The sequence below is a fragment of the Oryctolagus cuniculus genome, chromosome 16 (assembly GCF_051225735.1).
Source record: "Oryctolagus cuniculus isolate XC-2025 breed Fujian yellow rabbit chromosome 16, ASM5122573v1, whole genome shotgun sequence".
NCBI classification, from domain to species: Eukaryota; Metazoa; Chordata; class Mammalia; order Lagomorpha; family Leporidae; genus Oryctolagus; species Oryctolagus cuniculus.
The window spans coordinates 94,056,588-94,128,213 of NC_142882.1; the positions used below are offsets into that span (position 1 = coordinate 94,056,588).

The following is a 71,626-nucleotide window of genomic DNA, read 5'->3' on the forward strand; positions in this document are numbered from 1 at the left end:
TGTGGCTTAGTCGGTAAAACTGCCTGCAGTGCTGGCATCTCATATGGGCACCAGTTTGAGTCCCAGCTGCTCCACTTCCAATCCAGCTCTCTGCTATAGCCTAATAAACTAGACGTCCTAAGTCCTTGGGCCCCTGCACCCGCTGAGAGACCTGGCGGAGGCCCCTGACTCCTGGCTTCGGATCAGCCCAGCTCCAGCCATTGTGGCCATTTAGGGAGCAAACCAGCAGATGGAAGACTTCTTTCTCTCTCTTTCTCTCTCTCTCTCTCTCTCCCCCGCCCCTCCCTCTCTCTCTCCTCTCTCTGTCTCTGGCTTTATGTAACTCTGCCTTCCAAATAAATAAATAAATCTTTTTTTTAAAAAAAAAAAGAGTATATTTGGTTAGGTAACTAAAACTTGCATTTTAAAATGACCTACATTCAACGAAATCCAAACATTCAGGAATATGGGAATGTGTCTGCAGTTTTGTGAAACTAACACATGTGAAGATGTCATAAAAGAAACTGGAATGGCATTTGTGAAATAGCTAACCAATTCATGTCTTCATATTAGTAAGTAAAAGGACTGAAAGGGTTAAATGTTTTGGTAAGAGCAGGGTATCTAAATTTACTATTTCCAATGTGCAATGGTGTTTGGAAATGATAAAGTTTATGATGAGAAGATGAGAGAATGTGGCTGAAGTATGTATGTTGTACATAAAAATCTCGTATCTTAGATCCCAGAGTTTTGAAAATATCATCCAACTGAAAGCAGAAGCAAATAAGGGCTGAAGACAGGTCATAGGTTAGAGATTAAGCAAAAAACCTTTAATAAATTAAGGGGAGAGTCTACAAATAAATAAGAAGATAAGCATGTCCTCATTTGAATATGTGAGATTCAAGTGCACACTTCAAAGTGGAGAAATCAGATCTGGAAGTTCCCGTGTTTTGTTATTGGAGGTGCAAGAACAATAGTGGTCTCCATAGATGAGAACAGTCTGTAGGGAAGTGTTTAGTCTGGAGAGAACTAGACTTCTGTTGAAAGAGAGAGTGAAGAGGGCAAAGCTTGTCGACCTTGCAAGACAGAAGTCTCAGACACAGTGGAGAGAATCAATGGAGAATACATGAAACAGCATAGGAATGATGTTCCTTGGAGTGTAGGAGGCTGTTGCAGATCTTGCATGGGGAAACAAAGTGTATCCATCAACCAATAAATCAAATTGTTGAAGGTTTGTAGAATGAATGCCAGGTGCAATATTCCATCTAATCCCATATTTCTGTCATTCTCCCCTGTTCCATCTCACCTTTGAACTTCATTGCTGCAGCAAATTGTGCTCATTCACACACACACACACACACACAGCTCAATGCAAAGTAGTAAGCACAATTTTTCACAATCAAGTCTCCAAATATTGAATAAATACCAGGAAATTTGGAAGACTCCCTTTCTCTTTTTTCTTAACTTGCAATATATTTTTTAAAGTATAGTTTCCTATACTCATGTTTCCTTAATATTAAGAATTTGTGCTCCTTCTTAGCAATCACCAGGACTAATTGATCATTTAGCCCAGCCATAGAGGCCATTTCCACAGGGCTCTGGGTCTCTCCAAGGAGACTCTGATCTGACTCCTACTCTCTGAATTTAAAACACTCTGACTTGGGATCAAATTTTTCCTTTGTACAACCTCAAATAACCTCATAACTAAATTCTGACCATTTAAAGGAGTCTTAAATGATCTCTTCCCCATTCTTTGCAATGTACTCCATCAGGATCTTTATCTTACTCTGAATCTGAGGGTTTCATATTCCTCTTTAACCAGGGTGCTACCATTTATCATCCAAGGATGGATTTGTACCACTCATACAGATGGTAAGAAAACTGACCTGACTAGGACCATTCCAGTGGGGTCCCCATACTGTTAAACAACCCAGAATTTTCATGACACCATCTTGAATCTTGGGATTCTCAGAAGTGAGGGAATATGCTATGTTCTAGGAAGACAGGATCCCTCATCTGAGACATTGAACCCTCCCTGCTATGCCCACCCTCAGTCCAGTGAAACTTTTTACCACACAAAATCATTTAACAGTCATTTAGTAACACATCTGGCTTAGTTTACTTGAGGGTGGGTGGGTGGCTGGGTGGCTGGGATCTCCACACAGCCTGGAGCCATAACAAGGCCCCTTGCAATGCAACTGAGCCAGAACACAGTTAAGCTGCACGCAAGGGGAATTCTTGGCTCACCTGCACCTCCTTGTCCGTATCTCATAAGTGGTCTTGAGGCCAAAGTGCATTTTTCGTTGCAAGAAATATCCTCAGCTGTGCACTCAAGAGATGAATTCTGACTCAGGAAACGCAGTGAAAGCAAGATCAGGTGCTTGATGAGCAGGCACACCTGGAGCAGTTACTGCAGGCAACTTATATGCTAGCATGCTGGTCCCTCCCCCAGCTACTCATTGGCTGCACATTATCCGGTGTACAATCTTCCCCTGGGGTCATCTAACTTACAAAGTTACCTTCCTCATTCCCCATCTGCACTTTAATTTCCTCTTGTGAGTTGCCTACTCCATAACATCCTGATTGCCTAGGAAGTTTTGCTACATCTGCAACTCATCTGACAGTAATTTTCCATTCTGTGTTGAAAATGGACCACCAGACATTTTCTTACATTCTTATTTTGTCTTATTATTTTGAACTAATTCTAGGTTTTTTACTCACATATCAGTTCTTACTTCTTCCAGTTTCCCATGGTTTGTCTCTGAAGAATCTCAGAATGTTCCCAAATAATCTTCCTAAAAAGATCGCATAGGTTTAATGAAACTTTCCTTTTAATTCCATTTGCATTTCATTAAATCTCAGGTTTCCAAAACAAAAGTAGGGATAAATGAACATAAAAAATGTTAGTATTTATTGAGTACTTACTGTATACCTGACTCTGTGATAAGGCAGTTGCATGTATTACCTCACTTGTTTCCACCAAAGTCTGGAACAGAAGTTGTTATTTATAGGGAAACCTGATGAGATCTATGAGGTTAAGTCACTGGCTTAAGGATATAGACATAATAAATACTGAGAAGAAACTTGAACGAGGTCTGGAGTACTCAAAAGTTACTTCTACTTGGGAAACATGAATACATAAAAATGTAGGCCTAGTTAAATGTTTATAAATTGATTTGTTTCTTGAAAGACTGTTAAAGCATTGTTATGTTATTTACTTTCACTGAAATTATAAATATAAGCATGGAACTGTGGGGAGCAATCCGGACTAGACTAAGTTACTCAAATTAGGACTTATTCTATGCATCTGCTCTCCCACAATATGGCGCTGGGAGAGAAGTAAACAGCTTCCGCACAGCTGCCTCCAGTTCAACTAATAAACTGTAGGACTTGCTCCTGATTGGAGAGCGGCGTACTCGGCGTGTGGGCAGCTGAGTTGGGATTGGCGGAGGAGGACTATAAAGGAGGAGAGAGACGGCATGCACCAGGAACATCTATGGGGAACATCTAAGGGAACCCGTGCAGCCCCCGAGAGAACCGGCCGGCGGTGTGCCGCTCCCCTGCGGAAGTGGGGAATGTGGCCAGGGGGAACTGCCCTTCCACGGAGGTGGAAGGGATAGTAGCCAACCCGGGAAGAACCAGCAGCAAACCCGGGGAGGGCCGAGCAGACGAAAGAACAGCGCAGGGTCCTGTGTTGCTCCTCCACGAAGAGGGGGAGCGACATAATGGTGCCGTGACTCGGATAGGAAACTTAGGACGGATAGCAAACTTAGGAGGGAAGAAACGGGAAGAAATGGGAAAATACCGGAGAGAGAGACTAGCAAAGAGCCTAGGTGCCGGAAGAAGCTATTGAAAGCCTAGGCATAGATTCGGATACGGACTACGGGGGGAAGCTGGGAGAAATCTCTAAGGTCGAAAGCGAAAGTGAAAGCTAGAACAAACAGACTCGGATGCGGACTGTGGGGAGAGGCCAGGAGAAATGAGGGAGGAGTATTGTTGGAGGAAAGCTTGGGGAAACATACCGGGTAGAGAAAAATGTTAGGGAAAATGAAGCCGCGAGTGCAGGCCGAGGCGGATACGAAAGCCACTTTGGGATTCTCAAGTTAGCCCGGGAATAGGGGGCGAAAAGTTGAAACCAGAAGCTGAAACGTGAGCCAGATTGGGATCCGTCTGATTAGCCCGGGGAGCAAAGGACGGGAAGCCAAATCGTGGGGCGGAGACGTACGCTGGGTTGAATTCGCCAGGCTAGCCCGGGGAACTTAGATTGAATGCTAGTGGCGGACACGTAAGCTACACGCTGTGTGACTCGCGGAGGCTGCCGTGCGCAGAGAGAGCGTGCGGGGCACAAGTAGATAGGGAACGGGGCTGGCGTAGGCCGTGGTGCAGACGCGAAGGGCGTGGAGACCGCGGAGCGCGCGAAGCCAAGCCGCGCAAAGCCGGGAAGCTGCGCAGATGAGAGAGGCGCGGGCTGAAGCGGCTCAGCCGGGAAGCCGCCGAGAAGTAGCCTCGGGGCGGGCAGCGGGAAGCTGCGGGGATAAGAGAAACAGAAGTTTGGAAGTGGAGTGAGAGAAATGGGAATGTTGGCAGATAGAAGTAAAATGGGAGAAATAGGAATGCCCGGAGATAGAGAAATAGAGAAATAGAAAGGCCTCCCTACAACACTGCAATGTGAGAGCTTGGATTCGGTCTGCCTAATCAAGTGAGGCGATGAGCACCTGCGGGCAGCTAGCAGCTTATGCGCCGCAGGTCACCGAAGACAGGCACGAATTAACATCAGTAAGGCTTCCCCACAATACAACAATATTAAGCTTGGATTCGGTCTGCCTGATTTAAGGCGGTAAGCGCCAGCAAGCAGCTCGACCAGAGTATGAGCTGCAGGTCACCGAAGATAGGCACGAACCAACACTAATAAGTCTCCCCCACAATAAGGCAATGAGAAGGCTTGGATTCGGTTTGCCTGATAGGTCTTGTAAGTCCCCTGCAGGCAGAGCAGAGCATGCGCTGCAGGGCACCGAACACAGGCACGCATCAGCGCCTAAAAACCTCCTCACAACATGGCGAAGAGAGGACCCGGATTCGGTTTGCCTGATAGGACTTGTAAGAGCCTGTGGCAACTCTAGCAAGTAGAGCAGAGTGTGTGCCGCGGGACACCGAAGACAGGCGCGTATCAACGCTAAAAAATAAAAAGAAAGGGGGATCTGTGGGGAGCAATCCGGACTAGACTAAGTTACTCGAATTAGGACTTATTCTATGCATCTGCTCTCCCACAATATGGCGCTGGGAGAGAAGTAAACAGCTTCCGCACAGCTGCCTCCAGTTCAACTAATAAACTGTAGGACTTGCTCCTGATTGGAGAGCGGCGTACTCGGCGTGTGGGCAGCAGAGTTGGGATTGGCGGAGGAGGACTATAAAGGAGGAGAGAGACGGCATGCACCGGGAACATCTATGGGGAACATCTAAGGGAACCCGTGCAGCCCCCGAGAGAACCGGCCGGCGGTGTGCCGCTCCCCTGCGGAAGTGGGGAATGTGGCCAGGGGGAACTGCCCTTCCACGGAGGTGGAAGGGATAGTAGCCAACCCGGGAAGAACCAGCAGCAAACCCGGGGAGGGCCGAGCAGACGAAAGAACAGCGCAGGGTCCTGTGTTGCTCCTCCACGAAGAGGGGGAGCGACATGGAACCATGCACAATCTTGGAAATTATAAACTCTACCAAAAATTGCTGCTTCTCTTGCATCTTCATTTTCTTCCTTCAAATAATTATCTGTTGCATAAAAAAACAGACATAGATAGTATTTATTCATGTCTGATGAAACCCATAGCATTTTTAATGTAAAAGCTCATATCAAAATTAATAAATATCACAGATCTGGAGCTCTAACTGCAGCAAGATTCTGAACCAGAAGAAATGTTTCTGAGCTGGTAGATTCAGCTGTAACATCCTCTGCTTGTCTTATTCAGAGGGTCCTAGCTGAAGAACTTTTATTAGGAGATGAACACCAAAATATTCATATTAACGTTTTTGCTAATGAAGAAAACAGCAGACACCACTTATAATTGATCATGAGAGAAAACAACATGAATGTAAGGGTCCTGAGCTTTGTGGAGCACATCTGGGCAGAAAACATGAAGTCTCCCTTTGCATTCCTGGAGGTGGCTCAAGCCAGATATTTCAGTTTGAAATGACAGAGCCTGACCCCAGGAATAATTTGAGGCCTAACTTCCTGACTGTCGATTACAAAGTTACAGAGCTCCACAGAATAAAAGTCAGACCTGAGTAATTCATATTTTAGTATGCAAAAAGGGAAAAGATACATTGGTAAACATGCTTTGGTGACCACATGCTCTGTGTCCTGGGAAGCCTGGATCCAGACAGGCTATTTGCTCGCTGCTTTCTCAATCAAACAGAAGATACAGCCAACTGCAAGAAGCTACATGAGGAGACCTGCATGAAGAGATGGAAGGGAGATGTGAGGACTCCCTCAGATCTGGAACCTCACGTGTCTGGCCCTGTGGTGTCTATGAAGGAGTTTGGGTATAATCAATTGTGTTATAAATAGTCACTCTCTTGACAATTTGTAGAATGTGTTGTTCAAAGGCATGAACAACACTCATGTCCTTGCCTTAAAACACTTTATCCCGTCCTGGGGGTGGTGGTGCTGTGGCATAGAGAGCTAAGCCTCACAATCCCACACAGTCCTGAATGCTCCACTTCCTACCCAGGGCCGAGTCACCTTTGAACAAATTTTCAAAGTGTAATGTGGAAGCCATTCTATTAAGAGTCTATGGGCCGGTGCCACAGCCCAATAGGCTAATCCTCCGCCTAGTGGCACCGGCACACCGGGTTCTAGTCCCGGTCGGGGCACCGGATCCTGTTCCGATTGCCCCTCTTCCAGGCCAGCTCTCTGCTGTGGCCAGGGAGTGCAGTGGAGGATGGCCCAAGTGCTTGGGTCCTGCACCCCACGGGAGACCAGGAGAAGCACCTGGCTCCTGCCTTCAGATCAGCGCAGCGCGCCGGCCGCAGCGGCCATTGGAGGGTGAACCAACAGCAAAGGAAGACCTTTCTCTCTGTCTCTCTCTCTCTCACTGTCCACTCTGCCTGTTAAATAAATAAATAAGAGTCTGTGGGTTCTCCCAAGTTCAAGAATGAAAAATGCCCCCCAAAGTCCCTTCTGAGAAAGGGATGATGCAGTCCACAATCACAGAGCTCTAGGAGCCCCTTTGCCTACAGATGTCATAAGAGAACAGGGTTTGAAGAGAAAGGCAAATCTGAATATGCAAAAATAAATTAATGCAGTGCAAAGGAGACACCAAAGGAAAACCGTGGAATGAACTCAAACAGGTGGAATTATGTCTGAGAAGGAGCATACTCATACCTGCCTTCCCAGTATTAGCTTTAGGGGGCACAGCAGTGATGGTAACACAGATGTTTGAGTTTTTAAAAAGCAAAATAATGACTAAAACCTGATTTGGAGAGTAATAAGACAGCCAAAGCAGAATGTAAGATTTTTGTTTTTGGAGTACTAGTTTATGGACCGGTTTTTATATTAATATATATTATATTATATTTTAGAATTGTTTTACATATCCATTTGAAAAGCAGAGAGAGAAGTTCCATAGCACTGGTACATTCTCCAAATGCTTGCAACAGCAAGAGCTGGGTCAGGCTGAAGCTGGGAGAGGGAACTCAATCTACAGCTCTCACTTGGGCAGCAGAGATCCAACTGCTTGAGCCATTACCCACTGCCTCCCAGAATGCACTTTAGCAGGGAGCTGGAGTTGGTCAGCCAGGATGCAGACATTCAGATATCAGATGCAGGCATCCTAATTGCTATGCCAAATACCTGCCCCACCATAGGTATTTTTAAAGAAATTTGCAGTCATTTTTATGGATATGGACAAGTTGTTTTTCCTGGTCTTTTACCTCCAATCTCGTAGAGGAATGCAGTCTTCTTAAAAGGACTTATAAAAATAGTGACAGTCTCAGAACTGTATTGTCTGTATTGTCTGATGTACCAGATATTTACTTTTTATTAAATTTTGTTCCAACCACTAACAGTAGAGACATTTTATCTTTAATAGGACAAATTTTCCGTAGAAAACAATCCAAATGTGTTGATCAGCCCTACTAAGAGTCCTTGAAATGATCCAGTAGCTATTTAAGAACGAAGCTTGGTCTATATTTGAAAATCGAAAACAATATAAATACCTATGAGGCACTCATCATAAAAGAACAAAATGCCTTCCCTCCCTCCCTTTCTCTCATACCTTAAATGCCTATAACTTGTTGTTTGCACTGGCTTGATGGTTGATCTGGCCTATTAAAGCTCTTTATCTTATACTTTGAAACTTATTTTAGTGTACTTCTACAGTCACAGTGATTGGCTTCAATTAACAGCAGCTGAAGTGTTTGCTGAATTGATTCAGAACCTTTCTTGCTTAAAATGGAAGTTCTCTTCTGTATACTGAGACCTGTTGTAGCAGCAGACGACCGTGGGGTTGGCTATTCTCCAGACCTGTTATTCTCCTCTTCATGCCCAGTGCTGACAAGAAGCTAACCTTGCTATGGCCCTGCACCTGAGCCCATGGGCCCAGAACTCAGGCTCCACACAGCCAGACTCTGGTGCCGCAGCGCCGCCAGGCACACGTGAAGTAGGGTAGAAGGATTGCCCTGGACTGTGTTCTCTGTGCTCGGGCCGCATTCCCCAGACAGAACAAGCATCCACAGATCTCTGCTTTCGGAATGACAAATCTCAAACCCTTTGCTGAACCTCAGAGTGACAGACAGAAAAGGGGTCTGAACGTGAGTATCCCCCACGAGTGTCTCCAACTCCCACATTCTGCTTCTACCCACAGGGAAAAACAAACCTTCAAAAAATGCATAACGCTGTTATGAAGTTACCACCGCTTCGTTTTCTGAATCTGAGTCTCCACACAGCAGAAAAGGCTTAGAATTCCCACAGCCCTGAGAAGGGCGATTTCTCTGGCCAGTGAAGGCATCTGCCAAGCACAAATTCTCCATCTGTAAAATGGAAACTCATAAAACTGCATGGGTTCCCTAGCAGCGCCATGAAAACTCTCGTTTCCAACCGGCACTGCAGCCCCGCGGCTCGCCTCTGTCCTCCGTGTGGACGTCAGGTGGCCTAGCCCTGTCACAGACTCGCTGGCCGGTGCTCGAATTCGTAGACACACGGAGTCCTGAGAGAGACACGCATGGTTGCTCGGGCACTGAACAGACTAAAACATCGCAAACCCTCACCAGCGAGGGAACCAGCTGGGTTCCAAATTCTAGCAGTTCCTACGTTTTTGTGCCGAAAATAAAATTCCCTACTCGTAAAATTCCGGGGAACGTTACATAATTATTGTGTTCTGCTCAACAGAAGCAAACAAAACAAAAACAAATCACGTAACGAGGGCCTTCATGATATTTACCCTGCGCCCCCAGCGTAGACACCTGCGGGGTGCAGACACCGGTAAAACCCAAAGGCAGCCTGGTCGGGCGGGCGTTCCCTTCTGGAACATTCTCCCGGCGCCCCACTCGGCGCGCCATACCGGCCAGCCGGGGGTTCACAGTGTCTGCGCTGGGGCCTGTCCTGCCCCGCGGACCGCGGGCCGCACGCCGGGGGCACTGGCCCGGCTCCTGTCTGCTCGCGGCGGCTCACAACGGGTTAAGCGGTGCTCGCCTCCAAGGCTGCGTTCATCGCCCCATCCCTTCCCTCCCCCGTCTCCAGTGCCCCCACTCGCTCCTCCCGTCTCGGGCTCCCTGTCCCCAGCAAAAGCCGCAATCTCCCTGCTGTCGCGTCCTCCTGGGCACGGCGCACGCGGGACCCGCCCAGGCCGGGAAGCTGCGCCGATGGAGACCCGAGCTGGAGGAACGCCGCCGCCCGGACTCTCGGGCAGGGACCCCTAGACGGAGCCGCAGGCGGGAGCCCGGCACGCACGGGGTTAAAGGCGCCGCGGCCGTCAGAGGAGCCGGGCCCCGCGCCGCGTGCGCTCCGGCCCGCCCTGCCAGCGCCGTGCCCGGCGCTCGGCTCCGGGGAGCGCAGCGGCGCGCGAGCCGGGAGGCGGCGGAGCGCGCAGCTGGCGTGGGGACCTCCCCGCAACGCAGCCGGGTCTGCAACCGGAGCCGCGGAGTCGAAGCCCAGCGGCGTGGAGCCCGCGAGCGCAGCCCTCTCTTCCCGCGCCTGGGCCCGCGACCGCGCGGCGGGATGTTCTCAGGGGCGCGCCCTGGGCGCTGAGACCGAGCCTGGCGTGCGGCTGCATTTCCCTCTTCCGGGGCACTCCGGCCGTTGGCTCCACCGATGTGACGCCCTCCCTGCGGAAGGATGGGGATCTTTCTGGCATATGTCGGATTCGTCGTCTTCTCTGTGTTCTGCGTGCAGCAGGGGCTTTCTTCCCAGGGTAAGTCCGTGCCCAGCGGCCGCTCCTGCCGCGTCCCTCACCGGGCGGGTGCGCCGGGTTCCTAGTAGGGGACAGGCGCTTGGGGTGTTACGCGTCGCGGTCCGTCTGGCATTTTTCTCCCAAGTTCATTAAAACGTGGGCAAGCGAGGCTGGAGGGGAAACCAAGCAGCGCCTGGCAGTGAGCGAGGCGGCTTCCCGGGCGAGCGCAGACACGGGCTTTTGTGCAGGTTGTATGAGCTGCTATCTGGGTGCGTGCACGGGGAGCCCTCGCCCGCACCCAGGCATCCCAGGGACCCTCCGCGGCCAGTGCTCCCTGCCCGCGCGGGCACGCTGGGCGCGGAGCGTCCCTCCCCGGGGTCCCGGAGTCTCCGTTGCCGAGTATTTATCTGAACCCCCAAGGAAAGGCACAGCCGGCGCTGCAGGCAGCGGTCGCGGAAGCACTTGTCCCGGACTTCGCTGCCTGCAGTGGTCGCTCGGCACCGCCAGCAGCTCTCAGCTGCGGGAATGACCGCATTCCTTGTGTGATCAGAGGCCGAGCCCTGCTTCCGGCGGGGGCAGAAAAGTCCCTCTCGGATAGGAGTCCTTGGCGGCTCCCGTTTCCGTTGAGTATAATTCAGTTCCAATCCACTAGAGAGCATCTGTGGATTTCATAAGATTTGGGAAGGATGCACTCATGGTGTCTGTCCATCGTTAAAAAGTGAGGGGTGCATCCGACCGAAATGATTCCTGCAGTCCCCAAGGGAGCGCACTGACCGGGCGCTTCCCTGCTCCAACCTTCCCAAGACCGCTTGGAGGGAACACTGGGCCACTCACAGAGCGCCTGAGTCCACAGAAGCGAGTTGAAAAAAAAATACGTGCGGGAGGAAGGGAACCGCTTGTTTTTGTGAGTGTCACCGGGCCCTTGAGTGTTGCCACCTGCAGTGTCAAGGTTGGAGGATGCCAGTGCAGTGGTCCTGGGGGGATCCTGGGGGTGTGGTGGCTGTGTCCCCAGAATGTGGATTTCCAAGACACGAGCTTTGTGAGAACAAGTACTAAGGTTATTTTGGAAAGGAAGAAATACACGCAGCTTAGGAGAGCAACTGCAGGCTCGGCTCGGGGCAGAAGGAGCCCTGCTCGGACGCATCAGGAATGCGTGCACCGACAGGGCGCCGCGGGCACGCTGAGCAGGCTGCCCAGTGCCCGGGAGTCACGGGTTGTTGAGCAACTTGGGGCCCTGGGTATGCTGCACCCCCAGACAGGCTGTCTACACCGCACCTCCCCGGACCTGTTTGTGGGGTGCAGCGGCCCCACCGGGTATCTGGATCCGACCTGGCTGGGAGACGGTGGTCGCCATGCTTGTCACTGGATCTGAAGCAAAGGGGTTTGGGCCTGGTAGCAAAAATAAGGCAGGTGATCGGGAGGCCAGGCCGGAGGGGCTGTCACGGAGGGGTTTGTTGCTGGCTTTCTTTTAAGTCAGGAAAAAACAGCGCGCTCTCAAGGGACGAGGCCTGCGAGGGTGGCGCGGACGCGACAACGGGACGCGTCTCTGTTTTGCAGCGAAATTCACGGAGTTTCCGCGGAACGTGACGGCCAGCGAGGGGCAGAACGTGGAGATGTCGTGCGCCTTCCAGAGCGGCTCCGCCTCGCTCTACCTGGAGATCCAGTGGTGGTTCCTGCGGGGCCCCGGCGGCCTGGAGCCCGCCGCCGAGGCGGCCGGCGCGCAGGTAGCGGCCGCGGCGCTCGCGCGCCCGAGGGACGCCCCCCACCCGCACTCCCCGGCCGGGTGTCCTGGGATGAGCGACGCCCGGGACGTCGGCGGCTGAGCCCGATGTGCTCTGGCGACGCCAGACTGGACCCAGAGAGAAGTCCTGCCCGGCACGAGTGGGAAGCGGGCCCCGGGCGCCCTGCGGTGGCGCCGGTCCTAGGACGCTCCCCGTCTGCCTCCGGACGGTGGCGTGGGGCAGGGGGTCCTGTGGGAGAGGTCTCCACACCTGCACCCGGCCAGTTCTGTCACCACCGCCGCCCCTGGGGGCGCGGGGGCGCGGGGGAGGGGTCGAGGGAGCGGAAAGGGGGGGGCCGGGAGGGGGCCACGGGGGCGCGGAGCCCCGCGGGAGGCCGTGGTCGTGGACACGGACACTCGCGCCCCCGCCCGCCCTGGCGCCATCCCCGCGGTCGCGGTCGCGGCCACGCAGCGGGACGCACCCGGCCGTGCCGCGGCCCCGCAGCGCAGTCTCACGCGGCGGGCGGCGCGGGCACGAGGCGCTGCGCGCCGCGGGCGCTCCTCGCCCCTGAGCGGGCGCGTGCTTGTCCCGCAGGTGGAGCTCCTGCCGGACCGAGACCCGGACAGCGACGGCACCAAGATCAGCGTGAGTGTCCGGCGGGCCCCGGGGTTAACTGAAACGCGTTTGGATTTGCAGTTTGCACGCGCGCGGGGTGTCCTTACCCCGCTGGGTCACCGGAGTGGAAGCGCACGTAGTCCCTAAGTCGAGTTTCAGGTTTTAGTCAGGGGAATCAACAGCCAGACTCGATATGCCTCAGGGAGGTCGCGAGACGCCGCCAACGTGAAGAGCCCGTGGAGAAGGCGGGAAGCATCCGGGGATCTGGGGAGAAGGCGGGAAGCATCCGGGGATCTGGGGAGAAGGCGCGAAGCATCCGGGGATCTGGGGAGAAGGCACGAAGCATCCGGGGATCTGGGGAGAAGGCGCGAAGCATCCGGGGCTGCGGGGTTGCGATGACAGAAAGCGGCGGGACCTGAGCGCTCCCCCGCGGCTCGGGCCCCTTCCAAGTAGTGCGAATCCCAAAGCTGACGTCACCGCCCACCCCCATTGCAAACACCTGCACGCGCAGGTGGCCACTCCACCGGTTACTGCTTTTAATAGTTGTGAAAGGAAGAAAGATGGAAAAACTAAGTGTACCTCAAAGGTTAGGGTTAGGTTGTTGCTTTAAGTTGACAATACCGTCTAAGGACATTACTGGCGGAAATCGCTGTCTGAGGAGAACGGGGATCCCCCAGGCCTAAATACAATTCGAAGGTTTGTTTCTGGGAGTCTGAAAATCCCGTGGTTCTAGATGTAGAGGACATTCACTCAGGCTCTGACAGCATGTCCGTGATATAGGTAGAAGGTTATTTCACAACCAAGAGTGTAAAATCTGTACACAAATTCTGGAATCGAAATGAGTGATCTCAATAGGGATGAAATACCAAAGAAAAATAAAATATAGACCAGAAATTAATGTGTAGTTCATAAAATCAGTGACTTTTTAGAAAATTTTAGCTTCATTTATTCTTGTGTCACAGAAACTGTTGGTTTCATATAATGCCAGAAAAGTTTATTGGTAAAGTCAGTTAACACTTTTTCTTAAGCCTTTCATGTCACATGCCCAGTCAGAATTAGGCCACCTGCTGACCATTGCAGGTGGTCACCCCTGCTCCATCACCCAGAGGCCCGCAGTGGTGAAGGCCTTGTCCATCCTGACGTTCAGACACTTACCTACCGATGGTGTTCATCTTCACCAGCAGTCCCCAAAATCTAGGGAGTGGAAAACCATTCTAGATCCAAACTCAGGCAGGACACATCTGTTGTTTTGCTTACCATCTGTGTGGCTTTATGTGTTTATCCTAAGCCTGCAGTTATTAACTTAGAGTGCTGGGGAGCTTGGGTCACATCCTGATCCCCGCTCCACCCTGGAGATGTAGACCTGATATTACTGCATTAATACAAGAGAGCCTTGAAGGAACACCCAGGTAATCTTAATGTTCAAGCAGCACTGACAATTACTGACCCAAACCACTAAGACTGTTTACCCAACTGTAAAATGGGATTATAAAGTTTACTTCATTTGGAGAATGTATTTGAAGCTATTAATTTTCCATTATTGTAGAGCATCCATACATTTACATGGTTTTTTTTGTATCCACACAAGTACATGCTTATGGTTATAGTCCACATGGAAACTTTTTGTATATATACCTCTGTATTATGTAAAAAAAGATGAACAGTTCTCAAGTTTTCTTAATTATTTATGGTCATTTGAAAGCTAAGTGGACCATTAACAAAATAAATAACATTCTGCCCCTTCACTTTTTTCTCTTTCAAAACAAACCAACTCCTTAAATCTTGAATGTCTTATGAACTCCATCTTTTTTCTGTCAAACCCAGACAATAGATGATGTAATATCAAATCTAACTATACAGATAAAGTACATATATATATATACATATGTAATATTTCAAATACTTTGTGGAGAATTAAAAAGTCCATTTTGATGCAAAAATTATGGAAGCTACATATGTTTTTTTTACAATAAGTATCGCCACAGACTTTTTGAAGATGCCTCATTATGTATAATGCAGTCATATATAGTATCTAATATTACACATATTAGATAAATGGTCTTGCTATTCATCTGGTAGAAATTATTGAAAGAAATAAAAGAGCCTAAGGGTTGAAAATCAGACCCAACCCATGATTAATTGGTGCATTAGCACAAAGTCCCTGTAACAGCAGGAGTATTTCTCATTTCCGGGGGTATTAATCTGTACTCTGGGTCCCATGACTATCAGCAAGACTGCAATCAAAGTTTGAGCAGAAAAATATTTAACATCCCAGTGTATTTTCACTGCATCTTTAGCAGTCATCCCAACGTGGGGGTAATAGTACACTCTGAAACCACAAGACCAGCAGGCTATTTGTGTGACCTCTGAAGTTCAGCAGGTCAGTCGATAACCAACAGTGGTCTTGCCAGGTTAGGATTCACCCATCAGAGTTCATCAGCCAGAGGCCAATCCCATGATGGCAGAATGACAGAGCTGCTACTGGAACTTGGGACATGAGGACCACATGTCTGATGGCCTCTGGCACTGTTTGTGTTGAACTAACTAGTAGAGATCCCTAGAGCCTATGAGCCAGTTCTAAGTAGAGGAATAAATGAGACCTTCAGTCCTGGCGTTAAGGAAGTGAAAAGCCCCTTGTCTGTGGCTATAAGGCCATCAACACCCTTTATTTTTCTAGCAGTAGCCAGCTCCGGATACAAAGTGAAAACAAAGCCACTTGATGTAGCACTTTACTTTTTACCTGCAATTTTTCAGACAGTGAAAGTCCAAGGCAATGACATCTCCCACAAGCTTCAGATTTCCAAAGTGAGAAAAAAGGATGAAGGCTTGTATGAGTGCAGGGTGACGGACGCCAACTACGGGGAGCTTCAGGAACACAAGGCCCAGGCCTACCTGAAGGTCAATGCCAACAGCCATGCCCGGAGGATGCAGGCCTTTGAGGCCTCGCCCATGTGGCTACAAGACACGAAGCCCCGCAAAAACGCCTCTGCAGCGGCTCCCAGCAGCATGCACAGCTCTGCCACCCAGCGAGCACACGCCACCTCCAGCCCTCACGCAGTAGCCAGGATCCCCAAGCAAAGTCCACAATCAGGTATGGAAACCCACTCTGAGCCTTTTGCTTTCTCCCACACAGCCCCTCTCCAGGAAGGTCAGGTAGAGAGATTTGTATGTGACAGTTTGACAGTGGGAGTCCTGGTTGGGTGGGAATGGTGAGGAGACAGGAGCCATGGCAAGCCTGAGACTGGCAGGCCCTGGGAATGTGAATCTGCCCATTAGTCCCTGGCAGGCTTCAAATCCAGGGGATCTGAGAGCTGGATTTTTTTTCTTTGCCTGTATTTACACATTATAAGAACAATAAATCATGTAATGTTATATTATAAATGCACATTCATTTCCTGTACAGATTTATGTATCAATAATGACCCAAATTGCAAAGCTCCCACTTAATCAAAATGTAAATGAATGAGACACACATCATCCACCTTTTCAGCCACACACAGCGTTAAGCAGGACTGTTAGGGTTTTGATCGTGGAGGAGAAACTTCAGCTGCCTGTGATGGAAGCAATGGTGGTGATGGGAGGGAGGGAAGGAGGGCCGTGGAAGGCAGTAAGTGGTGCAGCAATAAGGCAGCTCCTGCAGATGCACCTCCAATGCCAATTTAGAAGCTTAGTCACACATTTCCTCAGTCAGCTGTGCAAGTTAAAGCTGTTCTGAATAGAATTAATTTATGCACTCATTCAGCCAATGGAAACTCACTGAAGTTTTAACCTTGATGTAGGATAAAGGCTTCTTGGAATAAGAGCCCCCTCGGTAGTCCTAATTGTTTCAGACACTGGACATAATATCACAGGAAAAAGAGCACAAAAATACTTAACTCATCCTTCTTGATGTTTTTCCTTTTACATTTTATCACTGAAGCAATGGCTGGTAATAGGGAATTACATGACTAACACTAAAGGTCTCATCAGCCACTTAATAAAAAAAAAAACTTTGGTCGCTTTACCAGGATGTTTTCTGAGCTACATTTATATCAGAAATTATCCTGAGTATGCATCAAATACAATCATTTATCAAAAAGAAGGCAACACACACATTTAAGCCCTCGCTTGTGAACAGTGGTTTTAAAATAATGTATGCCAGCATGTAGAAGCTTTGTGTCCTCAGGGATCTGGCTATCAGATTGGTAGGGAGCTTGATTTAGGGTCCCTGCAAGCTTTCTATGCTCTTAAACACAGACGAGCAACAGTCCTAGCATGTCCTGGTCCTGACAATTTATGTCTGGCTGATGAACAGATAGCTTAGCATCTCTGAACCCCTTTGGCTTTGTCTTATTTTCCTCTTTATTGTCTCTGTTTCCCAAATTAAAGGACAAAACAAGCTTAGATAATAATGGTTTTCTTGTATATGAATAGTCTACACCCACATCTGTATCTTAGTTACGATTTTGTCTCCCATCTTTAATATGGCTTTGTTAGCATTGTGATTGGTGCTCCCCTGACAGTTTTCAGATAGAAGGTACTGCTCATCCCATCCAGCCACTCACCCTGCTGTTAGGGACTCCTCACTTTTTCCAGAATTGAGGGAGAAAGGAGAGAATAGGTACAGGCTTGTGGAACCCTGGGGTCACGAGGAGCCTTTCTCACTGGAAATCCTTGCTCCCAGCAAAGCTTAATCTGAAGTTCTCAAGATGTTTAACTTCCATTTTTTCTACAAATGAATACTGGAAAACATTTTATATTTTTTATCAACATTTTCCAATTTCGATTTCAAAAGCTGAGATGGTCCAGCCTCTCATACAATTTAGTTGTAAGTTTCTGGGCTTACACGACTGTGGTTCTGTAACACAGAACCTGGGATGGATATTTATGTGTGATATTCACTGCATAGTCACATCCTGATCTGTAATTTTTTATGGTTCTCCAGATTACATTCAAAAAAGCTCATTTCAGTACCCATGTTTCATTTAATCATTCATTTGTTCCTTCCATCACTTTAAGGAACTCATACACCAGACACAGGCATACAAAAGGAGATGACTCACTCCTTGTGCTCTGGGACTTTTTGTTAATTTCACTTAATGCCCATCTTTCTTGTCTTATTCTATTTTAGGCAATACATGGTTGAGGTATCAGAGTTAACGTCTGGCTTTCATAGCCAGAAAGCATTGCCAGCGTGTTATGTTTTGCCTTTGACCCAGAGGTGAGCCTTACCTGCAGGGTGTGAGGCACTGCAGGGTCAGCCTGTGTTGCAGAAGCTGCTGATGTGGCCTTCCATTTTCATCATAGCATTTGTCCTAGCCAACTACTGTGTCAGACTGAACTACCCAACTCTTAATTCATAATATTTTTCTATCAAAGAAGTTCTGTGTCTTTGTGAAGAGAAAGCATTAGCTGAAAATTTCTTTAGATAAAATCTCCAAATGGCTATACAGTTAACTTGATCAGTTTCCCTATAGAAGAAACTCACATGTAGAGGAAGATGAAGGGACATCTACAACCACACATGTGCCACAAGCATGGTACAGTTTTCCCTGTCATTGGCCATGGCCATTCTGAGATACTTTTCTAGAAGTTAGCAAGCATGTGACAGATATCTCCTGTTTGAAACTGCTTTTGTAAATTTTTTCATAAATTATAAATTCTTACCTCTTGAGATTATTTCAGTTCTACCTCCATTTTGCAATAAACAGGACAAAATACCAAAAAAAAGGTAAATCAGGCAGATAAAGAAATCTTGGTTCTTGTCCTCCCCTGTCTCCTCTGCAGTTCTGTTAAGCTCTCTCTAGTGTTGGTCCCATGACCAATGTCATCCCTATCAAACCTGTCTCCCCTCCCTTTTCCTCTTCGCACAATGCTCGGAGAGAGAATGCCAATAAATAGGATGTGTGGGGACAGCAACACATGGAATTAGCAGCTGAAGAGGTATTCTGTGCAAGAACGGTCAGAGGGCACCTTGGAAGAAGGGGTGTGAACAGTTGCGAGTGTTTGTACGAGAAAAACAGTGAGAAGAGCATGATGTTCAGTACAGTGGCATGTGAGAAGTCACTGGGCTCAGTTCCCTCTCAGTCCCCAGCGTGAAGACTCCCAGTTCCCCTCGCTGCGCTAAAGCCATCTGGACCCAACCCGCCCCCAGATCCCCAGTCTTCCAGAAGCGAGACGTGCCCTGCAGACCACCTGCACAGTCCTTCATGTGTTGTCCCCATCTGTCTGCCTTCTGCTGACCCCTCCCATTCTTTCTCAGGCAGGGACACTGGGAGCACTGCCCTGCTCCATCCTGGCTGCCTGGATCTTCCCAAGGAGGTGGACAGACATGGATGTCTGTGCCCTCTATAAGGGGCAGTCAGTCCTCTCAGCCTCACCTCCCTGGCCTCCTCCCCCTGCCAGTGCCACCACAGATGCCCTCTTGCACTTGCACACCCATGACTCATCCTTCAGCTTTTGCCCATCACTCCTGGATGCTACCTGTGTCTCCTCCACTGGCTCCCCATCTGCTGACCCAGCAGTTCCCCCTCGGCTCCATAATGTCATCCTCTTCCCATCCTCCATCTCCTGGTCTTCTCATCTGTTTCATGGATTTGGCTAGTAGCTTTCTGTTAGAAAATCTTCCATTCATGTTTCCACTTCAGATCTGTTTCTGGAGACCCAGATGCAGCCCACACACCTTGTGGCAGATTAGAGAAAGCTGCACACCTGCTGATGCTCCACTCATTGGGAGGGGAGCCTGTTTCCTCCCCCTATTGGGCTAGCCTTGACCACTGTAGCCAGTAAGCCATGAAGAACTGAGAGTGTGTCAATCCCAGACCTAGACTTCAGGGAACCAAAGCCACCTGAGATGCTCCCTGGGAAAGCCCAACCAAGGCACCGTGCCTTGCAGCCGAGTAAGATTCTTGGACTCCCAGCTACCCAGTGACTCTCCTGTAGCAAGCATCTGCAGCTTGAGCCCACCAGAGCCCAACACACTCAAAGCTGGGGGTGCTGACCAGTGGTCTGCTTAAGGTGCAGAGTTCAGGGTAGATTGTTGCAGAGCAGGAAATAGCAGACCACGTTGCTGTCTCATCTGTCCCACCAAAAAGCACTGTGTCCCCGTGTTCCCAAACTGATTGCCTCATCCCAGTCCCGGCTCTGAAGGAAACCTTGAGCATATTCTTAATTCCTCCATTGCCGCTGAATTAGGCATTGAGTCCCCATCATCCTCATCTCCCAAAAACATCGTGACAAATGGCAGCTTTCTGTCCACCAGCCCCACCATTGTTCTCAGCACAGCCACTGGCTTTCCTCTCTGTTCTGCCCCCTCCTACCTCCCGTGTCAGCTCCAATTCAGAGAAATTATCACAACTATTCCAAGGCACTGCCACAGTGTTGAATCTGATTCCAGCCCTGTGTCTTCTGAATTCCTAATTCTGACGCTCAGTCTTCCTACCTGGTGTTTAGTGTTTCCAGGTGCTTTCTGCAAATGCTGTTTTCTTTTGCTTGCATGAGTTGCCCCTCCCCACCCAACCCCATTGGCTGAGTTCTGACTCAAAGGCACAGCCCTTCAGAGAGCTCTCTCCTATTCTCTGAGTGAGACTTGGCTGTGACTTCCCACGTGGCTCCTGCAGCAGCAATGGCTGACCCTTCCTTGCAGTCTTGTTATGCTTTCCATTTTGGGATTAGCTGCCTTTCCTGCACCAAGCCCTGCCTTCTGGGAAAAAAAAAAACAAGCTCTGGCAGGGAGAGACGGCTGGTCACCCTCATTCTGGGACTGCATCTCAGTCCTCCAGGTGCCCAGAACAGATGGAGTTTGTGTTTGGGATGACACAAAAAGAGAGAGACAATGTGCCTTTGTTTTATATCCCTTTCCTTATAATTATGTAAGCAGATCATTTTCCCAGTTCCGAAACTGACCAAAACCCTCTAACAATATTTCCCAAAGTGTGGGGGCCAAATGCTCATTCATATTCCAAGGCTCCACCCAACACCAGTCTGAGTGTGGAGCCAGAAGTAGGTGTGTTTACGTTCGGCAAAGTAAGAGAGTAATTAGCTTTAACAGTTTTTGTGTGTGAGAACGTGTCTAGCCATTGGCTGTAAGGTGTGTCGGCATGCACTGTACAGACCTGTTGTGTTGCCAGTTCTTGTTTAGAGACCCTCTTGCCTTTATTTTTCTGGTGTAGGTGGGCTTTTGCAAAGCTGTTCTCAGACGTGTGATCAACTGCTGGTGTCTGTAGGTGAGCTGGCCCTGCTGCGTGTGGGGTCCCTGACCGCTCATCAGGAAAAGTGGTCTCTGAACGCTGCACACCAACACTGCCTTTTCACCAGGCTGTGTCTGAGTGTCAAGAAGCACCTGCCATTCCCACTTGAGAAGTCAGGCAAACAGGGCAGCTTTCCAGAGTGGAAGGTTCAGCAGGGGAATCTGAGAGCAGGTTTCAGGGATGTTAGGAGGAGGGAGATGAAGGCAGATTGATTCAGGCCTTAGTGTTGACATTGGTTTAAATGATCCAGCTTGGCTGCTCACACAGGTTAAATTAATGGGATCATTGCTAGTCTGTCAGTTAAGAGGCGCTGTGTAAATCACGTGTCTGTGAATAAGATGAAAAACAGATTTGAGGCCATGGTTTGGACAATCCAAGTCAAGGAATCTGCTAGAGCCAGGTTTGAACTGGAATTTTTTAGATTAAGAGTTTATTCTGGTTAATTTCCTGCAAAGCGTTTTTAGCTTTACTCATGGAAATGCAGTCACTAGCTGGGCCTTTAAACCAAGGCCTATCTGTAGGCTGGGAAGGCTTTTCCTTCCCTGGTGGCCGTGACAAGATTCCCCTGTGACTGCATTTGAGGCATCACCTGTGTTTGAGGGGACAAGAAGCAGAATTCGCTGTGTCTTTACCTCATGTTTCCAGGGATTTCATGGTCCATGGGATTACAGGAGCAGCCATGGAGTGGCTTCCCAAGGTTCTTGCAAAGACTCCACTCCATGGGTCAAAGTAACCCTAACCCTAGAGCAGGAAGGAAGAGCAGGTGCTCCTCCCCTCACTTTCCCCATGGGTACTGGAGCACGGATACCTTTGTCTCATACAACAGGGGGCACAGGTGAAGTGCAGAGGTGCTGCCCAGGCCTCTCCCATGGGTGCCAGTACAGGTGAGAGCTCCCAAAAGCTGATCAAGGGGATGGCTTCCCCGCTCTGCCACAGAGCAATTAGAGATACATCGGAAACATAAGTGTGAGGATATTTGTAAAAGCCTCAGAGAGAATGAAATGGGAGCAGGAACCAGTAATAAAGATGTCATTTATGATGCTGGAGAGCTACACACTTGCTTCCAGACTCACCCTGGACAGTGGGAACTGCCAGTGAGCGGGTCTGAGTCACTCTTGTGGGGAGCAGCCCGGACTGGACTGAGTTACTGGAATTAAGACTTATTCTATGCATCTGCTCTCCCACAATATGGCGCTGGGAGAGAAGTAAACAGCTTCCGCACAGCTGCCTCCAGTTCAACTAATAAACTGTAGGACTTGCTCCTGATTGGAGAGCAGCGTACTCGGCGTGTGGGCAGCCGAGTTAGGATTGGCGGAGGAGGACTATAAAGGAGGAGAGAGACGGCATGCACTAGGAACATCTAAGGGGAACATCTAGCTGAAGGAACACCCGTGCAGCCCCCGAGAAAGCCGGCCGGCGGTGTGCCGCTCCCCTGCGGAAGTGGGGAATGTGGCCAGGGGGAACTGCCCTTCCACGGAGGTGGAAGGGATAGTAGCCAACCCGGGAAGAACCAGCAGCAAACCCGGGGAGGGCCGAGCAGACGAAAGAACAGCGCAGGGTCCTGTGTCGTTCCCCCACGAAGACGGGGAGCGACATAATGGTGCCGTGACTCGGATATGAAGCCTAGGCAGGGCTTAGTGTCGTTCCTCCACGAAGAGGGGGAGCGACATAATGGTGCCGTGACTCGGATAGGAAACTTAGGACGGATAGGAAACCTAGGACGGATAGGAAACTTAGGAGGGAAGAAACGGGAAGAAGTGGAAAATATCGGAGAGAGAGACTAGCAAACAGCCTAGGGAAAAGCCGGACGAAAAGGGTGCCGGAAGAAGCTGTTGAAAGCCTAGGCATAGACTCAGATACGGACTACGGGGGGAAGCTGGGAGAAATCTCTAAGGTCGAAAGCAAAAGTGAAAGCTAGAACAAACAGACTCGGATGCGGACTGTGGGGAGAGGCCAGGAGAAATGAAGGAGGAATATTGTTGGAGGAAAGCTTGGGGAAACATACCGGGTAGAGAAAAATGTTAGGGAAATTGAAGCCGCGGGGGGCAGGCCGAGGCGGATACGAAAGCCACTTTGGGATTCTCAAGTTAGCCCGGGAATGGGGGGCGAAAAGTTGAAACCAGAAGCTGAAACGTAAGCCAGATTGGGATCCGTCTGATTAGCCCGGGGAGCAAAGGACGGGAAGCCAAATCGTGGGGCGGAGACGTAAGCTGGGTTGAATTCGCCAGGCTAGCCCGGGGAACTTAGATGGAATGCTAGTGGCGGACACGTAAACTACGCTGTGTTACTCGCGGAAGCCGCCGCGTGCAGAGAGAGCATGGGGCGTGAATAGATAGGGAACGGGGCTGGCGCGAGGCCGTGGTGCGGACGCGAAGGGCGTGGAGACCGCGGAGCGCGCGAAGCCAAGCCGCGCAAAGCCGGGAAGCTGCGCAGATGAGAGAGGCGCGGGCTGAAGCGGCTCAGCCGGGAAGCCGCCGAGAAGTAGCCTCGGGGCGGGCAGCGGGAAGCTGCGGGGATAAGAGAAACAGAAGTTTAGAAGTAAGATGAGAGAAATAGGAATGCTGGAAGATAGAAGTAAAATGGGAGAAATAGGAATGCCCGGAGATAGAGAAATAGAAAGGCCTCCCTACAACACTGCACTGTGAGAGCTTGGATTCGGTCTGCCTGATTAAGTGAGGCGATGAGCACCTGCGGCGGCTAGCAGCTTATGCGCCGCAGGTCACCGAAGACAGGCACGAATTAACATCAGTAAGGCTTCCCCCACAATACAACAATTAGGAGGCTTGGATTCGGTCTGCCTAATTAAGGCGGTAAGCGCCAGCAGGCGGCTCGACCAGAGTGTGAGCCGCAGGTCACCGAACACAGGCACGCATCAGCGCCTAAAAACCTCCTCACAACATGGCGAAGAGAGGACCCGGATTCGGTTTGCCTGATTGATAGGACTTGTAAGAGCCCGTGGCAACTCTAGCAAGTAGAGCAGAGTGTGTGCCGCGGGACACCGAAGACAGGCGCGTATCAACGCCAAAAATAAAAAGAAAGGGGGATCTGTGGGGAGCAGCCCGGACTGGACTGAGTTACTGGAATTAAGACTTATTCTATGCATCTGCTCTCCCACAATATGGCGCTGGGAGAGAAGTAAACAGCTTCCGCACAGCTGCCTCCAGTTCAACTAATAAACTGTAGGACTTGCTCCTGATTGGAGAGCAGCGTACTCGGCGTGTGGGCAGCCGAGTTGGGATTGGCGGAGGAGGACTATAAAGGAGGAGAGAGACGGCATGCACCGGGAACATCTATGGGGAACATCTAAGGGAACCCGTGCAGCCCCCGAGAAAGCCGGCCGGCGGTGTGCCGCTCCCCTGCGGAAGTGGGGAATGTGGCCAGGGGGAACTGCCCTTCCACGGAGGTGGAAGGGATAGTAGCCAACCCGGAAAGAACCAGCAGCAAACCCGGGGAGGGCCGAGCAGACGAAAGAACAGCGCAGGGTCCTGTGTCGTTCCTCCATGAAGAGGGGGAGCGACATAATGGTGCCGTGACTCGGATATGAAGCCCAGGCAGGGTTTAGTGTCGTTCCCCCATGAAGACGGGGAGCGACAACTCTGGTCCTCAGTGCCCTGGTTTATGAAGCTGGTCTACAAACGCCCATGCCACGGGGATCCCCAGGTTGCAGGGTAAACCTGCACGGGATGAACCTATGATGTGAAAGCACACTATTCAGTAACCACAATTTAAGAGGATACTCAGTATAAATAGAGATTAAAGAAAATATCAAGAAGACTGGAAAAAGCTAAAAAATCTGATTAATTAAAAAATAGAAAAGGATTTATTTAATTAATAAATGTCAAAAGGAAAATCACAGTGTATAATTTATGCCCAAATGAGCTCTGATTAAAATTAAAAAGATAGGGCCGGCGCTATGGCATAGCCAATAATGCTGCTGCCTGCAGTGCCAGCATCCCACATGGTCTCTGGTTTGCATTCCACCGGTCCACTTCTGATCCAGCTCTCTGCTGTGGCCTGGGAGACCAGTGGAAGATGGCCCATGTCCTTGGGCCCCTGCACCCGCGTGGGAGACCTGGAAGAAGCTCCTGGCTCCTGGCTCCTGGCTTCAGATCAGCGCGGCTCCGGCCATTGTGGCCATCTGAAGTGATGGCCAGTGCATAGGAGTGAATCAGTGGATAGGAGACGTCTATCTCTCTCTCTGCCTCTGCCTCTCTGTAACACTGCCTTTCAAATGAAATAAATAAATCTTTTTTAAAAATTAAATTAAAAAGCTAAGCCAAAAAGAGAAATCAAATATAGGAAGATTAGCATAAAATCAGAGGTCTGAGGCTTTGAAGGTTTAATGTTACACAATAATTTACAAAGGCAGATGGCATTTTACTATAAATAATCTAACATATTATTTAAATAAAATGTAACCAAAAAGTGAAGCAACCAACAAGGAAATATTTGGGTCTAATACTTAAGAAAGTAAGTAAAATTATCAGCATTTACATTTTGATTATGATTGTATAGTGTGCTGCAACCCCCTGGAGATGCCAGAAGTGGGCATGGGATCTGAGTGGTGACCAGGCACATGTGCAGCCTGTTTGCACCTCTGCATTACAGCAGTGTCCAAACAGAAAATGCCAGGGCATCGCAGCAGCTCCTCTATAATTGCAGTCACGAAGAATGTAAAATACGTAGGCTTTCTGCATAGAAATGACAGCAGCAAACAAGTAGTGTAAGATGAGAACTTACTGAGAGAACTTAGTAAACATGCTGTGTGCTTGGGTGGCCATTCTCAGTATTGTAATTATGATGGGTTTTTAGAAGCATTTATAGAATTGATAAGTCTCAGTCAAAACCTCTGTTCATTTTTCTCTTGTTTGACGCATGTCATTTAAGCCAAGAATTTTTTTTAATTTTTATCTTTTTAAATGTTTATTTGTTTTCATCTAGTTGGAATGCAGAGAGAGAGAGAGAGAGAATTAAAGACATGGATCTTTGATCTGCTGGTTTACTTCCCCAAATGCCTGTAACAGCCAGTGCTGGGCCAGGTGGAAGCCAGGAGCCGGGAGCTCCATCTTGGTCTCCCATGTGAGTGCAAGAGCCCAAGTCTTGGACTGTCTTCTGCTTTCTCTCAGGATGCACTAGCAGGAAGCTCGATCAAAAGCAGAGGACCCAGGGCGGTGAACCTTCAGCATCAGCTCAACCTGCTGTGCCACAGTGCCAGCCCTGAAAACAGTGTTTTCTTTTTTAAGACTTATTTATTTGAAAGGCAGAGTTACAGAGAGGTAGAGGCAGAGAGAGAGAGAGAGAGAGAGAGAGAGGGAGGTTGGTCTTCCATCCACTGGTTCACTCCTGAGATGGACGCAACAGCTGGATCTGCCTGGATCCGAAGGCAGGAACCAGGAGCTTCCTCTGGGTCTCCCACGCCAGTGCAGGGACCCCATCACTTGGGCTGTCTTCCACTGCTTTCCCAGGCGATAACAGAGAGCTGGATGGAAAGTGGAGCAGCCAGGACTTGAGCCCTTATGGGATGCTGGCACTGCAGGCAGAGCTTTACCCCCATACCACAGTTCCGGCCACAGCAAATAGTTTTTAAGTCAATGGGTATCAGCCAGGTTGCAGTGACTCAGGTGTTGTGTGTGTTGCCACCTGTGCTGTGAATCCACTCTTTCCTTCCCAGAGAGCTGTGGCAGGAAAGGTCAGCCACATGGCCTTGGCTGGCCCATGTATCCCTGAAATTGCTCTTCTGGGAGGGGGTTCCCAGGAGATCTGCAGTCAGACTCACCAACAGCCTTGCTCGTCACAGTTTTTGTGTACCTAGAGATGTGCTAATGAAGAGAGTAGAGAAGTTGCCTAATGAATGTGTTAAAACATACAGTGAATGTTAAGTAGCTTCTAGACTCATGTTTTCAAAGAAAGTTTCTTGACTTTAGAAAAAACTCAATACATAACATGAAAAATATAGAATACAAAGTCTTTAAGCAGAAATATGTGCCCTATAAAACTTGCGCAAGGAAGATCAAAATGTACAGTAGAGGTCAAGAAAAGTAATGATTTTTTTAATTTCCTGGTTATTTTATTTTTATTTCTAACACTTGCACAATGACACTTAATTTGTTATAAAAAAAAAAAGAGTTAAAATCTCCCAGATTCCAAAATGACAGGCGGGTATCTCATGAGTAAGAACATAGCAAATGTGTGAAATATATTCAACAAATAAAAGGAAGCCAAGTAAAAATAATGGCTTTGTGGGTTATAGAGATTGTGGCAAAATATATATGCATGTGTGTACACATGAACATGTGTGCATATACATACACACATACTGCCCATGTGTAATACACGTGAGCAAATAAAGTGCTGCTGTAAAAAAGAAGTACTCAGAAGTTTCTAGAGATACCAGAAAGAAAAGGTTTGGGCTCCTGGTCACTGGAGGGCCAGTTTTTGAGAAACAAGAATTGATACAAGGAAATGGGTTCATTCAAGAGGCTGGCAGCTTTGCACAAAAGTGCAGATTCTCAGGTGAGTTAGCTGGGTCTCAGGAGGGCCTGCAGGTCAGTGCCGGAAGCTGCGTGGCAGTGTCCCTGTGCTCCAGCTTGGCTCTGCAGCTGGAAGGGATCCTCCCTTTGGCTTTGGGCTTGATGGTGGCAAATTCCTTCCTTACTCGAGATCCTGCTGTATTAGCTGCCCTCCTGTGGCCAGTCCCTGAATTCCTAAGCGAACTTCATTTATCCATTTGGACACTGACTACTCAGAGTCAGCAATTAGCTATTGATAAGCAGAATACAAAATGAGGAGAAAATGTTTTCTCTTTAGTTGTGGTTACACTATAGTATTGAAATTAGGAACTTTATATTTTATTACAACTTGCTTCCTGTGAGCTGAGGAAATGATCGGACCACCAAATTAGTCTTTGTTTTCCAAGCAAGATTCTAGGCATAAAGCAGCATCTTCTACAGCCCTAATTATTTCTAATTAGACAAATGTATATGCTATGAAGAAAATTTTCATTCACTCTATTTCAAACTACTAAAAATAACATGAGAGTTTTAAAGAAAAAATTGTGTCTTTGTAATGTTAATGTCATTATAGCACCTAGCACTGTTTTAGCATGTAATTAGAATTAAATAAATATTCAGGGATTAAGAAATTGTGTTTTGGCTTATGTGCAGTGTGAAACCCTTGTGATGATTATGCCACCGCTAGGAATGTGTGTCAGTTCTTATGCAACTTGGTCAGGCTGTAAGAAAACAGACTCAGAAGACCTGTGTAACAATGGCCAGAAAAGATGGGAACACAGCACCTGGCCGTGTCTCGTTGGGCCCTGACAGCAGCTGTGGTGGTAGCTTGCTGCAGTGGTGTTGACAGGTTGTGCCAGGGAATCTGATTGACTCTCCTGACACCAGCTGATTTCTGTCCTTTTATTTTTAGTCTTAATAAATAGGATATGGATACCAAAAAGCCTGCTTTAAAATCTCTAATTATGTAATTCTGACATCTAGAAAACAATTTCTGTTTTAAAGATAATTTGTAAAACATCCTAATAATTCAAAAAATACAAACTTGAAAAATTACATGTAAAATCTAAAGACATTTCCCTTTGGTTCAAACAAGTGTGTCCCCTGGAACATAAAACAGTATTATTGTACATCCAGATGGCATTGGGTCCTCAAATAATTAATTCCTCAAAACCACATGTTGTTGTAGCAGATATTTTAATTGAGGCACATTCTTTATACCTTATGATGGCTTCTTTACTCTTCACTTCAGAAGATGGGTGGAATTGAAAGCACATCCTCACAGCTGTGTTTCTTTCCTTCTCCCTATTTTTTCTGAGTTCCTCAGTTGCCATTTCTAAAAGTATGGCCTGTTTTTCCTCCTGCGATGAGAGATTCTTCTCTGATAGCATTGGAGATGAGGGTCTATCATAACAGGCCAAAAGAAGTGTGAGAAGAGAGATTCTTTATTTCATAAGTTAGTGAGCTATTGCTCAAAAACTCAGCCAAACAAGACCCTCCTTCCCTATTGCAGAGATTATGAAAGTGCATTTTTCTGGCCTCTCACCTTAGTGGTCAGTTGTCCACTCTGACTTCCTTAGGGCAATGTTTTCTGGCTATCCTGGGACAGGGGCTTTGGGTGCACAGTACCAGCAGGTAAGCCACTACACATGATGCCAGCTCATCCTACTTCATTCCTTAACCCAAATGCCCTTCCATACACCCTTCGTCGAATTCAGCATCACCTAGCATTATCAGTGCAACAAAGCCACCTGTGTGGAGTACCTAATATGGAATTTGTGGTCATTCAAATAAAGTTTAAATTAATGTGTATGTTTGCATTGTAAATAAAAAGTTAGCTAATTAAGAATGAAAGCATAATGCAGGAAGCATATGTAAAATCCGTGACTAGATAGTTTTAAGCACTTTTGCAGGATTTCTTTGCCTAACTGATGGAAATTATATAGCATTCTTATTCTGTACTAAAGCGGTGTGTATGGAATTACATATACAGATGTGAATGTGATGTTGCAACTTCATTCTTGAAACAGTTTATTTTTCTGGTGATTTCTATTCTCCCTTCCATTTTGTCAGAGCTCTTGTATTTCCATATATTGTAATAGGCAGAACTGGGGAAGTATAGAGTTTTCAGCATGAGAAATGCAGATGAGTTGGTGGCAAGTTAATGTGCAGCATCAGATGAAACGGAACGCCTCTCAGCTGCTCACTGCCTGCTGACTGTCCATTCTCAGGGAACATTCCCTGCCTGAGATGTAATTTTGTAGCCTCCGGGGTTCAAGGTCAGAGGCACAGACATGTTGCTGCTGTCATAGTCATCCTGCCCGCACGTAATCAGTCCTTATGCATGGACGCCTTAGCAGAGAGCAGCCGCATTGCTGCCACGTGCCTGGTTTTCAGTGTCCAGAAGGTGAATGTCCTGGCGGTGAGCCAGAGTCTGGAGCACTCTGACCGACGGGGTATGGCCAGGAGGCCTGCCGTGGAGATCTCCTGTGATGGGTCCTGCACCGCCCTGGTCGCACCCAGAAGCCTCATGACTCAACAGGGCAGTGGACTGGTTGAGAAGGGGAGTTTTACCCAGCTGCCACCAACATGCCAGGGATAGTAAAAACAGACGGCTTGGGTGTTACATCAAAAGGAAGCACATTTCTTTTAAAAAATAGATTTCTGGAAGAAATTGACACTGTCCCTTAAGAATTCCCATGAAAAGACATTCTTTTCAAGAAATGATAGGAGAAAACCACCCTATCTTGTGACCTTTCCCCCCAGGCAGTGGTTTGAGATATGCAGACCCGCGTAAGAATTGCATTAAAAGGCAACTCAGATTTTCTCACTCAACTACTTTGGTCTCTCAGAGCTGGCATCTGTCATGGAAAAGAAGTGTGTCTGAGGGGCCTGTCCAGGGAGCGGTGATGGACAGTCGACTTTCTGTGAGCTGGACCTCTGCACACACAGCCAGGGCTCGACGCTGCTGCTTTTGCTCTGGGGGGCTTTCCACTTTCAGGTTTGTTCATCTGAGGAGCATCCTTAACGCTCCCTTCTGCAAAGCAGAGGTCGGCGGGGATACCATGGAGCACAGGGGAGGGAACTCAGCTCGCTCTGCACTGGATGCGCAAGAAGAGGAGGAGGAGAAAGGCCCATCCTGAGGACGGAAGCTGTGAATGAGGACCCTGCCCCATAGCTAACAACTGAGGGCTGTGGTTTTGCAGGAATCCTGCCTGTCAGACGATGGGCAAAGCTGAGAGCCGGTAAAATTCATGTGTGATACAATTTTGAGGTCATCGCCTCGATTTCCATTTTTGTTAGACGGGCTTCCCCCGGTAGCCTCAAGCCCTGGTTGTCATCCCCTCCCTGTCACTTGGACAATCCACTTAACTTTTCTTGGTTCTGGGCTCTCAAGTTTAAATCAAAAACTTGTGAAACAGAGTTCTCAGAGACACATCAAAGCATTGGTAGAGCCACATGTCACTGAACTATTCAAGTGAATTCAGGGGAACCTTTAAGCTCTAAATGTCTCTAATGGGATAAGTTCAAAATACTGTTACATCCTAAGACGATACTGCATAACAAACAAAGCAAGCTTTACAGTTAAGGTTTTGGTAAACCAAGATGGGTGATATTTTCCTACCCAGTACACCTTGGAGTTGGGGGAAGTTGTCTGCAGTTGGTCACATCTGGTGCATTCTTTCTGGATGGGCTGGCACGGTCCACCTAGCAGCTTCATGCATTGGTGCAGTGCTGCTGCCTCAGGGAGCTGAAAGGCCCCTGCTCTCCGTTGGCCTCACTGTTGCTGGTGCCTTGTTTTTATGTATTGGCTTTGCCCACCCTCAATTCTTCACATAGCCCCGGGTGTCATTCTGTCTCACCAAGACGCATTTTCTTGGTCTGTGGATCCATACATAGGCTATTGAGAGAATGAACCAAGATCATGGACAAAAGGTCCCTACTGTGTGTTGCCTGGCACATGGCAGACCCCCATGTTTTCTGTGTTCTGGAGATTAATGTGAGCAAGAGATGAAAACATCTGTGATGAATCCAGCAGGGCCTTCTTCCAGCCTCGTGATCCTGGGCACAGGAAGAAGGGATGTGCACAAGGGGCTTTGCTTCCTTTAGGCCAAGCAGAGGGCCCTGGAACAGGGACCAGGGAGACACCTGGCTGCTGCACTGGGAGACAATGCAACTGGAACACTGCTGGCCTGGCTGCTGCTGATGCTGTGCTGGCTACAACTGTGGTTGGATCGCTTTCAGTTTTGCTTTTTCTTCTTAAGGAAATGGATGGAATATCTATTATTCTCTGAAGTAATAGTGATGGTGAAGACAGCATCTTTGGGGCTTCCCTGTCTTTCCTGTTGGCCACAGTCTGTTGAAAAGGGTGACATGAGCTCTCCATCTTGCAGGAAGAGTGAAGGGGGTGAAGGAGGGACTGCGTCCTCTAGAGAGAATTCTATCCCATGGCCTTTACCAAGTTCAGGACAGCCTCCTCCTTGCATGCATGGTGCCCACTCCCAGCGGGCACCTCTGATCTCAGGTACACAAACGAAAGGCAGCATTACTTGTAGAGCTTCAGGATGTCCTGCCGTGCTCTGTGCCCAGGGGAAGTCCCTGGTCCTATGGCTCTGCTTCCAGCTGGGTGTGGAACCTGCAGGCTTCCTGCCAGGATGTAGAAGGCAGAATCCCAACCTCACTTCTTGTGTGCTTATATACGGAGGCCAAAGTTTAAAACTCCTGGCTTTGTTTTGGAGAGTAATGGGGGGAAATGGCTAGAATTTTCCCTGCTTGCTTTTAATGAGCTAATGGTGTACTAATATGAAGCAAGATGAATACCATGAATTACAAGCAGTGTAGGCCATGGGAGAGGCAAAGACAAAACCTTGCTGAGGCTCCAAGCAGGGGCTGAGGGGCATCTGGTGAGACAGACAAGACAATGCAGCTACACCTGGGGCTGCATTTAGGGGTACCCAGGCACAGAGTTCAAGAAACCACATAAGATAGATGGCCCCCAACACTCTGATAGGAAAGCATAATAATACACGAGCAGCTATTATGCTCATGTTAGTGAATTGTGTACCTGATGGCAGTCTAAAATCTCCGCAGCTTTAGCATTTTCTTTATAATGCACACATCCCCAGTTCATAATACACAGGTGAACCACGCTTTAACTTGCACACGCTGGATGCAGGATGGGATACAGTGGGTCAGAATGAAGCAGCTGTCCTCAGTGGGGCACTTGGACAATGGCAATGCCACGAAGGCTTGAGTGACAGGGAAAGGCCAGCGTGCAGCATGGCACAGTGTCAGCAACCCTGAGCCAATCTGCAAGGTCCACATTGAAAAGGAAGCCATTATTTCACCAAATATCTTTCAAAGAGTACATGGTTTTATTGTTAGCTTTTTTTAAAGCCTTTCTTTAACACCAGGTATATTTTGTATCAAATCAAGTACTACTAACTACTTAGGGAGCCTAATAATAACTTTTTTATATCTGTTGAATCCCTGTCCAAAAGATAACAATATGTGCTTAACTTTGGAAAGCTGTGATGCTCGTGTGGTCCGTAGGTTGCGTGTGTCGTCCTGGCAGGGTCTCTGAACCTGGAGCTGTTGACCTGAAGCAGGCTGTGCCTTCCTCACCTGGCCCTTCTTCATACAGGCACTCACCCCAGAGCCACTCCCAGTTGTCACTGGGCTCCTGGGGAGACACTAAATACCCTCCTACAGGTGGGCTACACACCTTCCAAAATGGCAAACCAGTGGCAACACTGTGGCACCCTGATAGGAAACCAGTGATTCAGGCTCATATTAGATGCCTCATATAGCAATATTTTGTTTTAATACAGATCAGTATCTTATATTTATTCTGCAGTGGCTTTTGGGGAGCGAGGGCCTCTGCTTCCTTTGTTTCCTTTGCATTGTGGAGCTACCTGTGTTTCAGTGGAAGGCCTGGAAAGGTTGGCTTTCCCCACTGTTAGCTCTTCAAACCCCTCCAGCCTTTCTCCAACAAATAAATAGAGAGAAATGCTTGGAACCCCATCACATATCTGTTTCTTTACTAATAAAGGTATTTAATATATCAATTTTGGCTAGAAGTTTACTGGACATCTAGTTACTTCCCTTCAGTAATCTTGGGAAGAACTTCCAGTTCTAACAGCAGTAACTTTTCATCAGACTTTGAAGATCACTGAGAAAGATCCTTTTCTGAAGCAAATGCCATGGCAGTGCTCACCCTCACTCACAAAGACACACACACACACACACACACACACCCCTCCCCATCTCCTGGAGGCTGGTGGGTTTTGTTGTGCGAATGTAGCAGGAAACCAATACAGGAACAACTAAGTGACCCACAAGGAATTAGCAAGAGAAAAGGTTTGAATTTGTGTCTCTCGATGTTCCCAGCCGTGGGATGGCAATGATTGCAAACAGGCAAAACCCCAGCGACTCCCGGGACTGAAATACTTTGTATGTGTTGTTGTTTGCAGTGCATGCCAAGACACTCATGAGCACCAGAGCCAAGCTGGCGAGCTAATTAAATTATAAATGTATGTATTTAAACAGCCTAATAAGGAGCATTGGAAATCTTCAAGATGAGCGAATATCTTATAACTTCTTCCGCAGGTGCGAGGATAGCTACAAGCCATGGACTTTCTGTCCTGCTTCTTGTTTGTGGCTTTGTGAAGGGTGCTTTGCTTTAATCTAAAGTGCTGACTTTTTTCCAATATCACTTTCTCTTCTTAAAGCAAAGAGCAAATCGCCTGTAAAATCTACGGAGCGGACAGCAAAGTTGACCCTAAACTCCAAGCACCACTCTGCACCCACTGTACTCTAATATCCTACCCAAGGAGCGCCTGCTTCCGGAGCATAAACGAAGAGGCTATCACATGCTTTGTTGATGATATTTTCTTTGGCAAATCACCTGATCTTTTATTTCAAGAGAATTAGTGTGAAGTGATAGGATGTTTTCTAATAGCAAGATCTATTTTTTTTTTCCTTTTCTTTCGGCAACTGAAAGTCATCATTTCACTGACTACTCAGGGGTTGGCCAGAACATCATCGGAATAAACATTCACACTGTGGATACCGTTGGTTTCCTACTAAAAGGCCCATTGTCTACAAAAAAACAAACAGATCAAAATGCTACAGAGCATAAACTACCATCAGCTAAAGCCCCCAGATGGGGACAAGAACAAAATCACCAACACTACACGTCGACAAGAACATTAAGCAAAGAATATTAAAAGAAAGATTTTTTGTTTTCCCCTTTTTTCTTGGAATTTTTCTGCTTTTTCATGATTGCAGTTCGTGTTCTGTGGTGGCAAGCACTGATTATGGCCAATCCCTGTCAATCCTGGGAGGTTTCTATATAAATACATTTTAAGTGTTCTATATTTCAACGTGTTTTCATTCATTTTGCAATTCCTGTATATGCAAACCTGACAAATTCTGTAAATTGCTTACAGTATGTGTGATATAGCTTCAAAATAGATACACTATGAACCTCATGCAAGCTGATTTTCATCGTTATATATAAATATATACATATGGATATCTACATGATCAGCCATCAGCCAACTTTTTTTGGCAGAGCATTTGTTTTTCATTTATAATTCATGCACTATGTGAGTTTCATAATGCATTGTTTCACTTCCATGGTTTGACAGCTACAGATGGAAAATGCATATTCAAAATTGTGTCAGTCTCTGATAAATGAATTAAGTTTTTCTGTGTGTGTGCTACACTGGAATTTGCTGTGTTCTTTTATTATGTGTGGTGTTCACTGAGGAGTGAGGGTCTTCTGACTGTAGAATGTATACTGTCTGGCTTTGACAGCTCTCCTTGCATTATTATCATTGCTGCTGTCAAAAGGAATGTTGTTTCCAAAAAATTTTCACCGGAGGCAGAGGTGGGCAAAGCCCCCATGATTCCCGGCTTCATGGAAGAACACCTAGTGCCATGGTTCCAAATGCTGCTTCCTTAGATCTTTGTGAACTTTCGTTGTGTTGTCATGCTGTTATTTGCTGCTAATTATATGTTAATATCGCCTAACTAAAAATTAAAATTTGGTTGTTGGCTAATATAATATGCAAAAGGCAACTGGAAATCTCTGACTCTAAAGAAGATAATGTGTGCAGCTTTCACTAGGTAAAGGAATTTTAATTCTAAATATTCCAACTTTGTTGGCTGTATGATAATTTGGACCTTTTTAAGAACTGTTTGTTTTCTCCTCTGGCAAGGGACACAGAACCGTTCATGTGTTCCATGTATACTGTGCATAGACATGGCTTAAGAAAGAAATGACCTCAGTTTTCCTTCCAGAGAGATTCTGCCATTTTCTTTCATTACAAAACCAGAAAGTCATCTGTGGGAATCATCTGCTGCATGCTGAGGTCTAACCTGAAGCTGAAGGCAGTGAATATCTCTGCTTTCAAAGGTAAATGCATTTTCTGTGGCCCAGTTACAAGCAATGTTTATATTTTCATGATATTCTTGACATTACTTTCTGAGAAATACTGTTCACGCTTAATCTTTTATTGTTATGTTTTGTGTTGATTTATGATTTCAGTCTAATGAGAAAAATAAAGGTTTTGATTGCGCTATTTTATTAACTTAGAAATGTATTTTCTTTCAAATATTAATATTTTAAATGAATAAAATAGTGGAAGAACATATATATATGTAGATATATATCATCTATTAAAATCTATCAGGTCTTTTCTTTAAAGATTACATACATTAAAGCCTAAATTAATACACAGATTCAGTCAAATTCAATCAAGCTGGGAAAATCCTCCAGGTAATGTATTTTTACATGAGATGGGTTGGTTCTAGAGCTCTTCAGACTTGTGCCTGTATCTCCGCTGTATTCACAGTTTTAATAAAGATCACATGCTAGTTTGGGAAAAGTTCTCGTGCGACTCATTGTATCAGTGTCCAAGGTGATGAGGACCCATTTTTCATTGTGCTACCAGCTTGCTGGCCACAGTGGCATACGTCTATTTACATGAAGTTCAGAAACTTGATTTGGAACTTTAAGTACTAAAACAAAAATCATAATGAATTGAGATGTTTTAGTGGTTTTCACCTTACACTGTATCTCTCTGGGACTTCATATGCAGTTATGACTGGAAATGAAAAAGACTGAAAAGTAATGGATCTGACATTCTTAATCTTTTTTTTATTATTATTATTTTTTGACAGGCAGAGTGGACAGTGAGAGAGAGAGACAGAGAGAAAGGTCTTCCTTTGCTGTTGGTTCACCCTCCAATGGCCGCCGCGGCTGGCGCGCTGCGGCCGGCGCACCGCGCTGATCTGATGGCAGGAGCCAGGTACTTCTCCTGGTCTCCCATGGGGTGCAGGGCCCAAGTACTTGGGCCATCCTCCACTGCACTCCTGGGCCACAGCAGAGAGCTGGCCTGGAAGAGGGGCAACCGGGACAGAAGCCGGTGCCCCGACCGGGACTAGAACCCGGTGTGCTGGCCCCGCAAGGCGGAGGATTAGCCTAGTGAGCCGCGGCGCCGGCCGACATTCTTTATCTTGTTTCCAAGGTTCTGTAAAGTCTTTCCTGAGAGAATCCTAAAAAGCTGAAATTTCTTATTTAATTCAAGTCAGATATTTTTGTTCTTTCTTAAATACTGTCAGATTTCTTACATACAAAACAATGCAAGTGAAAGCATTGGAAGATAAAGTGACAAAGCTACATAAAGCAGAAGCTTGTAAATAAACTGGTAAAATTTATGAACTCACTGAAATTACCATCCGTCCTGTGTACCCCTAAACAGCACAGCGCAACATGATTCACACAGTGTTTACCCTGCATTCATGCTGTGGCTTGCAGGGAGCAGGAGGCACTCTACAAACCCTGCAGCATCTTAGGCAGGGACCTGAGCACCCCTGTCCATGGGCAGAGTGGGTACCACAGATGGCTGCTGCACACGCTTGCTCGTGGGCGTTTGTTTTACAGAGTGCCCCTTCACGCTCTGGAAGGGATTTGTTTAAGACTTGATGACCAAAGAGAAGAGCACTGAGGTGATTCTGAGCACCTAAGAGCCCTGATTATTGTAAATCTGAGCTGGTTTGCCTTAAAGTTCTTGAAAACAAGGCGTATTTTGGGAAATACATTAGCCCCTCCCCATACATGTATATTTGGCAAAGAAAACACATATTTTGGAGTCCAGAAAAAATTTTCCTTGAAATTTTGTTAAATAGAGCATGAAATATTAGATATGCAGTGGTGTTTACTGAATTTTTAGAATTAATGCTAGTATAATTTTTTAAAGATTTATTTACCTATTTGAAAGGCAGAGTTAGAGAGATACCTTCCATCCAGTGGTTCATTCCCCAGATGGCCGCAGCAGCCAGGGCTGGGCCAGGCCAAGGCAGGAGCCAGGAGCTTCTTCCTGGTCTCCCATGGGAGTGCAGGGGCCTAAGCACTTGAGCAGTCCTCCACTGCTTTTCTCAGGCCATTAGCAGGGTAGGGAGTGGAGCAGCCAGGATACAAACCGGCACCCATGTAGGGTTTTCATGTTACAGGTGGTGGTTTTACCCACTATACCACAATGTTGGCCCCTGATGCTAGCATAATTTTTGTTTTTTGTTTTGTTTTATTAGGCAGAATTAGTGAGAGAGAGAGAGAAAAGGTCTTCCTTCCATTGGTTCACCCCCCAAATGGCCGCTATGCTGATCCGAATCCAGGAGCCAGGTGCTTCCTCCTGGTCTCCCATGCCCAAGGACCTGGGCCATCCTCCACTGCCTTCCTGGGCCACAGCAGAGAGCTAGACTGGAAGAGGAGCAACTGGGACTAGAACCCGGTGCCCATATGGGATGCCGGCGCCGCAGGTGGATTAACCAAGTGAGCCATGGTGCCGGCCCCTAATGCTAGCATAATTTTGCAGAAGATACACAAATACCATTTAAATAAGTGGTCATGATATTGGTCCTACATTAAAATTAATGTTGGTTTTATAAGGAAGTAAATGCAATTTGTGTGACTGTGTAGACTTGGACTTGGTTAATAGAGTTACAAAAGATGTGTTAATGTGATTTCCAGTGTTGTACCCAGTGATCTCATGCCTGCTTGTGTATGGAGGGAGAAAGGAGGCATTTCAAAGCAATAAAAACAGAAGACCTGGTAGCATGATAAAGGGGTGTGACAGGAGGGCAGGCGGCTGCTGTGAGGAGAGGATGTTTAAGAAGCCCATCAAGGGAGGGCACAGCATGTGCAAAAGCCCTGAAGTGAGGAGCACTTCCTGCAAGTGAAGGGCAGTGGCCTGAATTAGGATCAAGCCAGGGATTCCAGGCAGGGCTGAGCAAGCTTCTGGAACTCCAGTGTGAGTGATTATTCGGAACCGGGACACAGGCCCTCTCTGGAGCTGACCTCTCTGAATGTGGTTTAACTCGTCAGCAAAATCCTTTGGGAAACTGGGACCTTCCATAGCTCCATAGTGATTTGTGCTTCTGTATGGACAGCAACTGTAACAGTGTTGTAACCTTAGTTTACAACTGAGGAGCAGAAAGAAAAGTTGGAAGATAATTGGGACTGTTTTGAGTGCTTTGAGCAATAATTACAAATGTAATTTGAAATAAAAGCCTGAATATAGAAATTGAAAGGGCAGGCAAAGGGGCTGGCATTGTGGCATAGTAGGTAAAGCCACCACCTGCAGTGCATCCCAGATGAGTGCCAGTTCAAGTCCCAGCTGCTCTACTTCTGATCCAGCTCTCTGCTATTGCCTGGGAAGGCAGAAGATGACCCAAGCCCTTGGGCCCCTGTACTCACATGGAAGACCCAGAAGAAGCTCCTGGCTCCTGGCTTCAGATCAACCCAGCTCCAGCCGTTGTGGCCGTTTGGGGAGTGAGCCAGCAGATGGATGACCTCTCTCTCGCTCTCACTCTTGTTCTCGCTCTGTAACTCTTTCAAATAAATAAATTTAAAAAAAGAAAGGAAGGGCAGGAGGCAGGTGGAAAGAAAAGAGATGAGACTCCCAAACATTTAATTGTCAAAACACTGCATCAAAAAAGGTGAAGAGAGGGAGACCAGTGTTCAGATGTAGAGGATAGAGGTGCCACCTGCAGTGCCAGCCTCCCATTTGGGCACCAGGTTTTGTCCTGGTTACTTCACTTCTGGCCCAGATCCCTGCTAATGCACTTGGGAAGGCAACAGAGGATGGCCCAAGTGTTTGGGCCCTTGCACCCATGTGGGAGACCCAGAGGAAGCTCCAGGCTTCTGGCTTCAGGCTGGCCCAGCCGTGGACATTATAGCCATTTGGGGAGTGAACCAGAGGATGGAAGATCTCTCTCTGTCTCTCTGTCTCTGTCTCTCTAACTCTGCCTTTCAAATAAATATTTTAAAAAAAGCCCAGGGCGGGGGGAGTCTCTACAATGTGTACACCACCCCACCCACTACATACACAGTGGTTGTCAACAAATCCAAATGTGAAATCTTAGCATTCTCCACAATTTGCAAGTCCCACAAAAAGTACAGTGTTTTCAGAAGATTGTGGTAAAAGTATTCCATATTGTGTTAAGTGATGTTTTGTTGCTTAAAATTCTGAGGTGGGTGTGGCTCCTGAGAAGAGGGTTCCTGTTCTTGGAAGCTATGCTCAAAGTGGGAAATCTGGGTGAGTGTCCTGTCATATTTCACCACATATAAAATAACAGAAGTTTCACAAAACAGTCACTACCTTCATTTTGCATGTGCATTACATTCACACATTTGACAAAATATTAAGTTGGCTTTACTACCCACAATTTTGAAAAAAATAAAAAGCATTGATGTATTTTATTTCAAACTAAATGCAAATGACAACATACTCAAATGAGAATATATAATATAAAATAATATTCTTAACAGAGTTAAGAACATACGAACCTTTTAAAAGTGAAGTCAGAGCTGACCCAAGGGAGAAAACTTGCATTCCTTGTCCTTTGGTGACATTGCCAGGACTCCTGTTGTGATGGGGAGCAGAGGGCTGTCTTTCAAGTCTGGTCCTAGTGTTTGGTTTTAGCTGTGTTTGTATTTTCTCTTACCTTCATCTGAATCCCCTTCCTGTTTTCAGATATTCCCGGCCCCTAGTCAGAATCAGTGAGCTGTCCAAAGCTCTCAGAAATGCATTGCACAGTAGCCACTGATGTGTAAGTCCTGTCCACGCTGCCCTCAGATACCTGGAGAAGCTGGGGGAGATGTGGAAGTGGGGTTCTCTGATGCCCGTCAGGCGCTTTGGCGTGGCAGGTGGAGTGTGGCATCACTGGAGGAAAATGGAAGACATCTCCCTGGAAGTCAGGCTCTGCTGGCACATCCTTGTCAGAAAACTCCTGAACTTCCTGAAAGAATCAGAGCCACCACTGGGAGCTCACACAGCACCAACCCACGCACCTGCAACAGTCCCTGAAGGGGTCGCAGGTTCTGAGAGCAGGATTTCACAGGGGTCTCATAGAAGAGAAATACCAACTTTCGCAGTGCTGCCAGGCCGCGGTGTAGAGCCCCTCTCCTGGGGTGTCCTAGCTTGTTCACTGTTTGCCAAAATCCACCATAGGCCCAAAGTTGCCATTATGTACACCTGTAATTATTTCCTTAGCTCCTGAAAACACAGTTGAAATGTATGCTTTTAGAGATGGAAGATTTGAGTTTCCAGTCCTGCCAGGTAGTGGCTGCAGGTCCACAAGAAGTCTTGGAGTTTCTCTGTATCAAAAAGAAGTAGAGAGGAGGAGGAAGAAGAAGAAGAGGAAGAAGAAGAAAAACAGTATCTTCCTGGAGAAAGGAAGAAACAGAGGTACTACCAGAGCCATGGATGAGTATTTACCTCTTTCTTTGCCAGTGTGGATGGCAGCGGAGTCTTGAGCTGGGACAGCCAAAAGTGCACCAGGTACATGAGTAGCTGAAGCTGCTGGCCCAGGTGAGGGATAGTGACTGGAGCCAAAAACCAGAATAACTTGAAGTTTCCCATTTATTGCAATTAAAATTTCAGAAGGGACATTTTTTCACCTGGCAAGGATAAAAGTACTCTTATCACCTTACCTCAAAGTTACACTGATTCTCCAAGGTCTGAGCCATTATTGAGTCTGTTCCTGGTGCTGGGCCACCCTGGGATGCGACTGGGAGGCCAAGAAGAAATAGCATTTCAGGGATCTTAATAAATGCTCCACAGGGTGGAAGACAAACTCTTGAAGAACTATGGGACCCTGGATGGTTCATGCATCTCTGAACACTCAGAGAAATTGTGATGCCAATCTTCACAAGCTGGTGCAGTGACTGAAGACACGGGGCAGACTCCCACCTTGTGAGCAGTGCTACCTTGCTAGAGACTCTGACAGTGTGGGTAAAGGACAAACCCAGGCTCATCTAACTGAGGAATGTAGGTGCAAAGTTCATGCACAGAACAGTGGCAAAACAAACCCAGCAACATTTATGACATAGAGTAAACGCTTATTCCAAGACTACCAAAGTGGAAAAACCAACACTGAAATTTTCAACAATCTTCAAGTGGATTTCCCCAGAAACAAGCACAGATAAGAATTTGAGTCAATTCATTTATTTTGGAAGTTTGCAACTGGCATCTAATCCTTCAGGGAGCCTCACCTCTATGAATATAATGAACTCTGGCCTCATGGTGAGCCCCAGGGGAAACAGCAGAAGATCGCGCCAGTGTCTGCTACTCACATGGGAGACCTGAATGAGGTCCTTGGCTACTGATTCAGCCTGGCCCAGCCCTGGCTCTTGCAGCCAGTTGGGAAGGGAACCAGCTTCTCTGTCTTATCCCCTTCTCTCTTTTACTCTGCGAAAGAAAGAAAGAAAGAAAGAAAGAAAGAAAGAAAGAAAGAAAGAAAGAAAGAAAGAAAGAAAGAAAGAAAGAAAGAAAGAAAGAAAGAAAGAAAGAAAGAAAGAAAGAAAGAAAGAAAGAAAGAAAGAAAGAAAGAAAGAAAGAAAGAAAGAAAGAAAGAAAGAAAGAAAGAAAGAAAGAAAGAAAGAAAGAAAGAAAGAAAGAAAGAAAGAAAGAAAGAAAGAAAGAAAGAAGGAAGGAAGGAAGGAAAGAAGGAAAGAAGGAAAGAAGGAAAGAAGGAAAGAAGGAAAGAAGGAAAGAAGGAAAGAAGGAAAGAAAGAAGAGAGAATAGAAAAATTGAATCCATGTCTGAAGCATTCTAGAAAATTTCTTCCAGCAGTGAAAATGTGTGATGCCTCATCTACATACCACTAAGAATGAACCACATGTCCCACAGTTCTATCTGAACTCTGGAGACTGCACTTGCTACAGGCAGGCTAGTGTTCTGACTCACTGGGCAAACTGGAGGATAAGGCCTTGGACTTGCTCAAAGCCATGCTGGACACAGCCCTGCAGATCCAGGGCAGCTCCCTGTGTCTGTGTAATTTCAGTTGTTTTCCATGGGACCTTCTGAACCTCTTGAGAGGAACACCTCTGGGAGGGACATCAGGTTTCTGCAGGCAAGGAACCCACTCTGAAGAAGCAGAGGTAGTGGAGACTAAATGGACATGAGGCCATCAGGCAACACCCTGAGGCCTGGCACTCGGCAGATTCAGGACTCTGACCACATCTCACCACAGGATAGAGGCAAGGGAGTACCCAAGGGTCGCTGAAGGTGCGAGTAACTTGCACCAGAAGATCGCACTCTCCATTCCCCCACTCCTGCCATGCCATCAGGCCTCAGCCAGTCACTGGAGATTGCCTGTCAGTTTGTCTTCCATGAAGGGAAATATAAACCTGACTTACAGAGGACTTTGCAACCAGAAAATTCTCTTTAAGCTATTTGGAGGAGAGGGTCTGGTGTTAAAGGTGTAGCAGGTATAGCTGCCATCTGCAAAGCTGGCATCCGATACAGGTGCTGGTCCGAGTCCCAGCTGCCCCACTTCCAGTCCAGCTCCCTGCTGATGATCTGGAAAAGCAACGGAGGGTGGCCTGAGAGCCTGGGCCCCTGCCACCCATGGTAGAAGACCTGGAAGAAGCACTGGATTCCTGGCTTTGGTCTGGTCCAGCCCTGGCTGTTGTGGCCATCTGGGGAGTGAATCAGTGGATGGAAGACCTCTCTGTGTCTATCCCTTTCTCTCTGCAGCTGTGGCTTTATCTAGAGAACATTTCAAATGTGACTTCTATTTAACAGCAGATCCTCAACATATAATGCTCAGATCACATAGCGATGTAGGGATCTAGTTGTCACCCCTCGGATCCATGTCCCATAACTGAGACTAATGAGGAGCACAACAAAGAAGGGTGAGCAGAAAGGAAAGTTTATCAAGAGAAAAGAGAAGGGTTTCTGAGCAAGAATTCATCAGGGCAGGTTGCCTTGGGCATCCATATTCCTGGGCTAGGGGAGGTTGTGCAGCCTTTAGCAAATTTTTCAGTCACCAATGGCCTCCTCGTTGCTGGGGAGGCAGTATCTGGAGCTGGGTGTGTCCAGATATAAGCACATCCTGTTTTGTTGTCAACTTCTCTCTCTTGTTTTTGAGAATCGAGGCGTTGTGATCCAGGGGTGTCGTTCTATACGTCAAGCTTGCATCTCCCTCTGCGTATTAAGCTTGAGTCACTCAGGCCTCCTTCCCTGGCTATGGAGAGAGCCCACCGCAAAGCATGTTGTGCAGCTAGCAATGTGGGAGCCAGTACAGGTGACTACTGTCAGCAAGACAGCCATGATCCAGAGGCCTGTGAGGGGTAAGCCCAGCCATTAACCCAAGCATATTTGTTAATTTAAGTTAGAATAAGTAAGGCAGTACTTGTAGCACAACATAACAAGAGTAATCACCTCTATAGTCAACAAATATTGAATAAAGTTTAAAACTCTTAAGAAACAGGAAAACACTTTGTAAACTTCAGTTTGAAACATACTTCCTCAATAAGGCAAATGAAGTCTGTCCTAAACTAACAATAGACCACACTGTTGATATTAAACACTAAATTCTTTCATTGAGCTTGTGAACAAAACAGTCCCTGCTGTTGTTTAGTATTTAACATTGACCTGGTTTTCCAGCCAGTGCAAAAGGCAGAAGTAAGAGAAAAAACTAGAAAGAGTAGCATCATCTTAATATGAAGATAATATAGTTATCTTCCAGAAAACACAACAGGATAAACTGATGCATTTTAGGGCTAGTATTTGATGTAATAGAAGAGATTTAGTATGAATATAGAGAAACCACACTTTCCTATTAGTTAGAAAAACATAACATAAAAAATAGCAGAAAAAGAAATGCAAACCCAGGAGATGAGGCCCAATGAGAACTCACACACTCATGCAAACATAAACAATAATATAAAAAGTATGTGAGATACAAGTGAAGAAAGCCTGTTTGTGTACATTGACACTGAGGGCACAATAGTTTTATCACCCTGCTGCAGAACAAGTCTACCAGAGATAGCAGTCCTTCACAAAATCATGTGTTGTCATGTGTGCCTGGATAGTTGGGATTTTTCTTGGAATTTTCACAATTTTAAACTTGACCTTGGAGAAGAAATGAAAACAGCCTAAGAAAAGTATTAAAGACAAATGAAAGGAGAAAATAATCCCCCAGGTAATGGAAGTACAATAATTCAAATAGTGTGATACAGGCCCAAAAATTGACAGAAAGATAAGTGATACACCATGAATGGCCCAGGAAATACTTTAGTGTTCATAAATAATGCATAATCAGTGATGTTGTGAAGGCAAAGGCATTTGGCTCATTTTCAAAGTAAGGTGTTCAGCTGTGAGTAGAGAATTATTAACTAGCCAGTGTAGCAGCTTGCAAATGTGTGGAAAGTCACAAGTAGCTAGCCAGCAAAACAGCTAGGCTACAACCACAAAGTACATGCACCTGGAAAGTCCTGAAGCAAACAGGGTGTCGAGCAAATAGAAAATTAGGCGTGGTTAATTTAGCAAAACTGAAACAGATGGAGATAGGCAGTGTCTGGGAAGATTGTAACACCACGGTACCCAGCCAATGAGGAAACGAGGGAGGGACCTGCTAGCCAGGGAATAAATAGAGTGGTGTAAATTGCCCAAGGTGTGCCTGCCTACCTACCATCCAGGTCCCTGCTAATGCACCTGGGAAAGCAGCAGAAGATGGCCCAAGAGCTTGGGCCCCTGTACCTACATGGGGGACCCAGAAGAAGCTCCTGGCTCCTGGCTTTGGTTCAGCTCTGACTGTTGGGATCATTTAGAGGTGAATCAGCAGATAACGGAGATTCTCTCTCTCTCTCTCTCTCTGCATTAATTAATAAATCTTTTAAAAATAAAAAGTTGGAAAACTGGTGAAGAAAATACCCAGCACAAAGCACTGAAAGTAACTGCATAGAAATATAAAATTTCTGTGTGTAAAAAAGTTCAGAAAGCAACAACTTGCAAATACAACAGATAAAAGCCTAAGCACAGAGGTAACTGGCTTATATCCCCCATATTCAGGGAGATCACAAATGCAAAATGGAGACATGGCACAGGTGAAAAAACTGACTGAAAGTACAAACAACTTTAGACAAAAGAAAAATATTTAAAACAGGAGAAAATAATAAAGCAAGTGATAAACAGGAACTTGAAACTATGATAGTACACTATTTATAAATCTATGCAAATATATTTGGAATTTTAATTTTTTCTTCCACTCAGTATCTGTTAGCATGTGTTTCACAGGGGATATCTGGTGTTTATCTTGGTGGAGAAAATGTCTGAAGACAGAATTTTATCTCTGGGTTGAGATAGATGCATTTGTTATTTTTATTCCTTAAAGATAAAAATTGCTGTGGTATTTCTCTCTCACTTGAATGATCTGTTCAACCTTTGAATACCAGCCGTCCTGCCATTTTTATTGCTGCGAGATAATCATGGCAGTTTTTGAACCTTTTGTAGTGTTTTAGTTTCAACATGTTCCCAAAATTTTATGTGTTTGGAACTTAATCCCCAAATTCATGTACTGATAGTACTTGGAGTGTGGCCTTTGGGAGCTGACTGGTCCCAGGGGCTCTGTGGTGGGTTAGTGGGTTACTGAGAGAGTGTCTCTGTTGTGAAGTGTGAGCTCTGTCTGGTGAGCTTACTCCACCATGTCAGGGCTGCACCAGGAGCTGGCACCAAGCTGTTGGACTCCCCAGCCTCCAGAACCATAAACTCAATAAACTTCTGCTCATTATTATTTTTCTTTATTTCTTTATTTATTTTCATTTATTTTAAAGGCAAAGAGACACAGAGTCAGAGACAACACAGATCCTTCATCCACTGATTCCTTCTTCAAAACCCTGGGCCGGACCAAAGCTAAGAGCCAGGAACTCAATCTGGGACTTCCACATGTGTGGCAGGGGCCCAAGTACTTGAGACATCCTGCTGCCTCCCGGGTGTTATTAGCTGGAAGCAGAGTAGCCAGGAGTCATGCCAGGCCCTCGATATGGAATACATCTCAAGCAGCATTGTTTAACCAGAGAGAAACCAGAACTCTGGAACTCCGTGCAGGTCTCCCACAGGGGTGGCAGGGGCAAAAGCACATGTGCTATATTTACTGCTCTAGCAGGTGCATCAGCAAGGAGCTGGATTGGAAGAGGAGCAGCTGGGAGCTGAATCGTCACTTTGATATGGGATGTCCCCAAGCTGCATGTTAACTGCTGCACAAAACACCCACCCTATTCTTAATTACTCATCCTGTGTCACATACTCAGTACAGCAGCAGAAAGGGCACTAGGATGAGCAGGGTATGCGGTTGCAGGAATCTCTGTAACCATGCGGCAAAGCCAGTTAGCACCTGTCTAACAATGGACAACTTGAAGGTATTCCCCCAGGTTTCCAAAGTGATCTCCCACTCTCTGGCACAACATAAGTGAAATCAATGTGTTGCCTGGGGCTGGCGCCATGGCACAGTAGGTTAATCCTCTGCCTGTGGCGCCGGCATCCCATATGGGTGCCGGTTCTATTCCCAGCAGCTTCTCCTCCAATCCAGCTCTCTGCTGTGGCCTGGGAGGGCAGAGGAGGATGGCCCAAGTCCTTGGGCCCCTGCACCCACATGGGAGACCAGGAAGAAGCTCTTGGCTCCTAGCTTCAGATTGACGCAGCTCCAGTCATTGCAGCCACCTGGGAAGTGAACCGGTGGACAGAAGACCTTTCTCTCTGTCTCTCCCTCTCACTGTCTGTAACTCTCTCTCTCAAATAAATAAATAAAAATCTTTTAATAACTCATCTGTTGAAACTGAGCTAAATTGCATTTTCTTTGAGCTTAGGCATCCTCTAAAGTTTGACAGAATTAAACTTTAAAGTTCTTTTCTTAAATAGGTGTATCACCTTATATCCTGCTAAGGTATACATAAAGTCCCAATTTATACTTGTGGATTACAGTTAGTTAAAATATACCACTCAGGTCTATAATATGAAATGATTATTAAATAATGTTTTTAATTTAGAGCTGTAAAAGGACCTCATTTTTCTAATATGGAAGCATTGCCTAATAATTAAGAAAATTACCAAAAATTTATACCACTTTTTACTAGATTTTAAAGCTACCTTCCCTTATAAAAGCAATAAAGTAGCCAAGATATAAAAACAAACGAAGTCTGCATTTGTACTGGAAATGCCCCTCCTCCATCTGTTTTTGCTCCCATGACTATATTTATTTCTTTACTGTAAATGGGAACGTGAAATACTCTTCTACTGAAAGCTCCTTTATTAACTGAGTCAGAGTAAAAGGTATTTCTTACACTAAAAAAAAGAAATTAATGTATTTCCTATTGTCATTCTTAATGCCAAGTGCACCTCGTGGAGACCTCCATTTTGGTGTCATTAACAGGAGGCTCATCTTCTGATAGGGCGGATAAATCTACCAGTGAGGAAGCATAAAACAAATGATGTTTAAAAAGGGTGATTTGGGTCCACACAATGCTGAAGAAGAACAAAGGTGGGGAACTAACTCTACCTGACTTCAAGGCTTGATATAAAGCTGCAATGATCAAGACATTGTGACATTGGTGGAACAGACACTTAGGTCAATGGAACAGATAAAGGACTCAGAAATAGATGTACTGGGGCCAGCTCTGTGGGTAGCGGGTAAAGCCACTACCTGAAATGTCAGCATTCCATATGGATGCCGGTTCGAGTCCTGGCTGCTCCACTTCTGATCCAGCTCTCTGCTATGGCCTGGGAAGCACCCGTGTGGGAGACCTGGAAGAAGCTCCTGGCTCCTGGCTTTGGATCAGTGTTGCAGCCATCTGGGAGTGAACCAGTGGATGGAAGACCTCTCTCTCTCTCTCTCTCTCTCTCTCATTCTCTTCCCCCCCCCAACCCCGCTTCTTCTGCTTCTCTGTAACTCTGCCTTTCAAATAAATAAATCTTTAAAAAAAAAAAAAAAGAAATGGTTGTACACAATTATACTCAATTGATCTCTGAGAAAGGACAGCCTCTTGTACAGATGGTGCTGGAACATCTGCACATCACCTTCAAAAAAAAAATATGGACACTGACTTTAAATCTCACAAAAGTTAATTCAAACAAATCTAACTGTAAGATGTAAATGCGGCCGGCGCCGCGGCTCACTAGGCTAATCCTCTGCCTGCGGTGCCGGCACACCAGGTTCTAGTCCCGGTCCGGGCACCGGATTCTGCCCCAGTCGCTCCTCTTCCTATCCAGCTCTCTGCTGTGGCCCGGGAGTGCAGTGGAGGATGGCCCAAGTGCTTGGGCCCTGAACCCGCATGGGAGACCAGGAGAGGCACCTGGCTCCTGGCTCCTGGCTTTGGATCAGCGTGTTGCGCCGGCCACAACGCGCCGGTCCAGCGGCCATTGGGGGGTGAACCAACGGAAAAGGAAGGAAGACCTTTCTCTCTGTCTCTCTCTTTCACTGTCCACTCTGCCTGTCCAAAAAAAAAAAAAAAAAAAAGATGTAAATGCAAAGCACAAAGCTATAAAATTCCCCAGAAAATACAGGGAGAAATCTAGATCACTTTGAATTTAACAGTAATAGTTTTTAGTTTGAAAGGCAGAACAACAGAGACAGAGAGGTTCATTTGGTTCATTCCTCAAATGGCCTGAGTAGCCAGGGCTGAACCAGGCCAAAGCCAGGATCCTGGAACTCCATCTGGGTTTCCTATGTGGGCAGCAGGGCCCAAGTACTTAGGCCATCTTCAGCTGCATTCTCAGGAGTATTAGCAGAGAGCTAGATGGAAGTGGAGCAACCAATACTCCAGCCAGTGCTTATCTGGGATGCCTATGGCTTAACCCACTGTGCCATAAGGACAACCCTGACAGCAACTTTTTTAATGCAACACTATAGGCACACTCAAGGAAAGAAAAATTAATACATTAGACTTCATTTTATTGAATTCTTTATTGAAAGACACTTTAAGAGAATGCAAAGACAAGTCACAGGTCCTCCAGCAGGTCAGTAGACAAATAAATAGTGTGTCTTCAGACAAAGGGATGCTGCTCCTTATTTAAAAAGAGAGCCATAGTGCCGTGAAGACAAGGGAGAAACCTAGATGCATGTTAATAAGTGAAAGAAGCCAATATAAAGTAGACACATGCTATGTGATTCCAACCCCATGACACTGTGAAAAAGACAAAACTATGGAAACTAAAAAAAAAAAAAAAAAAAAAGAACTGAGTGCCAAGGATTGTGGGAGAGAAGGATGAAAGACTGGAGCACAGGTCCGAGTGCGGTGAATCCACCCCTGCCCCACGAGACCCTGACAGGGATATGCACGTCCTTGTTCATGAGGTGGAGCCTGTGCACACCTGCAGGAGAGATCCCCGTTGTGAGGGTGGATTTTGGGTGGCAGTGATGTTACAGAAGATACTGCTTCAATGCCTGTACCACTTAGGTGAGGGATGCTGATAGTGGGGGCAGCTGTACGTGTTTGGGGGCAAAGGATGTGTGGTGACTCTGCTCCTGTCACTCAGCTGTTGCTGTGAACCTAAAACTGCTTTGAAATACAAAGCCTGTTTTTAAATTTTTTTCCTTTTTTCCCCCCAGAAACCTTTTACATAAGGAATACAAGTTTCACATATTTCATAATTACAACTTTAGGAACATGGTGATTCTTCCCACCATACATGCTCTCCCACCCATTCTCCCACCCCTCTTCCTCTTCCATTTCGTATTCTCATTCTCATTTTTTTACTAAGATGTCTTTTCAATTAACTTTATACATATATGATTAATTCTATGTTAAGTAAAAAATTCAACAAATAGTATGGAGGAAAAAAACTTCCTCAACAGTCGAGACAAGAGCTATTCAAAGTCATTGCTTCTCAAAGTGTCAATTTCACTTCTATAGCTTACCTTTTAGGTGCTCTATTAGTTATCACAGGTCAGGAAGAACATATAGTATTTGTCCTTCTAGGACTGGCTTATTTCACTAAGTATGATGTTTTCCTGTTTCATCCATTTTGTTACAAATGACCGGATTTCATTTTTTTTACCACTGTGTGGTATTCCATGGTGTATATATCCCATAATTTCTTTATCCAGTCTTCAGTTGATAGGTATTTGGATTGATTCCATATCTTAGCTATTGTGAATTAAGCTGCAATAAACATGGGAGTATAGGTAACTCTTTCATATGCTGATTTCATTTCCCTTGGGTGAATTCCCAGGGTTGGGATGGCTGGGTCATATACAAAGCCTATTTTTTAAATGAGATATCAAGTCACAGAAAGACATGGAAGAAGCTTAAGTGCAATTTTGCATAATGAAAGACAACCTTCTGTGTGGGTACATACTGTATGAGTCCAGCTGTACAACATTCTGGGAAAGTGAAACCACAGGAACAGTGAAAGGACTGATGGTTGCCAGGGGAGAGCTAAAGAGGTGAAGTGCGGAATCTCCATGTAGTGAGACTGTTATGTGTGCTACTGCAACAGTGGGTGTGTGGCACTAGCATTCATCAAAATTCATGCAACTGTGCAAGACAGAGTGAACCCTGGGCTTTGATTACTCCTAATGCATCAGTGTCCATGTGTCAGTCGTTACAGATGTACATTAGTGCGAGACATTAATAGCAGGTGAAAACTGAGTCAAGGAGTTAGAGAGTATGTCAGAGCTCTCTGTAAAATCTGCCTGATTTTCTGTAAACCTAAGTCTTCTCTAAAAATAGAGCTTATTGCTTTTATTCAAAGATGATGTGTTTTAAAATATGGCAACACACTTTATCGTGTTTCAGGGGGAAAATGCATGCAGACACTTCCACTAAATTTGATTGAGGTCAAGGGTTTTGATGGGGCTAAAAGAGTCACATTGCTGATGTTCCTGTCCTGTTACCCAGCGTCACAAGGTCAGCATCTCAGCTAAAGATCAAGTCAAACAGTAATTAAATCTTCACACACACACAAAGATGCAAAATACACATTAAACCTTACACTGCCAAACATTTCATTATGATTATTTTGCAAACTAAAATAGAAGCAACAAGCCCTTAAATCACTACACTTTCCATTTTTTTTCTCATGCATAGCTGGGAATTCATTTACTAGTGGATTTCATTCTGCCTGCAGCTCAAGTTCAAAGGTTTGAAGATGTCATTTGAGATTTAAGGGTCTTGCTCAGGGGGTTAACACCCTGGCCTGAAGCACCGGCATCCCATATGGGCGCCAGTTCTAGTCCTGGCTGCTCCTCTTCCGATCCAGCTCTCTGCTATGGCCTGAGAAAAGCAGTAGAAGATGGCCCAAGTCCTTGGGCCCCTGCAACCATGTGGGAAACCCGGAAGAAGCTCCTGGCGCCTAGCTTCGGATTGACGCAGCTCCAGCCATTGCAGCCATCTGGGGAGTGAACTAGCGGATGGAAGACTTCTCTCTCTTTCTCTCTCTGCCTCTCCTCTTTCTGTGTAACTCTGACTTTCAAATAAATAAATAAATCTTTTTTTTAAAAAAAAAAAGGGGCATTCCCGTGTGTGTGGAGAAAATCCAGTGGTTTACTCCATAAGCACCCACGTGGTGTAACTCTGAGTCTCTAGGAAGAGAGGGAGGGAGGAACAGAAGAAAAGAGACCATGGGAGAATGAAGATCCAGTGGGCAGCTTGAGTAAGCCCCCTGGACTTCCCGCCTGTGCTTGAGGGTGCTGTGGGTGTCCCAGGCCTTTGCATGTGTCATTAACAGCCAGCATCCCACAGACTTTGAGAAATGGGAGAGACAGCCAAACCATTCTGTGTCTGACTCATCCTTCACGTTTCTGAGAATGTCAGAAATATTAGCGGTGCCACTGTTCACCTGGATGGGAAGCTCACTTTCACCTGAATCTCAGGTGGGTTTTCCTTCAAGGACCTATGTTGTGGTTGTATTTGCTTCAATGACAGGGAGAGCACAAGGCTTTTTTGCCCAAAATGTCTCCGTGTATTGAGACAGCAATGCCTAAAGCTTCTTAGGACAGCCTGGTTTCCTCGTTGAATTGGCAGCAGCAGACACTTGCATATTCTTCAGCACCAGCATGTCCATGTGCCCTTTGTCCAAGAGCTGCAAGGCCAGATGCACAGAATGGTCACATCACTAGGGATGGGTGTTGTGGTGCAGCCTTGCGTGTGTGTGGGAAATGAAATGATTGCTACAAGCATCAAAAAGTGTACCTGACTGAAGAGATTAACAGCATATCTAGATGGCAATGACTTATCATTTTTGTAACATATTAGTTTGACCATACTTCTTGCTCTTTATCCTTCTCTCAGGAATTAGAAGAGAAAATGATAAATTCTCATAAGTTTGAGAAGAATATATGCATGGGCCTTGGGAAAGAAGAGAGAAAACTGCAAAGAAAGGGATTTTCTCTTGGCACTGGACAGCAATTAACGTGGCAAGGGGAGCCATCTTAATTGCAAAGCATTGTAGGAAATAATACAATCAAAATCCCTAAAAGAAAAATACTAATTGTGTTGAGAGTGTGAGAACAAAGGTAACATTGCTGATGTCCCTGCTGCTCTCAAGGAGATTAGGCCCTGGACTTGACACTGTGTCACCAAGCTCTGTGCTCCCTCCACACACAGCAGAGATGGTCAAGACAGAGTGGCCACAAGGCATCAGCCCATGTGCTCTTTAGAATATCTACTATTTATTGTAAACATCTACTGAGTTGACCTGCACATGATTATAGTATTAGACAATATACAATGTAAACAGTTTAGGATGTTGAAGGTATTTAGCTTGTTACATCCTCTGGGAAGCTGGTGAATGCCATATGGCCCTGCTCAGCACTTTGTAAACCTGTGTGCCCAGAAAGCATGAATGACAGACAGCCAGCCTGCAGCCCCATGCCCTGGATCTCCCCTTGTCCCAGCCTGAATCTTCCCAGATTCCCTCTGGTGCAACACAATCTTTGTCATCACACCCTGAGACACCACAAATCCTCTTTGGTGATGACCCAGGCAGGTATCACTCCAGCCTAGGGCAATCCATTTTAGACTATTTTTAATGCCTATTTATTTTATTTTCATCTGCTTAAAAGGCAGAACATCAGAGAGACAAACAGAGCATGAACCCAATGGTTCACTCCAGAACAGCATTACGTGTCTCACATGCATGGCAGGAACCCAGGTACTTGAACCATCATCTGCTTCCCAGCATGTTAGCAGGACACTGGATTCGAAGTAGGGGCAGGACCCCAGCCCAGGCACTCTGATTTGGGATACAGGTATCCAAAGCAGTGGCTTACCCTATGGTGCCACAAGGACTACCACACAGGCTGCTTTTACAGGGCCTCTTTGCCAATAGCACCTCCAATTCTTTCTAAGAAGTGCTAGACACTGTGAGGAAAAGGTTTTAACATCCAAGACAATACACTCTCAGGTTTGTAACCACTAAGCATGTCTTAAGCCTTCAGTCAGGTACAGACCCAGATTAGCACTTCAACAAAAGAAGTAAGTACACACAATAATAATAATGTGCCATCCACTTCATTTTCACATTTTAATCCCTGCCCTGTCTTGTCATTTTTTATTCTTTATTGGCCTCTTCCTGACCCACTCGCTCCTCATCACATTCATTACCTTAAGCTGTGGATGACCCTTCAGGTTTGCACTGACGGTGTTACATTCACCTCGTTTCAAGACAAACTCCAGGGATCCTACCCACAAGGCTGAGACAGGCAAGACAGGCAGCGGGGAATGCCATTCCCTCAGCTGGCGTCTTTCCTGTATCCCATGCTCCTTTCCACATAAATGATGCCTTTCACCAGAGAAGGGGCCAGGCCACGATGAGCTGATTGGTCCCCTGACCTCCAATTTCCTCATGTGTCAGTGGGAATGATGAGTCTCACCCTCCTACCTTAAGTGGTGCCTGCAAGAAGCAAGTAAGATCACGTGTGTGAAGAAGTTTTTGAAGTGCTAATAGAAAATTCAAAGTGTCATCTTTTAATCTTCTTATTTAAACTTGACAAGGTTACAACTTCCAGTTATTACAGAAAAATACATAATGAGGAATAATTTTAGAATCAAGAGCAATAAAATTCAGTTCCATGGTAATTTACAAAACATTATGATCATGAAAACCACTCTTAAATCTGTGAATGGATTCAGTTGGTCCCCAATAAATCATTTCAATTTCAATTATTTTAACTGTTCAGTATTCCTAACAAAACACATGATTTGAAAATATAAACATAAAAACTAGATAAAAACTCGTGTTTCAAAAGCCTGACAGCTACCAGGAATCAAAAAGGTATAATTCTTGGGTGGGTGTCTGGTACAGTGGTTATAACTGCCTCTTTGGATGCCCCATACTATGTTGGATTTCCCTCTCCCAATTCAAGCTTCAGGATAATGCATACCATGGGAGTAAACGGAGGTGGACAAAGAAATTGAGTCACTGCAATTCATGTGAGAGACCTAGACTGAGTTCCATCTCCCGAATTCAGCCTGGCCCAGCCCCAGAAGATGTACGCTTTGGGGGGTGAACTAGCAGATGAGAGAGTTCTCTCCCTCTTCCTCTCCTTCTCCCTCCCCCTTCTCTTCCCCCTCGCCCCACCCCCAAATAAGTAGCATACTTTTTTATGATTATACCCTCGAAAAACAATGGAATTGACCTAAAGAGTGGTGGTGATATAAAATGTGAGTTGTTTGAGGCTGTGGTCAAGAAGCTGAATGAGCAGCCCCGCCTGAGCAGGGCTCTGAAGAACCTCCCACTGAGTCCGAAGTGGAGAAAAGGAGGACACTTCAGAGGGCAGTGCCTCAGGAAGCAACAGACTGGACAACAACCAGCATGCAGAGTCAATGCCTCATCAAAGGATGGGGCTCATCCCAAGGTTAGAGGCCACTGAAAATCCATGCACTCAGGACCCCGAGACTATACAACTGCTCTGAGATGATGCATCACAGTCCCCCATGCCCCCAGGAATCCCTGCTGTGATTTTCCTGCTCATGCCTATCCATGTACACTGTGTACAGCGACGCTAGATAACATGTCGTTTTTGCTCACAGGTAGATGGGACCTTAAGTTGATCTCCCTGGGTTTGGGATAAAGTTGAGACACACATAAGAGAAGAATTCCTATATTTAGTGACAGTGGTTGTTCCTTGTGAGAGAATCACACACCCCCAATCCAACCACAGAATATCTCACGCAAGGCCCTGACTTTGACCAAGTGATATTAGTGGAAATTATTTGTGTCGCTGCTAAAAAGAGCTCACACATGGTTGACCAGCAATGTTTCAGCAAACGCCATACCATCATCCCAAGTTTAAGAAGATTTGGTGAACACCTTGAAAGTGTATGCAATGTAGAGGTTGGGGTTGTTTGTTACCAAAGCATACCTTCACTCACTGCCCCATGCACTGACAACCCCAGAACAAGAAGAAGATGAGCCCTCACAGAGGGAAGGCACTGAAGTATATGGGGGGGGGGGGCCTTAGACTTCACAATACACGATTCTGAGTAACAGACGGGCAGAAGAAGGTTAACGTGGAATCCGCAAGTCACACCAACTTCATAAAAACTGAAAAATGGCCTGGATTGCTTGGTATATAATATGGTATTTCAAAGGGCATTCCAACTGGAGCTTGGTATTCAAAAAGCAAAATGAAATTTGAGAAATCTGATTATATAAATATCAAAAATTCTCATGACAAAAAAAATAAAGCAAAGTCTAAATAAAATAACAAGACACATCACAATACACCACCCTCAATAACAGGAATCACCAGATAATCATAAAAAAAAAAAAACATGGAAAGCATCAGCATCCCAAAGAAAAATGAAATTTTCCAAAATGCAGTTTAAACGTACGAAAAATGTTCTATATGTCAAAAAAATGAGAAATACAAATTAAAACTACTCCGTAATACTGTCTTTCACCTAGCAGATTTCACAAGTCAGACAAGATATGATCTTGTGAAGAGACAGGCAAACACAATCATTCTATTTGTTTTGTCTTCAGAATAAGACATTCACTGGACCAACGCACTGTAACTGCTCTTTCAGTATCCACCAAACTGTCACCTATCTGACAGCAAGTTTCTCCTTCAGAATTTTCCTTGAGATAAATCCTAAGTATAAAAATACCCAGCAGGATTATGGTAGGCATCTGAGACAGCTGAAGAACACTGGGATTTAAAATACCAGATTTAACCTCTTACTTGCCTGTGTCACCATGGCAAATAATTGGTCTAATGTTGCAAACTATGAAACAAAAATGTTGAACAGAATGATCACACAGTCCCTACTTGGGACTGAATCCAGGTTTGTATTAAAGTGATGCTGATTCATGCTCTTTGAATTTCCAAATAGAATCACCTTTAAGACATTCAAAGAAGTTACAAACTTGGAAAAGATTGAGTGTTTACAGATTCTTAAAAACAGTTTTCCTAGAAGCACAATACCTTAGGGTTTTGAGTAAGGAAACTGATTAAACCAGAAGTCTCAACAGAGAATGTTAAAACAATGCCTCTCTCCATTTGTATAAGCAAAGATTAACAGGTGAAGTAGTGCCAGAATTTGCAAAGGTTTTGTGTTCATTACAACAACAAAAAAGCTAGATTTAGAATTGCCCTCAGTGGCTGACTACAGAGGAGCCTCCAGTCTCCACTCAGCTTAGCTGGCAGACCACACAGCTGTGCCTCTGTGTGTTGTGGCTGCTGTGAGCGGTGGAGAAAGGCACAAGGCACATCAGACATGGCTCTGGATGAGCCAGAAGGGGTCTGGGACCCTGTCTCATCAGTGCCAGTCAAAAGCCAGGTGGCCCTGAAGAGTGGTCTTCTGCAATCCCACAAAACCACGCAGGATTCGGCCCTGGACCTCTACATGGAGGCTTTGCCTGTTCTGCATCTGCAGATGAGAAAAGGAACTTGCAAAAGACCAAGGTGGCATCAGAAGGGCCCAGACCAATCCAATGTACCCTGAAAGTGAGCAGTAGGTCTTTACAGAGCTCTGCGGTTCATCTTTCACAAGAGGAAACCTGAGCATCGGCAAGTTGAAAAGCCAGTGAACCCGGAGTAGTAGAATTTAATAAAATAGGTCCCTGTTAACCACAAAAATCAATCATGTGTATGTGTTACTGGCATTCTTAAGAAAACTGTGATAATTTATAAGATTTTAAATTATTTTCCATCAATTCTAATAGTCTACCACAAGACAAATGACTCCAGACATGAAATGAATAATCTACATAAGAATTCAGTGGTTATACAATCAAAGAATTATTTTGCTGTGTAAAAGAGATTTAAGTATTTGCAACATGTAAAAATTCTTTGAAAATTTTCAAACATGAAATTTAAAGAAAATATGGATGATAGTTAATACAATGTATTCACAATGTGTCAAGCACATTTCTAAGATATTTACCCATATTAACTTATTTCATTCCCAGAAACATAAGACATAATCACTGATATTTTCCCATTTCTTGACTGAAGAAACTAAAAATTCAAAGAATTTAAGTACTTGTAAGTTATTCAATGTCACAAAGAGTGTGCAGCAAAATCACAATTTGAAACGTCACTCTGGTTTCAGTTACAATGACTACACAATATTAGCAACATATACCAGGCTAACAATACGTGCTATATACATGTATATACATAGTAGTGCTATATATACATAGTGTTGGAAAGGTATGCTCCAACATATTATTTATTGTTGTATTAAGTTATGACAGTCAAGATTATTTAATTATTTCTAATTAGTAATTTTTTAGTTCTAGAAAAAAACCTTTCTCCTTCTAAAATGTAAAAGTAAAGTCTTTTATCTTAAAAATTTCCATATGGGTGATAGGGTGAACATGAACTGCATGAAAGGAGCCATGTGTGTAGTTCTATGGCCAAGGCAGGATGGGTTTCAGTCTTCTTAAAGGAACACGTGTATTATTTCAGCGCTCTGCTGTTACCAGACTGACAGCTGAGGAGGCACATCTCCCTGGTTCTTTTATTTAAGCCTTCCTTATTCTTTTGGTTGTATTTTAAAACATTTTTATTTGAGCAACAGAGTGAGCTCCCATCTGCTGAACCAGGGCTGAGAACTCAATCCTATCCAGGTTACAGGGTCCCAATTACTTGAACTATCACCTCTGCCCCCCAGGGTCTGCATCAACAGGAAGCTGGAGTCAGAAGCAGGAATCAGTTACTGAATCCAGGTATTCCAACACAAGACATAGACACCTTACCCACTAGGCTAAACAACTGCCCACGAGAATATTCTCTTTTTTATTTATTTATTCATTTGAGAAGCAAAGAGACAGAAAAAGAGCTCCCATCAGTCATTCACTCTGCAAATGCCCACAAGGGCTGGGGCTGGGCCAGGTTGAGACTGGGAGCCAGGAACTCACTCTAGGTATCCCATATGTGTGGCAGGGACTCAACTCTTTGGGCCATCACTTGCTGCTTCCCAGAGTCTTCATTAGGAGGAAGCCGAAGTCAGGAGCCAGAGTGATAATCAAACCCAGGCTTTCTGATATCAGATGTGGGCATCTTAATTGCTAGGTTAAACACCCACTTCCTAGTTAGTTGTATTTATTCAGTTGACTAAAATAAATATATGTATATATATTTTCTAAACACCAAGGAGGTAATAGTAAACAATTATTTTAAACAAGACACGGTAAAAAGGTAAACCAGTAATAACAGTCAGCTATGTGGAACAGACAGTGAAACTCACAGGGAGGAAACAGTGTTGCACTTGAGATTAGGAAACAAGCTAGTCTAATCCACCCATTCCTCAGGCAGCTTCAGCCAAGAACACTGGCTATGACGTACACACTTGGGATCAGCCCAGACCCCCAATACTGACCAACTGGCTTGAGAAGTTTCTTAATCTTGTGTCTCAATTTCCTCCTCCTTCAACTATGGTTAATAATAGGATCTGCTTCATTGGGTTGCTGTGAAGTTTAAATGAAATGTTATATAAATAACATGTAATGTTGGTATGAAGTTCTTAATTGGAATAGTACATGCTGTAAAGTAAGTGCTCCAAAGCTGTCAACTGCTATTCTTATTTAGGAAATAACAGGACATTGAAGTAGACAGCACCAGACATTCCTAAAAAGTCCTCATGAAAGGTTAACTCCTGTGGACAGGGCATGAGAGTGAGACTGAACACAGTGGCGTCCTCTGCCCAGTGCATGCTGCTGAGTTAGCAGCGTCTTCATCACCTAAGAGTGCAGATCTCAGCACCCACCACCACACCTGCATCAAAATCTCCATCTGGGAGTAGGCATTTGGCCCAGCAGCTAAGAAACCACATCCAATATCAATGTGCTTGATACCTGGGTCTGCTCCTGACTCCAGCTTCCTGATAAAGCAGACTCGAGGAGGTAGCAGGTGATGGCTTAATATATTGTGTCCCAGCCACCCACAGAGAAAACTTGGGTTGAGTTTCCTAGCTTTGATCCTCAGCCCAAGTCATTGTCTGCCTTTGGGATGTGAACCAGCAGATGAGAGTTTCTCTCTTTCTTTCTCCCCCCGCCCCTCTCATTCTCTCTTTCTGAATTCACATTAGTCTGGGAGCACAGCGGTGCCTTGATGTCCTGTATGAATCATCCTAAACACCAAGACGTGGACTCATCCACGTACCTCGTGCCTCATTGCATTCTTCCCTAGCCCTCTAGATTCTGCAGCCCCACTTCCTCTGGAGGAACACCCACCCCATCCAATCCTGGCCTTACCAACCTTCCCCTCTTACTAATTGTTCCATATTTCAACTTTAATGCTAATGCTAAACATAATATCTAAATACAAGTAGATAATTTGAAATCTTGATTCTAATTTTATTGCAAATTATGTCTAGTGGAACCTGACAAAAATGACCCCTGCTCTTTCTGCAAATGATCACTGGTCTTGACAATGATACAGTGTGCCTTACTAAATGATGCTGTCAACTGGAAATTAGCAATTGACCCATGGGTCCCTTTTTAATAAGAACATCCCTGCTGGTATTGATTTATAGGGAGCATTATTTCTTGTTGCAGCATGAATAGTAATAATTTTTCCTTTGAGGCACTTCACGTTTTTAAGAGTCCCTGTAACAAATAAGATTTTAACAAGGCAGGAGTGATTTTAGGTGATTGGGGGCTGTTTGTTATGCACTGGCGATTTGTTTAATTGTACATGGTCCAGAAGACTTCTTGTATTACAAATACACATCAGCAACAAGCCCTTAATGTGCATCTGAAACAGAAACAGGACAGGAGATGTTGAAGAGTGGGGCACTTTCAAACTCCTGAACAGAAAAGGCATCTGATTTTAACTTGGAGCTATGAAGAATATCCTAAAACATCCTAGATTTCCACAGTTCTATAATCTTTCACTTGTCTGGTAAATATTTATTTTTAAACTGATTGTTCTCTGTGAATGCTAAGAGGAGTTTGCTCCCTAGCTGACGCAAATGATCCTAACACAACTGTAATTTTCTGTTCTTTGCTCAGTGAGCCACATCCTTGGTGTTATGTGGCTTACTTGGCCACTTGTCTCTTTGACAGGACAGGGTTATCCCATGTAGGCAGAGGTCTTGCTGATCTCAAGTGTTTGAAAGAACATCAGCTCTACCCACCGGTCTCTCTGTTACATCATGAACTGGGTCCCATTCGGAACCATGGGCCAGTTATGCCCAAGCTACCTGTCCAGGGTACACAACCTTGAGCTCACTGCCACCTAGTAACCAGAGAGCTTTGCTGAGTTAATCCATGCTCCAGGGGAATCGCTGCTGTCTTCTCCAAGTCACAGGAAGTCAAAGTGAGGTATGAGGGACAGCTCACCCTGGCCATGAAGGTTATTGCTCTTATTCTAGTTCCCATGGGGCAAGAACACAGACAGCTAATGAGTATCCACCTGCAGAATGCGAGCTGGTGCTCCGGACAGGTTTATGAAGAGCATGCAGAGATTGTCCTGAGAGGTCATCCTCTTTGATGTCCATAAAAGATAAGTCTGGGGGGCTTGTGTTGTGATGCAGTGGGCTATGTCTCCACCTATGAAGCCGGCATCCCATTTGGGTGCCAGTTCAAGTTCCGGTTGCTCCTCTTCTGATCCAGCTCTCTGCTATGACCTGGGAAAGCAGTAAAAGATGGCCCAAGTCCTTGGGCCCCTGAACCCATATGGGAGACCTGAAAGAAGCTCCTGGTTCCTGGTTTTAGATTGGTACAGCTCTGGCCATTGCAGCCATCTGGGGAGTGAACCAGTGGATGGAAGACCTCTCTCTCTCTCTCTCTCTCTCTCTCTCTCTCTCTCTCTCTCTTCCTCTCCCCCTCCCTCTCCCTCTCCCTCTCCCTCTCCCTCTCCCTCTCCCTCTCCCTCTCCCTCTCTCTCCCTCTCTCTCCCTCTGCTTCTCTGTAAATCTGCCCTCCAAACAAATAAGTAAATTTTTTAAAAAAGATCAGTTTGGTGCTCCTGAACATGTAGTTCATAGATACTGACTTGTATCATGGATAGGTTATTCTTTTGCTTTGTTGGCTGGAATCTTGTGACCAACTCAACTCATTCAACTGAGTCTCATTTTGGGCATGATTTTTGTCTATTTCATCTACATTCTTTGTCACTTTCAATTTAACATTTGTTATCTACTTGGATCTCGGTTTCCTTTGTAGGCTATCAAATCTTTATGGGGAAAGGTGTGGCAAGTGCCTACTCTCAGAGCAGATGGCTGCTGTCAGGTCACACTGCTCACCTCAAGCCAGGCACACTTGCGGGATACATCCTCCTGAGCCAGCAGTAAGAACCCACATCTCAACCTTCTGTGTGCTTTATCTTCTTATTAAATAAAGCAAAAAAGAAAATTATACCAATAAAACAAAGGGAAATTTTGCTGACCACAAAACTTCTACTCCTAAATAAATAGGACACTGAGAGAAGAGTTTTAAAGTGAGAGAAACAGCTGACGTCTGTTCCCCTGCTCCATTCACATGAACAAAGATAATTTCTGTTTGTGAAAATACAGCCTCTCCTTCATGGTTCCCTAGCGGCAACTGTGGCCTTGTGTTATGGTTGCAGCCACACACCTGGCAGTCACAAGAGAATTGGGTGTGACTCTGAGATGTGCCAATTACTAGTGCAAAGCTCTCTGCATGCCTATTTACCCCTCAGAGTTCCAGCTTCCTCACTATAAAATGGGAATCCCGGGAGGTTTCCTGTAGCAGATGGGAGGGAGACTGGCTCTCAGCCTCCACGCCAGGAGAGCTGGGGCAGGGATGCTCACTGTCTCTCCAGTCTCTCTCCATATTGGTTCTGACTCTAGAAACTTCTGTCTCCCCTGCTCCCTTGCTTGTTAAAGCCTAGAGGTGGGAATGGAGCTGACTCAAGGGTGCTCTGCTCTCCTCCTAGGCTTTGTCAGTACTGTATTAATGAAATTGTCACCAAGCTGCTCAAGTTCAAGTTCAAAGTGACATCTGTTTCCAGCTGGGATTTTAACTGATACACAAATTGGAACTGGAATTAGCTCTGAGAAGTAGATCCTCAACATGGGATTCTCCTTGCCATTGGGAAAGGGGACGTGGGTAATGGTGGCCTGTGGTGGTCATGATTACTCAATATACAGCAAGCAGAATGAAGGGCAAGTCTCTGGACAGTGGGTTCATACAACATGCCCACAGTGACGATGCGGGTTCCAAGACGTGACCCTCTGGAGCAGCGGTTCTCAACCTACTGTGATTTTGTACTGTCACAGCTTGGCCAGTAGGGTCCACTGTGTCATCTCAGGTGTCCAGATGTCGGGAATGCAATCAAACATCCCATCATGTGCAACCCCCACAATCAGGCCAAAATAGCACCAGTGATGAGGTTGAGAAACTGCCTTAGCAAAGCCTAGAAAGCAGAAGACAGGAGTAGAGACCAGATTGGACGGCACCCCCATCTCCTGGAGTTGTGTGTGGGACTACGGATGATGCTGGGGCTCTGATCTTAGCAGCTGTCAAGAAGCACTCAGCCCTGCTGATCTCACTCATTCTGTGCTAAGGGCCCTGCAACATTTGGGCCAAAAGAGACAGACTCAGAATGTTAACTCCCAAAGCTTTCTGAAACTCTTGCAAGTGGAGAAAGCTCTCTCACTTCCCTGGAGGAAGAAGCCAGTCTCCCTGGCATACAAGTTTTGTGTTAAGATTAATTTTATTTTTATCTGAAAGGCAGAGATACAAAGAGGAGAGACAGAGAGAGAAGTCTTCCATCCACTAGTTCACTCCCCAAATGGCCACAATGGCCAGGGCTGTGCCAGACCAAAGCCAAGAGCTTCATCTGGGTCTCCCATGTGGCTGACAGAGGGACAAGCACTTAGGCCATCTACCTCTGCTTTCCCAGGTGCATTAACAGGGAGCCGGATCAGAAGTGGAGCAGCTGGAACACAAAGTGGCACCCATAAGGGATGCCAGCATCACAGGCGGCAGCTTAACCTACCACCCCACAATGCCAGTCCCACATACAAGTCTTAAGCCAGCAGTCCTACAAACTGATGCCTGTTCCTCTCAGATACACCCCTGCCCCATGCCTACACACTCTGAGTTTGATTCCTACAGAGCCACAACAAATAAGCACCAGGCCTGCTCTGGAAACAGACGTGCATTCCAAAAAGCCACAGAATCATGCCGGTCTCCACGTGAAGGTGTGGAGGGCAGGGGGTCAGAGCAAGCAGCACGAGGCAGAGGTTGGAGTAGGCCACATCAGTTGGATGCTTGTGCCTACGTGGTTAAGCGAGGCTGCTTGGTGGACTTGCTGAAGCTGGAACCTGACCACAGTCCGCAGTCTGGGAAGTGCATATGCAGTGACTTCCTGGCACATTGGAGCAGATTCTCGGGTGATATGAGAACCACATGGGGAATGGGGTAATACCACAACAGCCCCTCTGCTGCTGCTCTGCTGTCCCAGAGCACAGGTCCTCGGGGTCAGTCACACTGGAGGAACTGGGAGGCTTTCAAGTTCACAAAGCCTAGGTCACCGCTCAGCCTAGTTAATGCGGAATCTCAGAGGCGGCTGCAGGTGCCAGGATTGAGGTCCCAACATGCACCGGACAGACAATAGGGCTTCTGAGGAGGAGGATTATGTGTGGATTCCCCAGGTTTCCTGAAGGACACTCCTGCCTTTGTCCAGTACTCTGTGCAGTGAGGACGAGGAGATCCCAAGGTTTTAGATGCTGGCTCTGGTCTGATGCTGTCCCTGGAGAGGCAGAACACTGCTGTGGCCCTCTAGGTGGAACTGTGACTTGGGTCCTTTCCACTAATGGGGCTAAGGCAGAAAGGACAAATGTGCCCAGCTACTGAGAGAATTTCCTTGTTAATTTCCTGACCAGTGGAGTAGAGACAATCATAGTACAAATCAAAATAAACTTATATCAAATACTGCTTCTTTGCCAATGTACATGATAAACGGCCCCATTGGGTACATGAAAGATGCTTGGGTCACCTCTCATATCCCTGCTCCCTTCACCTGCTTGGCCAGAACAAAGGGGATGGGTCATGTACACCCCTACCAATGGTACTTGGCTATCATCATTGCTGTTTGTGCAATCAACCAAACAGAGTTCCACACTGAGCCACCAGGGGGACATCCTGCACCAAGGCCATACTTTCCACTGATGACAAGTTATCCAGAACCCCTTTCTTCAGGACAGATGAGTGACTTCCTCCAGGGGAAAAGACACATGCTGGAAGAAACTGTTCTTCCATGTGCCTGCCTCTCCTAATGCCACTATCATAGTCTTACTGAATGTCTTGCCCACCATTAAGTAGCCCTGCCCATACTGCTTCTGTTCAGGAACCCGTTTTGTGATCAAGAATGTGATCACGAATTCTTGTGGCAACATGATTCACTGCTCTTATCACCTGCTGTTCATCCCAGAAGCTAAATCTTAGTTATGGAGCTGGGCACTTTCTCAAAGGATATGGCATATTCCTTAACCATTGGCTAATAGATGGCACTGTCTTACCACAAGCAGGTTCAATAACAGATTCCTGATAAAACCCTTGGCAAACATTTGCTTCTGGTACCCACAGTGTCAACCTTATGGGACTCAGAGGCCATGCGCCTGAGAGAGGCACGCTATCGGCAGGGAACATTCTTGATGCCATGGTTTGGTAGCTAATGGTCCACTTTGACCAGTTCAGACCCTTCTTTTCACCAAAGCAGCAGACAGAAAAGAAGGCAATCCATCACCAGATGGCTGATCCACTGGGCTCCCAGCACATGATGAGGGCAGAAAGGACCATGCCAGAACCAGGAGACTCCTTGTCCGAGAGAACTGTAGTCACACAGTAAGGACAGGACCTCTGGGATCTCATGGCCCAACTAAGGGACAATGTGGGTCATTCCGTGTGGCACAGGACCCAACTCAGATAAGGTGCTGACAGAGCATGAAGAGAACATAGAACACATATGACACAACGCAGATGTGCTGACAGCATGAAGAGAATGTGGAACACGTATGACACAACTCAGATGTGCTGACAGCATGAAGAGAATGTGGAACACGTATGACACACCTCAGATAAGGTGCTGACAGCATGAAGAGAACATGGGACACGTTTGACACAACTCAGATGAGTTGCTGCTAACAGAGCATGGCGAGAACGTAGAACACGTCCAGGCGGGAGAGGGTGAAGAGGACCCAGCCAGGCCCTGTGACGAGCTACATCACTGGGGACCACAGCAGCTCTGTTTAATGCTGCTTCTTTGACACCCAAAGCATAGACCCCTCGCTGTGGCTTCTGTCTTGGGCTTCAGGTAGCAAGGTGTCTTCAAAGACAGCTCCCTCTCCTGATGCAGCTGTTAGGATTTCCTGTGCTCCCCATGCTGAGGACATGGGGATATGCAATGGTGGAGGCCAAGGGACCAGAGGATTGGATGGTGTGGACTCCTGCCCCTACAGACGCCTGAAGACCGCAGCTGCCATGTGCCTCGGAGGCTGACCAGTGAGAGCCAAAGCTGTGACTTCTGCCTTCTGGATGAAATCAGACGAGAGGCATTGGCAAGAAGTCAGGAGGGTGGAGTGCAAGGTTGGCTATCAGTCCCCCGATGCTGCTCGCTCCCTGGGGGTCCATGATCTGGCAGGAAGGGTGAGCCTCCTTCCAGCTGACCTCTGCCCCAAAATCTGATGGATGGAAGGCCCTATCCCACACTCCACCCACACACTGGGAACAAGTCTCTTTCTTTCTTTTTTTTTTTTTTTTTTGCTGGCTCAGCCGTTTATTCGCCCTCGCGGGGTCACAGCGGAGCAGGGCCCGAGCACCCCCTCCCCACCAAGGTCCAGACCCGGCCCCCGACGCCCGGCCTGCGGCGTCCGGCTCGGTCACAGGTTGGCCCACTCCCGCTGCAGCCGCGAGGTGTAGGCGCGCGACACGGTGTTCCAGGCGTCCATGTAGCGGTCCATGCACATGGCGATGCACTTCTGCTCCGAGTTGTCCAAGGAACCCCCCACCCCCCGGCTTCCCGATGCACTTCCGGAAGCACTTGTCCGTCATTCTCTGCAGCAGCTCCTGCGCGTTGGCCACGGCGATCTGCACCTTCACCTGCTCCATGATGAGCCCCGGGTCCAGCTTCCCGCCGCCCGAGCCCCCGAAGTCCGAGCCGAAGCTGCCCTCCATGGCTCCGCACAGTCAGCCGGACTGTGGCCGCGCGCACCGACCCGTCTCCCACAAGTCTCTTTCTTAAACTCCCCTCCGACCAGTTTGAGTGAGCCAAATGTGTCCATCTGGACCCTGCCTGGTACACTTCCCTCTTGATGAGATTTTTCTTCCCATGCTTTTGCTACCCAAAAATACTCTGAAGTTTGTTAAAAGAAAAGTTTCCAGAGAGAAAAAGAAAAATCATGTTGTTTTTTATTTTTTCACATTTTTGGATGATGAAATTCTAAAGAGCCCTGATTTTGGATTGCAGTCTGCCAAATGACACTGTAAACAGCCTTGATTTGGAATGGAGTTGCATGCCCCAGATCAAGGTTATTTGCAAATTTATTTTGCCAAAATCAGAACCCAGGTTTGAGAGTCCCAATCCTCTTATTTATGGGAGTTATTTTAGCAAACCGAGCATAACTATGGAAGGAAAGTATAGAAACTGTTTTTCTTGCCTGTGTATATCTAATTTGCAAACTACAAACAATATTTAAGCCATTCATCTGGACTCATCAGCTCCATGGTTGCTCCTGTCCATCACAGCGCGTGTCCCCACACTGCTGCCCAGCTGCCCGGGTTCACACAGCACCCGGCCCTCAGGACACTCGATCAGCTGCCCGCAGAGATAAACACGGTTATCCCTCCACAAAAATATTCAAAATCCAGCTATAGGCAAAAATGAATAAATCTCAGAATGGATGCTACAAAATAAGCTTTCACAATGATATGAGGGTACTCCCAAAGTTCGTAAAAATTGGAATTAAAGTACATATTGATTTTAGTGCAAGAAAGTTTAAATCCCCTACCTTATAGACAAGAAGTCCCTGCCACTGTGGGAGGAGCTGACGTGGGAGTGATCTTTTTTTTTAAACTTTTTTTTTTTTAATTTTTATTTGACAGAGTTAGACAGTGAGAGAGAGAGAGACAGAAAGAAAGGTCTTCCTTCCGTTGGTTCACTCCCCAAATGGCCACTATGGCCAGTGCGCTGCACCGATCCAAAGCCAGGAGCCAGGTACTTTTACTGATCTCCCACGTGGGTGCAGGCGCCCAAGCACTTGGGCCATCCTCCACTGCCCTCCCAGGGCCACAGCAGAGAGCTAGACTGGAAGAAGAACAACCAAGACTAGAACCTGACGTCCATATGAGGATGCTGGCACCGCAGATGGAGGATTAACCAAGTGAGCCAAGGCGCCAGCCCTGAGTGATCCTTTTAAAAAATAAATAAATAAAATAAAATAAAATAAATTATTTATTTGTTTGAGAGTTACACAGAGAGAAAAGGAGAGGCAGAAAGAGAAAAAGATACTCTATCCACTGCTCCCCAGTTGGCCGCAATGGCTGGAGCTGCGCTGGTCCAAAGCCAGGGGCCAGGAGCTTCTTCTGGGTCTCCCACACTGGTGCAGGGGCCCAAACACTTGGGTCATCTTCTACTGCTTTCCCAGACCATAGCAGAGAGCTGGATTGGAAGAGGAGTAGCTGGGACTAGAATCAGGGCCCATATGGGATGCTGGCACTGTAGTCAGTGGCTTTACCGGCTATGCCACAGCACCGGCCCCATGGGGGTGATCTTAAAAATGACCTGGCTGGGGCAGGGGAAGGGGGTGTTTGACACAGCAGTGAAGACACCACCTGATGTACCTGCATCCTGTGTCAGAGTGGCTGGGTCTAAGTCCTGGCTCTCCTGATTCCAGCCTCTGCTGATGTGCGTGGGGGAGGGGGGGGTGTGGAGGGTCAGCGGGGAGCAGCAGATGATGGCTCTAGTGGCTGAGTCCCTGCCACCCAGGTGGGAGACCTGGATGGGATCGCTGGCTCCTGACCTCAGCAGGAAGCTGGATCAGAAGTGGAGCAGCCAGGACTTGAACCGACAGGGGCTGTGGACATCACAAGTGGCAGTTTAACCTGGAGGGGAACCTCAACCACTTTGTTTCCTTTATAATAACATATCTGCTTGAATGTTCTCTTCTGCAGTCAGTTTTTATAATTCATATTATTAATTTATATTGTATTATAAATATATTGTGCCTTCCAATTTTCTCCCTCTTTGCATTTTATGGTTTTCTCTGATTTCTTCTGCTAATGTGGTGAGTTACATGAACTTATGCTGTCACCTCGATCTTGATCTTGATCTTGATTTATCACATTTGCTGTATATTGCTAGACTCAGCTAAGCAACACCTGCCTCAGAAATTCGAGTGTCTCTTGTTGCCCTTGGCTCACTTTGTGTGGAACTCACTCTGATCTCAAGAACAGAGCTGGTGGGCTCTGTGGGGGAGTCTGTGTAAGTCTGGGATTTTCCACGAGCTTGATGCTTTGGTTGGACTGAAAATTAAATGCTCTGAAAATAACAAGTTCTGTCACCTGGTCTCTGAAAAACACTTGAATTCCAATTTGCTTATGGTTGGGTTTCTCGAGCCATGAAGTGACTTTATCTGACTTGCTATTCTGAGCTCACACAGGCCAGGATCCAGACATCGTCCCCTGGGGCTAGCGCTCCTGCAGGACAGCACAGCCCAGGCAGGCTCACAGCCGCAGACTCTGCCCCTGCTCCGGGCAGTGCCCTCTGAAGAAACTCTCCACAGTGAGGAAGCCTTTGTCTCCGCCCGTGCACCAGGGTCACCCACAGCGTCCTGCTGCCAGGAGCACGTGCCTAGGGAATGCTGGATTAAATCCTCTAAATAGCCATGCCCGGTGCTGACGGTGGAAGTGACCATCTTGGCTACCTGCTTGTTCCACCAGTCCCTGTCAGGGTGATTCAGTTGTCTACACACAGCTTTTTTTCTGAAGCCCTCTTAATTTTGTCTATGTTCTCAAAACACCTTTTTACTCAGTACAAATCTGGCGTGGAGTTATTTTCTTTCAGTAGATTGAGATGTTATTCTACTCTTGCTAATCTGGGGCAGTCTGTTGGAAGTGGGTTCTTCTGTAGACAAGATCCGTTGCCTTTCCGGCTGCTTCCAGACCAATGCTCTGGAGTTCCGCTGGTGGCACAGTCGTGACAAAGCCTCTCGCTCTAAACCGTCTTTTGGAAAGCGGTGAATTGTCACTTGTGTCATTGTTTTAGTTTCAGAAAACAAAGTGAATGGCTTGTAAATTTCATGAGGCGCACACGCAGCAGCAGTGGCTTTTCTTTTGTTATTTATTGATGTAATGGATTGTTTGATACATGCTTTCATTTTAATGATTTTATATTAAAACAATTACTCTTATGACTTTGTTCTTGATTATTTTACTAAGATTTTATTTAAAATAACCTGGTCTTTTTGCAATTTTCTATAATTTTACACGATTAAATTATATTATTAAAATTTCATTGACTTTGTAAATGAAGCAGGAATATTTATATCTGCTTCATAGTTTACGGTAGTTTCAATAGCATTTTTAATTTTCTAAAGATAATTTAAAATCCAGCTGAGAACAGAGCTGGCCTGGGTGCCCTTCTCAATGGGATATATTACATTATCTCCTGAATTTTCTTAATTATAATTGAACCATTAAAATTTTCCACTTCCTCTTGGGTAATTTTGGTAGTTCATATTTTTCCAGGAAATCGTGCTGTTTCTCTTAATTTTCAAAGTGGCTGCCTTTCATGTGCTTGTAGCCATGTTTCAGGATTTTAGAAATTCTGGCTTAATGTTTCATTATCTTTCTTATTCTTCATTGGGTGGGCCTACACATCATTTTTCTGTCCCTTTGTTTCTGTCAAGGAGCTTGCAAATATCTATCTACTTTCTCAGCTTTTTTGATGGAGTCTTGCAATGACTCATCATTCTGGTTTTTGCTGTTTGTCATTTCGTTAGTTGGATTTTTTTTCTCTGTAATTATCCTACATTCGTATTTCTTTGGCAAAGTTAAGTTGTTCTTTCAAATTTTCCTTGTATTACTTATTTACTTTATCTTTGTTCTTTCCTCTTTAATTAGAAAAGCATGCAACAACATAAATTTTCCTGTAACTGCAGTTTTTACTCTGTTCCATATGGTTTTATACAAAATGTATGAAATGTTCTCTCTTCTATTTGTTTCTAAACAGGAACAGCCTGTAGGTGATCAGCCTGTGAACCCCATTCTAACTAGGAAGAAATCATGGCTTAGATTTACAAGTTAAAAAACCTGTAGCAAGCAAAAGAAAAAGAAGTTAATTTTACAGTATGTTAAGTTAAAGCACACATGCTTTACAAATCCATATTCCTGTTGGGAAAAATAAGGTGGATCAAAATAAATTACTAGTGTGATAACTTAAGACAAATCTGAAACCCAAGAGTAAAAATCATACAAGCCAAAGTGGTTTC

At 46.1% G+C, this 71,626-nt stretch overlaps 1 protein-coding gene and 1 pseudogene across 5 annotated transcripts; one reads left to right on the forward strand and one right to left on the reverse strand.

Annotated features, from left to right (window-relative positions):
- The first annotated feature begins 9,482 nt into the window (after nucleotides 1–9,482).
- Nucleotides 9,483–36,017, forward strand: VSTM2A (V-set and transmembrane domain containing 2A). 5 transcript variants are annotated; one of them, XM_051853135.3, is made up of 5 exons: nucleotides 9,483–10,373; nucleotides 11,910–12,076; nucleotides 12,668–12,718; nucleotides 15,443–15,779; nucleotides 34,157–36,017. In XM_051853135.3, exons 1-5 carry the CDS (start codon nucleotides 10,298–10,300, stop codon nucleotides 34,243–34,245), a joined length of 720 nt encoding a protein of 239 aa, XP_051709095.3. In that variant the 5' UTR covers nucleotides 9,483–10,297; the 3' UTR covers nucleotides 34,246–36,017. The 5 variants fall into 5 exon arrangements, with proteins under 5 accessions (XP_051709095.3, XP_089172122.1, XP_089172123.1 ...); XM_089315996.1 differs by having other exon boundaries at nucleotides 10,160–10,373; nucleotides 34,035–34,294; XM_089315997.1 differs by lacking the exon at nucleotides 34,157–36,017 and adding an exon at nucleotides 33,899–34,034 and having other exon boundaries at nucleotides 10,160–10,373.
- Nucleotides 36,018–66,875: 30,858 nt separating this feature from the next.
- On the reverse strand, nucleotides 66,876–67,356 carry LOC100345246 (mitochondrial import inner membrane translocase subunit Tim13 pseudogene; annotated as a pseudogene).
- Nucleotides 67,357–71,626: the final 4,270 nt, after the last annotated feature.

Bases quoted from the DNA above. Each gene is read 5' to 3' on its own strand.
- VSTM2A (XM_051853135.3), top strand. From the start codon at position 10,298: ATGGGGATCTTTCTGGCATATGTCGGATTCGTCGTCTTCTCTGTGTTC. The intron at 10,374-11,909 runs GTAAGTCCGTGC...TCTGTTTTGCAG, and splicing joins GCAGGGGCTTTCTTCCCAGG to CGAAATTCACGGAGTTTCCG. The intron at 12,077-12,667 runs GTAGCGGCCGCG...CTTGTCCCGCAG, and splicing joins CCGAGGCGGCCGGCGCGCAG to GTGGAGCTCCTGCCGGACCG.